The sequence below is a fragment of the Athene noctua genome, chromosome 5 (assembly GCF_965140245.1).
Source record: "Athene noctua chromosome 5, bAthNoc1.hap1.1, whole genome shotgun sequence".
NCBI classification, from domain to species: domain Eukaryota; kingdom Metazoa; phylum Chordata; class Aves; order Strigiformes; family Strigidae; genus Athene; species Athene noctua.
Window position 1 is genome coordinate 58,543,440 of NC_134041.1, and position 72,089 is coordinate 58,615,528.

Genomic DNA, 72,089 nt, shown 5'->3' on the forward strand with positions numbered 1-72,089 from the left:
GACTGGGAACATGCACAGCCCTTAGCTAACCGTGTATTTATTTCCCTGTAACAGCATCCCTTCATGGTTTCATCTGCAGGCTCTTACAAATGAATAAATGAAATGCATGAATGAAACATGCAAGCTCTCGGTGCTTTGTTTAAATGCCTTGGGAGCGCTGTCAGAGAAAGGAGTCTGTGCAAATCAGGCCTGAAGAGGACAACCCACACGCTATGCTGCTGTTCGGAGGTGAGAGATCCTCCCGGAGAAGCCTGCTTTCCCAGTACTCTTATATGACACATACGAAGGCAGGAAGATTAATGGACTCAGCAGCTAGTCAGCAGAATCTAATTCTCTCAAGCTGAGCATCGAAGGCACAACGGCTGACGCTGTGATGGGTGAGGGGACATGCACCGCTCACCAACTTCGCCAGCAACCTGCAGTAAGCCCCTGTCTCTCGTTTGGCCCGAGGGACTCCCAGCGTGTGTGTGGGGGTGTCCCACGCCAGACACCCATCGCCCCGCCCGTCTCTCCGAGGCGGCCGGGCCGCGCTGAGGGGTGCTCAGTTTGCCGCCGGGCGGCCTCGCCGGGCGGCCTCCTCTCACGGCCTCCCCGCCATGGCCGGCGGACTACATTTCCCATCGGCCCCCGGGCGGGGCGGAGGGCGGGCGGCCCGGCCCGGCCCGGCGGGGCCTGCCGGGAGCATGGCTGCCAGGGAGGCGGGCGGCGTGGCGCTGGGCAGGGCGGCCGACAAGCTCTTCTCTCTGAGCGGGCTGTTCGCTGTCTACAAGCCCAAGGGACCCACCTCGGCCGGCGTGCTCAACCTCCTGAAGGAGAGGCTGCTGGCAGGTAGGCGGCCGGGCTGCAGGCAGGGGGATGAGGGGTGAGGCGCAGACTCCCCGAGTTGGGCCTGGCGGGCCCAGGCTGGGTTTTGGTGGGAAAATCGAGGAAATCGTGACAGGGAGGTGCGCGTAGGCCCTGCCCGCGGACCCCGGGCCGTGCAGCGAACACGCATGTAGCCCTCGAGCACTTTGGCCAGGGATGCCCAGTGGCATGGCTGTGGGATGGGCGCCATGCGGTAGCGCATGTATTCATTAGGATGTCGGAACTCCTGTCAAGCCTCTGCACCCTCTTTCTCAACATTCAACTAAAGGAGAATTGGGGTTTGATTTTTTTTTTTTTTTTTTTTTTTTGTGGTAGTTCAGAGCCATGGCGTGGCCCAGAGTGGGGAGTGCAGCCATTTCTGGGTACGTTCTGGCTCGCTGCGTGGAGCTGCTGGGTCCTCACAAGACTCAGTGTGTTGGTCACGCTGCACCGTGGGCTGTAAGGCCATAGTCATCACTTGCCTTTTTAGGGCAGGCATCTATTCTCGCCTAAGGTACAGCATGTTGTGGGCCTTCGTTTTGAACGGGGCTGAGAGTTACCCCGGCAGAAAGCTCCAGTCCTGCAATACACAATGCAGGGGATCCTGGCTTGCTTGGGGAGTGTGGTCCCAGGGACAGGGTGAACCCATCTGCCAGAGTGGGTGTCAGCAGCATCTCTGTAGCGCAGCTCTGGCAGGATGTTCTACTGCAGTCCTGCTACCTATTGCCATTAAAAAAAAAAACCAAAAAACCCCAACCAACCCAAATGAGTGAAAACCACAGTGTTTCAAGGAGTTTGAAAGTCCTGGGCACAGTCTACAGAAACTGCTTTTTTTTGAATACAGGGAAGTCTGGGTGTCAGATACTAGGAGAAAAAAGTGTGATCATAGCAAAACTGTGAGGGACTGTGGCCTAGATTCTCTTTATAATGGATATGGGGACTTGATCATCTAATCTAGGCTTTTGGGCACTTGCTGTTGAAGTGAGAACATACTTGTAGACTGTTGAGTGCTTATTCAGGCTGATTTACTCTATAGTGAACTGAAGTGTAGGCACGGACTTCAGTTCAGCTTTGTATGGAAGAGATTTAGCTGGATCATGTCAGATTCCCTGATGTGAAAGGCATAATGGAGAGATAATAAAATAGGTAAAGGAGCTTAGAGCGTTTGTTGTATTTAATCTAATAAATAAGGGGCATTGGACTCTGCAAAATTCCTAGTCATCAGCTGTATAGGAAGTATTGTGGGTTGAGATGCCCTGACAGCTTGAAAGCAGCAGTGAGCAAGAGTTTCCATAGGGCTCCATGCATGTGAATAAACGTGACCCGTTACATGGAAGTAAATACAACAAGAATTTCTCAGATGATGTAGCATAAAATTTGTGTGTAATAGGTGATTTCTGGAACTCTGCTGCTAGTTCTTGCATGCTTTGTTAATGAATCTGTAGAGGTGAACTGTCCACCAGGTTTTCTAGTAATATTTTCTCAACTGTTTATAACAGTATGTAAGACTTGATTAGAATTTAAGTGAAAATAGCTTGCAAATTGTTTGAGGTTGGGAGTAGATCTAGATGAATCATTGGTCTTATTCAGTACAGCAATTTCTGCACTACTAATTTGTAGTTTAAATATTTGATTTTTATCTCATTTAGCAGTCTGGAAATATGTGCTACTTTTCCTATGCTCTAAGGTTATCCTATAATACTTCCTTTCAATTTTTATTTGCAGAAGCGGGTGTGCAAACAAATGGGAACAAAAGAAAACAGGTTTTGAAAATTGGACATGGTGGAACTTTGGACAGTGCAGCAGCAGGAGTTCTGGGTAATGAAAAATATGAATACAGTCATCAAAAGATGATTTTAGGAAACAATTTCATGCCTACATGAAATCAGAGGTGGAGGTACAATTTGGGATACTCATGGCAGGTTTTGTGGGAAGGACACATTACTGTGGAAGAGTGGTCTGGGTTAAATTTCCTCTGTATATGCTTTTACATGCTTATAACGTGTTTCTTAACAGAAGGCTCTATTTCCTGCTTCCCCTTCCCCCCACCCTGCAAACTCCTGAAATAACTTGTGGGTTATTACATGAAAAGAACAGACTCTTGTGTAATGAATTCTAAATTACCTCAGAAATTGATGGCTTTTTTTACTTAAGCTGGGGATTTATAGTCATCATAATTTTCTAAAGTATTTGTTCTTCAACTAATGCTTTTCTGGGATTTTGAGGAAGCCTTTTGGGTTGTAATATTCGCCAAATGAAAGAGTGTAAGAGCAATTACGCTGCTGCTTTTTTTGAGGCTCAGCACAGAAACAGTTTTTGCTTCCTGCCCTGCCTTGCTTCATAGTCATCAGAGAGGTTTTGTCTTTTAAATTTGATACCAATCCATTTATTAAATTCTTTTGTTTTATTAAGAAACAGGGTGCGTCAGTTGCTGGTGTTGAAAACTCAGCTGTGGGTGTGCCCGTTGGGTTAGATTATTCCCATATCGTATGTTGTCACCAACAGTTTACTTGATAAATAACATGTAAACTAGAGCTTGCTTAAATCATAGCCATGTAGCTCCACTTGACTGGAAGATATAACAGCAGTACTGTTTTGAGATTGGAAATCAACAGGTACAGCTGTGAGTATACACTGAGTTTTGATGTAATGACTTCTCTCAGGAAGAGCAGTGCTTCAGGGGGATGTTGTTTACTGACACTTGCTAGTAGAGGCCTATAGGCTGGTAATTGTCACCTGTGAACACTGCAAAATGGAACATTCTTGGGCTAGAAGTAAGCAGTAGCTCATTTTGTTCTCATTTCCCGTGCTGTGTGGCTGCTCGCTGGAGAATACTGTGTGTATTGGTGAAATGGACATTTTCCTTTTATAGAGATGTTCCCTTTGAGCATGCTACTGCTCATTGTGGGAAGTCAACCGCATTGATCCATAAGAAAAGAAAAATCACTTGTGGTTCTTAATTGCTTCTCCTGTTGTTCTCGATATTCAGCGGTCTCCAAAGCCTGCTCCTGTGGCATGACAAAAAGTACTTGGGCTTGATGTGCTTGCTAAAGACAGAGAAGTGCATCACCTTAATGTGCTATGGATCAATTAGAAAAAGGCACAGGGCCTTTCATTCCACTGCCATACAAAATACACAGAGAAAAATCAGTGGTCGGTAGATTGGAAAGGACAAAACTGGAGAGGAGTGGGAAAGGAAATGTGCCCAGATTTCTTGTGGGTTTGGGTGAGATAATGAGGAGAGAGGGGAAGACACAACAGAAGCAAGTTATTCAGAAAATGTGTGCTGCTTTTTGGGGTAGGGTGGTGGGGCAGGAAGCTTTCTTTCCTCCTGGAAAGTAACATAATAGAAATATTTATTTTCTGAAACCTCTAGCTTTTCTTGATCTATATGCTGTTTCCCACATTTTACGTACGGCATATCTGTAAGTTTGTTCATGGGAATTAGTTGATACAGAGTCTTGCTTAGTGTGCCCAGTGTACTGCAAATAAGTGGGCAGTACTTTTCATCATAAAGTTTACTTTTATATTTCTTTTCCTACTGGAAGCAAATGTAGATGAGGAAGGACCTTGGAAACAGAGGTCAGTGATCTATGGCATGAGTGAAAGGCAACTTAGAGGCCAGGTGGCATGTGATGGCCCTACACTGGTAGGAGCCTGGAGCAACTGCTATCTGAGAGGGAAAATATTTTGTCTGTCTGCATCCGTGGCTTCCATTGCATTTGGAAGGTGGTAGGAGCTAGGACTCAACTTCTGCTTTTTAATGTTAGGTCTCATATTTTGGATACAAAGAGCAAAGAACTGTAGGTCAAGTCTTAGTGAATATCTTCTTTTAATACCAGTTTAGAGCTGTGGTTCCAGTTCAGTGTTTCTTGCTCTACAATGGCAGTTGTAAATATTTGGCTTGTTTCTGTATGGCAGTTATTAATTATGCTTCCATAGTAGAAGAAAAGATCAAAAAATATCAAAATTAAAAATTCAGTTAAACCTTGTTACGTTAAAAATTCTGTTAGCCTTGTGTAGTCTGGCAAGTTTAATTGATGTCACATTTCAATAATAGACACACTACAGAAGCTGTTGATTAATGGGGAAAATTGTTAGTGTCTTGTTCACAAAAGCATTCAATGTCTCTTTAAAATTATTCTATTGAATCTCTTGACATCCTTCAGCAAATTTCAGCTCAGCAGTTATGTTGAAGTGTCAGTGATGTCACCACATTGCAAAAAAAGTGCTTGGTTATAAAGTTTTATCTGTGTGTTTATCTCCTCTGCTCAGCCTTGTTGCAGCTCTTTCCTATCTGGCAAATATGCTAGAAGCAGGCTGAACTGAAGGTACAAAAGCAGAAGGGTATGTGTGACTAAAAATCCTCAGGAACAAGAGGAGAAGTAATTGAGAGTAAGAAGTAATCTAAGGAGTTTCAGCATGTAAAGACTGAGAAGCATTAAAGCACAAATATTTGGTTTTAAAAAAATAAAGTTCATTGTTGATTTGATGCTTTTGGTACTGGCTCCTAGTTAACACAAAGCTGATTTCCTGCAAGCTCCCTTAATCTGTAGTTTTATTAAAATCTAGGACATAAGCTGTTACCTGTTCCATAAGTTGTACACAAAACTAATTTCCTCCTAAAATTTTCATTATTTCTTTGGATTGCTGTATGTAGAGAAAATAATAGGAAAGCATATTCAAGGAAAGTACTTTGTTGTAAAAAGCTTAAAAGTAAAATATAAAATAGAGCTTTTTCTGCCTCCTTTTATGAGAAGCTGACTGACTGCTGTTTTGCAGAATACTGGTTTAAGATTGAAAAGATGGTAGTCTCTGCATACACAACAGTAGGAAGGTTTGATTATAAAGGACTTTTGACAGAGGCAATTGGACCTTTTGATTATTTTACTTTCTTGCTGTAAGCCTGATAAACAGTTTAATTACGCTGTCTTAGCTGTATTACTCCTGGTCACTATCAACCTTTGAAAGGGCTGTTTAGTTACAGTGAAGGCTAGATTCATTATTAGTGAGCCATAGCCTTCATCAAACCAGAGATGGTATTAATAGCGTAATCCATTTCTTTAGTGATTAAAAGATAAATAAATCTAGGGTTGAATTAAAGCATTTGAACAATGGGTGAAGCATATTTCTGCTTTAGACTTTTTTCTTTTCACTAGTCCCATCTTGTTTGAACATCAGAGATACTTTCTCATAAGCGTTGACTCTCTATACACTAACAGAGCATGAAAGGCTGAATAATATTTAGTAGTGAATGGTGTTGAATAAAGGAACTGCAGAGCTGCTTTTGAAGTGGCATTTCTCTTGTCTTTGCAGTGGTTGGTATTGGAAAAGGAACAAAAATGCTGAGAACTATGTTGGCAGGTTCCAAGGTAAGGAATGCTAAATGACTTGTATTAGTGGGGTTTTTTGTTTGTTTTCTTTTTTTCTTCCAGTGAAGAGCTGCATCAACATACAAATATCTCGACCATCCTTCATATTTAGTTTAAATGTGTACTTCACATCCTTTTTGTATTTAGTCAGAAATTTGATATGATGACCTATATCCAGAACGATAATTTTAAAAACTTTGTTTGTCTTGGTTTTTCTACAAAATGTTGATAAAGACCAAATTCCTATTTTTGAGGAAGATTTCTCTACTATTTAGTGTTTTCAACAAAAAAAAAGGGCAGGGGGTGAGAAAATCTGTAATGAAGATGGCACTGTAAGTGATGTTTTTGGGATGTATTTGTGTATGATGGTTCAGTTTTTGGTCATTTTCCTTATGTGTAGATAACAAAATTGTTATTTAGCTTGCAGTAACATATGGTCTTTGTTTCTCTTCTTTCTTCTTAAATACCATAAAGCCTTATGAGGCACCTTTTGTAATTAAGAGTATTTTGCATTTGTGATAGTAGCTGTCATTCCAGAGTGCAGCTCCTGTAGAGGTGCTCTACAAATGCGTGGATAGGCACATGTAAGAAACCAAAAGGTAAAAGCCCTGTGGCTGCATGAGATCATCCAGAGTGCAGCCTGCACAGATAAGAGTCTTGTGCATTGCTGCTTTTGATCAGTTGTACTATGCCTTTGGTGAGTGCACTCCTGGTTGTAGGTGTTAGATACACAAACCAAGGGTGTGTACTCCCAAGAATAACCTACCCATGCTGGTTCCTTCTTTGCAAGTGAAATCCTGTGGTTTTAGCCATTACTTTTAAATGAGAAGTGTAGGTAAGAATGACAGATGCAGAAATCAATTAAGCCTTCCAGATTTCATTTTATACTCAGGCTATCAATTTGCTAAGCCCACTATTAACTTTCCCTTTCTAATGCATTTTATTCTGCTGTTTTTCCCATTGTCTTCTGTTCTGAACACTTAAGCCCTTTACAGGTGCTGAAGTGATAGCTTGAGGTAGAATTTGATTGCCGATCTTCAGTTCAACTCAAAGGCAAATAATTTGACAGAAGAGAATGCAAGCAGGATAAAAGGATGTAGCTGTGGAGTCTGATGCAAAACTTACTGTAGTCAGTGTCCATCTCTTCACTGACCGTAATGGGTCTGCATTTAGTTTATAGGGTCAGATTTCAGAGGCATCTGTGGTTTGAAACATGCAGTAAGCAGCTGGAGCTGGATTTACAGTGGAAGTGTAAGCAGTTACCACCTGACTTCTCCTTTCAAAGAACTTTAAATTGAAAAAAGTCATTGAGATACTTCAACTAAGTTAAGTCATCATAGCTAAATATGTTCGTTTAAAAACAGGTAAAGCAATTGAAGTATCTCTTAAGATGATACTCACAGTGGAAACAGCTGTGATGGATGAAGTATCTAATTACAACCTTTTTGGCAGAAGAGAGTATATAGTGCAAGTTTCTTGGCAACTGCGCTATGAAGTCCTGCAGCCAGTAGGAGTGTTACTTAGCCAAACATCATCCCCAGATAGCTCAAGAAGGCTTATAGGGGCCAGGGAGGGGAACACAGGAGAAATGGGTAGTGGGGGAAGTTACCCCAGCTAGATCCAGCAGCTGTCACCTGGCTTTAGATTGGTGTGAGTGCAGGCACTTGTATTTTGTATCTTTATTTTAGATCAGCTCTTCCACTGCAGCTGTTTGTGTGTTCTGATGTGGTAGAGAGTGTGAGGTAGCTAACAGCTGTGCCAGGTGTCATGGTGGTCACGAGCCTTCATTTGCAGCTTGTCTTATCTCTGCTGTCATATTTTATATTTATACTTCAATAAATGAGGCATGCAATAATTTGAGAGCTTAAAGAAGTTGAAGGATCTCCCACAGATATCTGCCTATTTGGTTTTTTGACCTCTCTGCCAATGTAGCAGGAGATCTGATACAGATAAATCCATGACTGTCTAAATAAGTTTGAGTATCTTTTTGCATCTCATGCCATGTGCCACGAGTTTATACTCTATTTAACCTTTTTTTTCTTACCATTGTGGATGCTAAAGTGTTTGTTCAAGTTTGTTGATATTTTTCTTTTGTTCCTTTTGTTACTATAAAGATTCAGATGAACTATCTGAGCCTCTCTGGTTAGGATTTACTGTTTGATTATAGGAGTGTATCTTGTAAAGAAGTAGTTCAGTCTATCATTGTTGGCAACAGAGCTATGCTGAGTGGCCAAAACGTATGTTATTGCAGTAAACTCCATATGGTGGCTCTGCCAGAGATTGGACTATTTCTGATTTTTTCCCAAACGTTGTGTGAAACTTTCCTGACTCTGTGTGGCAGCTCTGAACATTATCACTCGATTTACAACTCATGCACATTTTACAAGGAGTGTTACTCTTTCAGTGTAAATCTAGTTCTCCATTGGTTTGACCTCCTTATGAATTAACACAAAACAAATAGAAATGTGTAGCCAAGGGCAATACCTACGTAGTCTTCCAGATTTCTCATTGGAGAATTTACCCAGAAATAAAAATATGTGTAAGCTGGCTTAGATGTTGTTTGTTAGCTTTATTTTGTTTCAAATGTTCCAAGTGAAGGGGAGAAGCTGAATCCTCTTGGGTCTGGAATTTAAATACTAGGCATTTAATACACATTCCATAGGAGAATCACTTTTCCTTCTTGCGTTCTGGATCTTGAACTTGGACTTAGTCTTGCTTGGACTTTTTGCACTGCATTACTTTGAGAGAAATTGTTTTATTGTGTTTGCAAAATAAATATAGTAGAATGAGAAAATACTTCCTGCTTCACCAGTAAAAATTAGTACGATGAGAGTGGACCAATTTTTATTATGGTAAATTATTTCGGAACGACTCAGTCTTATGGGTGACTAGTCTGTCTCAGACACAATGTGGAAGTGATTGTTTTGTGAGGGAAATGAGTTAGAAAATGCTAGCTAGCAGCACAGTTTCCGAAGCGGTAATCCTGTTTTGAAACATCTCATCTACCAGAATGTGCTGTTACATAGAAGCAATGAGGGAAATGATCAGGGACTCATCAGAGAAGAAAAACAGTAAGAGCAATAAGCAATGAAATTCTTCATTATTCTAATACTTTCCATTGGGAGGAGATGTCTTCTAACACATAGAGCCTTTATTTTTAGGTGGGATAAAACAGGATAATTGAAATTTTCAGACTTCAGTTCTGTGCTTAATTTGCGTATTTTTCCAGGGAGATAACATCTGGCTTCACCCTAAGAGAGTTTGAGTCATACAAGTGTGAATGAAGCCAGAACGTGGCCATCCATCAAACTACTTGAAATCACTGCCTCTCGATGGGCAGAAAGCATGGACATACTGGCTTTATCTGAGCATGCAGCTTCTTGTCATGGTCCACATAGAGTCTGAAACCCCAAGTGCTCAGTGACACGAGGGGAATTGCCTGAATACTTTGCACATGCTTGGTCAGGGGCTACTTAAAATAGAAAATTTAATCTCAAAAGTCATGGCTTCTCCAGAATGAAACACTATGGGAAAAAAAAATAAAAATGGGCAGAATGAAGATACATCAGTGACCTGATGTATGACAACTTCAGTTATTATAATTGTTAAAATTTGAGTTCTTACAAATCCTGGATGGAATATGAGTGCTAGTTCAGTGATCAGGTCTGAAAACTTTCCAGTCACACTTGTATCCTGTGAGAGAGGGGTTGTTTGAGCAGGAATTGGTTCAAATCACATAAGAGAATTTCTGCGAGACCTGTAAGTTACTTATTGAATCACCATTCTGGGATTAGAGTTTGTATATTGCAAAATTTTTTCTCTAAAGAGTTGGCACCAGATGTTGTGGGACAAAGTGTCCGTAAAGAAGGTTGTTTCTTTACCTCCTGAGATTATTTTACTGTTCTAAAAATTAGGCTTTAATTTGTATCCCTTAAATTCTTAAACATAAAGGTTGCTAGCTTTCTCCATGAATTCATTTTTTTTAATTAAGTCCTTAGCTTCCATCTTTTGGCAATGAGTTCAGTGAATTAGTAATGCATTAAAAAGCACATCTAGTAGTTCTGTGAGGAGCAGAACTAATGAAGCCTTTTCTTGTGACTTCGTTTGTTTACAGCTCGTTAGACACCAAAGCCCCATGTGGACTCTTTGGTATCCAGTAATACAGCAGGGCTCCTTCTGGAGCCTTTTTCTTAGTGGAAGCTGTAATAGATTCATTTCCTCTACCTGTCTGTTTTCAGGAGGCTTATAAGAACTCAGCATCTCTGAGACCTCTCTTCTTCTGCCAGGATTTGAGTGTTTGCACATTAACGTGCACACCATGATGGTGGAAGCGCTATTTCTTTGGAAATCCTAATTTTCTTTTTTAAAGAGCCTTGCAGTGTGGTTTTTGTTTTTTTTTTAAATGTATTTCAAAACCAGTTTTTTTCTCCAGTTCATATATTTGAGTTATGAGAGCAGGGAAATTGAGTTGACTTTCCTTTTGAAGGATCCTCTTGGTGGTGTGTGTGCTTTTACTTTTAATCTTAAAAATTTCTCTACAGAATCACCAGACACACTCTTTGCTTCATCTTGCTTTCTTTTGGAGCTGGTATAAACCAAAGCTACTTATACATACAGTGCATAGTGATGTGTTCTGTTTTCTTTTTCATATTCTGATATTTTTTATATTCTCTTGCAAGGGCAAGATTTGTGGGTAGTGCTAATACTTTTTATTCAACTAATTGATATAGTATGGAAGACTAGTCATTCAGATATGCAAGCCCTTTCTCAGATATAAAATAGAAGCCATGGACTTCAAGTGTGTTTCAGATTTGTTTAGTTTAGTGAGGTGAGTATCTTTTAGACTATTTCTGAAAGAAAAATAAGTTAATGTTTGCGAGTGTGGTATACCAACACTTCTGGATGGGTGAGACTCCAAAACTGTTCCAGGCAAATGGGCTACATTTTATTACCTGCTTTGATAAAATAGAGTAAGAAAACAGTTTATCTCCTATGTGGGGTAGCAAGGTTTTATTCATAACTTATCAGCCAAGCTTCCAGTCATAGTGTGAGGGGGACTGTTGCTTGCTTGATGATTCTTCAGATCCCATCTTGCTTGTGTTCGTCTGTGGTTTTAGTTGGGCTTTTGCTTCCGAACTGTAGTACTATCATATCCAACTCTGTATTTGTCTTGGAGGAATCCAAGTAAAAGTGGTTTGTTTGCTCTTTAGCTCTTTCCCTAGGAAATTTTTCATCTTCAGCACCTTCTCATTTTTCACTCTGTGGTTCATGCCCTTTTACATTCTCACACCTCTTTGTTTACAGTATCCCATCCACAATAACCAAGGGTCTGACTGAGTTTCTATTTGTATTGAGATGGGAGAGGTAACAAAAAAGGAGTGCAGTGTGTGACCTGCTCATTTAAGCAAAATGGATTGTAGCTACACAAAATGTCATTACTTTACCTCTGTTCAAGCCCAAAGAAATTATTGTTTCCTTACAAGGGAGGTAGGAGAAGAAGGAAAGAGATGATAAGGTTATCTCCTAGGGGAAAGAGGGAGCCTGGTAGATTATACATTGTGGCATGCGAAGGCGTTAGTGTGAGGTAACGTTATAGCGTGCCATAAATCCAATATCTCTGTTGAGCCCGTGTTTTTTTTTCTGAACCCAGTGGAGTTATGAATTTTAGTTCCCTGGCTTGTTTTGAAAGGTGTTTTATAGGTTTCCCTTGAGGAACAGGACTGGCAGATCAGAGATGGAGCGATTGTTTTATGAGAGATGATAACCCACGGGCAGATGGATGTGTTTCAGTCCTTGTAGACTGGCTAGGTGAATTCTTTCTGACATGTAGTGGTTGCTTAATTTCACCCATTTAGTTACCATTTTATGTGTTAGAAGTAGTATATTACATTCTGGAAATATAGGTGTAGGACAGAGAAGTCTTGACATTCCTGTTACATGGTATTTGTTACAGTATTGTGCAAACATTCAAGGAATACTTCTTTGTATGTTTGCACAATGCAGTGCAAAGATGTCATGTCTATTAATAAAACTTGTCCTACTTATGTTTGTAGTCTATAGCAGCTATATCCAAGTACTGCTATAATAGTTTGGGGTTTTTTTAACCACTACTGTCACCTGAGAAAGTATTCACAGAACCAGAACTTTTTGTTGTAATTCCATGACCTCTTTCCAGAGCAGAGGAGGTTGGTTCAGAGACCCGTCATTGTTTATACAAACAAATTGGTTTGTATTCTGCATGTATTATTTTACATTACTGACAACAAATTTCTTATTCCCCGAATTCCTCAAGAAATTAATTAGAGATCAATGTCAGTTTATGAAAGTATGTTCATCTTCCTTATTTTGTCACAAGGAGAATACTTATATAAAAGAAAGACTGGGAAAATGCATGAATGATGTTGGTTTTGATGTGTTTTAAGAATGTGTAGAAGGTGTTATCGTAACTTGAAGTGGTGTGTGTACAAAACAAGATGCTCTGAGAGAATGTTAAGCCTGCACAGTGGAGGATGCACGAATTGGGAAGGGCTAAAGCGTTAGCTGGATAAGATGGTCTTAAATGTGCTCCTTACACCTTACACACTGTCTGCATCTTTAATTACCTGTTACTGCAAAATATACGATACATTTTTTAACCTGCTTTTTTTGGTAACAAATCATAAGAAGACGCTCATTTGAATGTCTGCGCTTTCCTGCGCTGCCCAGTACCCCTAAAACAAAGTTGTAGAAGAAGCTGTTAAGTAGTGTAGATATGCAGTTTCCTGCAGTGATACCATTAGTAAGCTGGCTTAACGTGCTGTATTTTGCTCGAGTCTCTTTTATGCTCACCCCGGAGGTCTAATCTATTAATAGCTCAGCTCCATGCTCTATTAATATTCACACTTTTTTTAAACTGTTGAAAATCTTGAGGAGACTGCACCTATTGTGCTGAAGAAGCTCTTTCCTCCAAAAATGCAGAATATTTTAAGAGCATGCTCTAGTGTGATTTTTCTGTTCTTGAGGTCAATGTCACCTTCTTTCCTCTTGACTTTTCTGTAATTGTATATATGTCTGTGCTACATGTACAGTACTTGCACTCATTAAAAATATCAAGTCTGCAACATGGCAAGGTTTTTTTTCTCTTTCTTAATAAAAACACAGACAATAAAAAAGATGTTAACAGATTTAGAGCCGTTCTGCATTGTTTTCTGTAGAGTTCCTCTCTAGTTAGCCATTCTGCATTGTTTTGTGTAGGGTTCCTTTCTAGTAATTTGAAGATGCTCTTAGCACTGCCTTTTCAAATTTACTGCATCTTAGCCTTAACAGTGTCTCTGAATTCACCTAAAGGCTTTCATGCACTCAGTTTTATCTGTGAATTTGTGTGTACCTATGAAGTCTTCTTACCCCTCTGGAAAGACTGTCTTATATTTCTGGGCAGAGAATTATGAATTTCCTTAAAACTCTATTTTTCAGATATAAGTGGAAGGTCGTCTTTGTTTATTTTGTGTAATCTGTAGCGCAGGTGCTAGAAGACATAATGAGGAAACAGGAAAAGGACAGGTATTGAAGCTGAAGATTAAATTTAGGGGCCAGCCTGAGACATTTTGGTGAGTGTGATAGATTTCCACAGAGAGCAAGTGTCAGAAAGGTTTGCGTAAAGACAGGGGGTTACAAGCAGCCACTCTTGCGTAGTAGCCTGCATCCCCTCTTGCATTCTGTGAGCCTGCCCGTGTTGTGTTCCTAAGTGATGTGTGGCCATGGTGCTACCTCTGGTGACCGAATGTTCCGGCTAGGATTGTTCCCCCTCCTCCTCCCCTCTTGCCTCCCTCTAACACCAAAATTTAAACTTGCTACAGTTTTTAACTACCACCTTAAAGCTTCTCTGAACTCCAGGTAAAGTATCTTCTGTGGATTCCTCTGCTACAGGTAGTTCTAGTCTTTCACATTGAAAATCTAGTCACCCCATATGTTTGAACTTTTTAAATAAGCTGACATAAGAGGTCAGAAAATCCTGTTAGTCCAAGAGTAAAGATCAGATAGTTCTTCAGCAATGACAGTACAATTACAGCATCTAGCAGTAAATAAAATTTAGTGCAGGCTTAGCACGAAGTCAGCTTTTTCTTTTAGGAGAAAAAAAAAGAATGGTGGAGAAGAGAAGTTGTAATGTTTGTGTATATTAAGAGGACATGTTTGGTGTTGGATAATTTTGAATTTGCTCTATCATAAAATATGGAATGCCTCCCTCATCCTGAAGTCTTTATTTTGCCTCCGTGCAACCTGCTTTTAAGAGATTAAAGCTCTGTGCTTTTAATATATTGGAATCTGCTTAGTGAGGATGCTTTGTTTCTGAAAACAGTTGAAACTACAGCAACCCTAGGGTTTGGTTTTTTTTTTTTTTTCAGCTTATTTGTCTACCTTTGTGTACTCCTCTGTTTTGGTGGATGATTAGCACGCGAAACCAATGGTAGCTGCTGGTGTTATACAAACAACAAATATTAAGTTATGTAAATGTTAAATCCAGAGCACCTTAGTTGCACTTTAGAAATCATTACACACAAACTGAATGTCACTGTAAAACTGAGAGTTTAAGGCCTCTTCACTGTCTTGGTGGCCTAAATCTACAAACATGTAAGTACTCACACCAAGCATGGGTGAGGCACAGAAGCAGTAATTCTGATCAGTGCTTGCCTGCTGTGTGCTCACTCTGATTTCCTTCAGGGTCTCTGGAGCTCTTGCTTTGGGTTTCATTTGTTTGTTTTATGTTCCCTCAACCTTGTCAGCCACATTCAGACATCAGTTTTCATGGATTGTCCTTCTGTTTCTATTGAATATGTCTTCTGTTTCCCAGCTTTCAGTCTCTTGCACAGAGGACTGTAGCCTCTATTTTCCTTTTACACTTCTGTGTTCAGTTGCTGCTGTGATTAGAAAATGGGTCATCCTTGGATGAACTCTTACGAACTGCCTCTTCCAGAGAACTTGCTTGCCTGGGAAATTCTTGCAGTGGGAGCCATCTTAAAATCTTTCTGACAGCTACTAGTGACCTTATTTCATAATTACTTGTGTTTCTGTCTAGCTCTTCCAAAGTGTTGCTTCTCCATGTTTGAAAATGCTTTTTAAAAACATATTATAATTTAAGATTTCAAGTCTCTGGCTTCTTTCCAAATAAAACTTTGATATATTAACAGTTAAAACTGAGAAGCTGCATTCCATGGTCTGTCTAGCATTTGCACTGGTAAGTGGGGCAGACATGCCTGGCAGTCAGCCCAGGGGCTTCAGCCTCCTGGAGTCCCCCAGGGTGGGTTGTGCAGCTAATAACTATGCTGGCTGTACAGCCCCTCAAACAGGAGGGGATTCTTCCTCCTTCTCCTCTTCTTCCTCCTTTCACAGTTAAATTTGTATACTGATGAAGTCTTGCCTTGTTCTCTCTCTTTTATGGATATACTTTCCCTTTCCATGTTAGTATAAGGACTTTTCTGAAATTGGATATGAAATGAAAAAGACAAGTGATAGCTATTCTCTTACTAAAACATTATTGTAAACATTGTGTAGTTTATTATTTGTGAGAATTTTGGCTGTGCCCTGTGGTTGTGACTCTAAAACAAAATTCCTCTTCCCAAGATCTGTCAGATTTACTAGAGGGTTTGTAATTATTTTTTTAAGGGTTCCTGAAATTCTGTTTTTTCTCCAGTCCTGGCTTTTCTGGCGTGTTTCTTTCTAGTTGTGGGTATGGTAGCAAATGTATGACTGCCAAAGCACTTCACTGTCTTTCTGGTCTTCTTGAGTTTGCATCCACCCAGTCTGTGTGACAGAGTTTTTGCTTTATCATTGACAGAGTGCATTGGTTTGTCACCGTAAAGTATCTTCCTAAGGGTGTCTCCTCAGTAGTATGAATGAGTTGCTTATACTTGAGGGCTTCTAATCACTTTGCTGCCTTTTGTTTCAGTTTCCATAAAGTCAAGAAAATGGTTTTCTAGATGGCTAAGAGATGTAGCCATTCCCTAATGCAGGATAGTTTGGGGAAGGTCTGCATGCCCTCAGGGTGGTTGTACTGTTGTACAATTGTGAGGGTCTGCTTTGGGACCATGCAGACCACCATTAGAAATTGGAATTAATGCATGATGCTGCAGTGTTTGCAAATTGTGACTGGGAATGCCTGATCTTAGCTTTTAATGCACTACTCTTGCATGTTGTGGAATCCCATAGGAAAGCTGAGGTGCTGTATTTAATCTCTAAATGGTTTGGGTCCTGGTCTCTTGAGATGAGTAGGGGGCAAGGATGTAGGGGCTATTGATTGCCAGAGTGTTCTCTGACGAGCTGGCAATATAGGGATGTTTTCTGTCATGGTCTGCGCTTGCTAGTCTTTTTCCACTGCCTGCAACACCTACTGCCTTGCTTTTTTTTGTTTCAGGTTGAGTGGGTTGAAGGCAGCGTGGTTGTGAGCAGTTGCTGTCTGTGTTCCTGCAGTGATTTGTAATTTGAGAGTACAGGAAGAATGCCCCTAGATGTATTTTATAAAACTGGAAGAAATAAATGATTGCCAACACAGGTGAGAAAAGGTCACCAAAGACTTATTAAATGACTCAGAATCCATTGGTGCTTCTGAGGGCAGTGTGAGTTTGAGTCTAAAGAGAGTTAATGCTGAATTTTGACACAAAGTAAGAGGAACAATAGATTATGTCTGGACTGTCATGTCATCTTTTACAAGCTCTAGGTCCTGCACACTAACAAAGGGGAAGTAAACCCTATTAAGTGGCTAGTAAGAATTATGATATATAATTGTAGATACCCAAGGGCACTCCAGAGACTGATCATAAACCAACTGTAATTCTTAATTTCCTGACCTGTTACAGCCTTCTTTGTGGATTACTGCATTGCTGGTTTGAGTCTTTTGTAACTCTTTGAAGGCTCCTGTAAGGAATGGGGATTTGTGACTAATTTATAAGGATGTTCTTTTTACAAACTGGATGCCTTTTTGCCCTGTCTGCAGAAATTAAAGGGTAAGTCAAGTGTTGAGATTTGGGTTATATTGTTTATAAAGTTTGTGTTTACATATAAACAAATGGTATTATCTCTCTGTTGCTGGTTGGTCAAACATAACACGTTATTGTAACAGACAGCCTAAACCAAGATAGCCAAAACCAGAATTAAGAGGAAGAAAGTAATTCAAACTGAAGTAGCATCAGAGCTTTTATTTGGAACATCTGAAGATGGCATGTGAGGTTTCAAACTTTCAGATTTAGAGTTTTTCTGAACTACTAAGATCATTCATCATGCTAGAAATATGAAGATCTGCTCACATAAAATAATTGCTGAGTGGTGTTTCTTTCTAGCTGTGCTATTAATGTTAAGAATTAGATCATTAAATGTCTCGGGAAGCAGGCAATTTTATGGTCCTAAAAGCAGGTAATAGACTTTAAAGATTATTTAAATATTTGTTGTGGACCAGCCTTCATCCGTTCTTCCTTTCATTTTTTTTCCATGCATTCCAAAAGTATGTAAACTTCAAGAATTTGATTTTAAAATGCCTAATTTTGCAGATTTATCAGGGGATTCAGACATCTGCAGTATTTAGGAAAAAAGTAGCCTTAATGTGGTAAGCAAAGTATACAGTTATTTTTATATTAAAATCTCCACTCTACTGCCTTTTGTCTGACTATTCCTGCTGTTTCCATTTCATGGCAGTTACTTGAAGAAATACATTGAAGTGTCACATTGACACATGGAACAAAATCAAGGCATGTTTTAGTAGTCCCATTTTGTACGTGTGTTTTGTACACCTATGCTATTACTACTTTTGCTTGTTTATAGTTCTCAAGTATATGAAAAAAGATGCATTGCATTAAAGGGTAAAATATTAGTTCTTATGCCTGTTTGGATGTGTTTCCAGTAGAATTTGGTCAACCAACTTCTAGAAGATAAATTCTTTTGCAGCTTGGTTCAAATTTGGATTAGCTCAGTTGGGAGTAAGTTCATTGAAACCTTACTGGAAATGAAGCATGTGGGACACCTTGATTTTTCTCTCCAGGCCATATATACTTTGAAGACCCCTGGACTTAACATAGGGCTGAGGAAAATGGAATGGGATAGGCAGTGGGTCAAACCACAGATTTTCATACCTGAAGGTATCTCCAAACTTGACCCAAACTCATGTTACAGAGTGAGTCTGCATGTATTGGCAGCCTTGTGAAAAGACATGGGGCAGTTGGTTCATGGAGGGCAGCTGGTTCATGGAGGCTTTCTGTCAGCTTCAGCAGATTCTGCCATAACCCACAGCCTGGCAGTACGTAGGGTGAAAAGGTGGAAAAGAGGAACATTAGGTGAAATGCCATAAGAGCTAATGGCCTAGGAATAGGTTAATTTCTTCATGTAAGCCTCAAACACGTACACTGAAGGATTCATTAGAGAAGAACCTTGAAAAACCCTGAAACAAATACTTGGAGAACCCATGATGAGCAGAGATGTCATGCATGGGTCTTGTACTCCCTGTGCTGGTCACCAGGTCCTTACCAGGTTCTAGATATTCAAAACTCCAGCTTTAGGCTATTGCATATCACTGCATTTCAACTGTTGTAATGCTTTGCCTTAGAAGTGGGTATTTTGCTTTCACAAGAAAAGGAATTTGTGTTGGGGGTTTTTTGTTTTGTTTTGTTTTTTTTAAATTGTGAAGGAACAGAAAAAATTTGTGTGAAAGGCACTCTTATGTGCCTTGCTTCAACGGTAATGTGACACCCCACAGAGACTTTGATTTTTACCATGATATTATTTTCTTTATGGGACTGATGTAATTATAGTAAAAATTAGATTCTATGTTGCTTCTTCCTGGTGTTTCTAAAACTGAAATCATAGGTGCACTTTTTGTTTAGCTCCATGTCTTTTCATCTTTACTTTTGCTTACTCAAAGTTGCTGGATTGACTATTCAGATAGTATTCCTGTCCTGATTTAAAGTACTTGGTAGTTGCAATCTTTATTAGAAAAAAAAAACACCAACCCCCAAAAAAACACCACCCCATCCCACCCCCAAACCACAAACCAAGAAACAACCTTGAAGACCTGACTCACTAATAACCTCTTTTTGCTTCCCAGAAATACACTGCCATTGGAGTACTGGGCAAAGCTACTGATACATTAGATGCTACAGGAAAAGTAACTGAAGAAAAACCTTATGGTAAGCATAAACGTATCTATATACTTGATGTGATTTGAAGGCATAAATGGTCTCTATCATAGCAAAGCGGAAGAGATATTTGGGTCTCTGTGAAATTAAGTTTAAATGTGAAATCATACTAAGATTATTTCATCTTCAACTTCAGTGCTTGTATAATTCAGACCAGCTTCATGCAATTATGTCCAGTGCAAGTGTTCATTTCTGTTGGAAAAAAACAAACCAGGCATTAGATTAGGAAGGAGAAAATAGAATTGGGCAGTGCCGTGTCATTTTAAATCTTTGACAGGCTGACAAATGACGTGCTGTGTCCAGCAAAATTTTCCTTTCCGCGCATAGTCCCATGAGTGCTCATCTAGTAACACCCTTCAGGGCTGGTGGAGGAATAAAGCACTTAAATCTTTGCTCTAGTATGCCCCTTTAACTACAAACTGCTTGACAAAAATGAGGCTGGCATAAACTGCTTTCTCCATATGTTCACCTACCAAATCTTGTTCTTGCTTACAGTCTGTGTCCTAGCAACTTTAATAAATGAACTTTTCTGACCCACAGAGCACAGTGCAAGAGTTTAAGACTTCAGAACTAATCCTGGCTGTGGCTTTGTTGGAGTGGACGTCCTGCAATGTAGGAAGCAATGTAGAGCTAACCAGGGACACACCAAATGTATTTGCCATTAGTTCTTTCACAACCTGGGAAAAAAAAAATTTAAAATAACCCAATAGGTAACTGGTTGCTTTGTAACTCTACAGGTCCCACACTGTTTGAGGTACCTGGTAATAGGTACATGAAGTAAATGATCTTTTTTATAATAGTGTGATGAAAAAAGTAGCCTGGATTCCACCTCTCACCCCCAGTGTCCTTTCTTTTTGCAGTTTTTCTTTCTTCATGAGGCAGGCAAGTGTGAGGTTTTTTGTCCACATTAACTTGGTGGATCATTCTAAATACTTATTTACTAGGTAATGCTATTCAGAGATGTTGCTTTTGCTTCAGGATCAAATTCTAAGTCTCAGCTTCTGAAGGACTGAGCATCCATGTGGTGTTAGAGTTGCCAACACTTTATGATGGTTGGAGAGAGCACTTTCTTGGTTTTTATGTGTACCTCTCAGAAAGTGGAATGTTGTGGTTCTGCACTGAGTAGTATTCAGAGTAGATACTCACATATAAACTGTGAAATACAATTTTAAGTAGATGCAACTCCCATGGTCAATTAATATATTAAAAAAATCTGTTTCTTGAACCACTAATTTTGCTGCTTAATTTTGTATTGTTTACTGCAGACAGAATTTAGAGTGTTGTTTTCATGCATGTTTCTTTCACTGGCAGCTCTTGTTATAGTAGTTCCCACCTCTGCACCACCTCCTCTGTTATGGTGGTTTAGCTTTCTGTTAGACTGTGTGCTTGGGGAACTGATTTGGATTAAAAATACCCCCTTTTTTTGAGTTGCTTATCTTTCTAAGTGGAGATCAGTTTCATGATCCAGTTCATCATGTGGTCTCATGAAGAGCAGTGTTGGCATCGCTGGGGCAGTGCAGTTTTGGGTGCTGGACAGAGTATTGTTTTGCTGGAGCTGATGGCTGAGAGAAAAGCTTGTGAAATTGGTCTCAAGTTGCTTTCCATGTTGGTGCAAATCAATCAGATTTGAATTCTTCAGAAAGAAGAAAGAGAGAACATGGATACTCCGTTTTCTCCATGCTACCTACATGTTTTTTTATTTTCTTCCTTCCTCCTCTTCCAGAAAAGTAGATGTTTCTCATTTTTTCCAGTGTCTTCTCCAAAGCAGCTTGGTTTTCTGCAGTGTGGCCCACCATCCCCGATCCCTAACCCTAACTAGTACTCCAAGAACAGACAAACCAGATATTTGAGCTGAATGTCAGCTTTCCTTTGGCACCTACAAGGATCCTGGGAGAAGCAGAGCATCTGCTGGGGACTATAAATCCTGCAGTGCCAGTGGCATCCAGAATTGGACCTTAGCGCAGAGAAAGGGCACTAAAACAGCTTGCAGGATATATATATATATAACACTTGAATGACTCCACTGGACCACGCAAGGAAAGTGCCTGCAGAAAGTTGCCTGTTATATTAACTATAAGAAAGTGTTACATTTTAGTCCTCAAAGTGTCCCTAGACAGCAGTTTAGAAAGCAAACTGTTGTGTACTGCAGTTAGTCACAATGAAAGGATGTACTGAAGAGAGCTCCTTGGGTTTAACCCCTCCTGAACTTCTCACAGGTTTTTGCTTGTTTCTTATCAGACAACGAGTTTGCATTTGCACATGAAATTAGGTTATGGTTTCATACTGCTCCCAGGCTATCAGATGCTGACTTTGGAAGCAGGTAGCACTTAGTATTCCTCTGATGCTTTCTTGAGCAAATTAATGTTTGTAGCCCTTTTTTTTTTTTTAAAGTTTGTAACTATGCACAGGAACGTGCATTCTGAAACCCACTTCTTCCCAGCTGCCTACAGACTTATACAGACATGGCAAACAAAATTTACAGGGATTTTCTGCAGGTCTCTGCTGATTATGCTGAAATATGTTTACTAGAGCTACCTGAATAATTTGAAAAAAGTAGTCCTTTCAGCATTCTGCTTGTCTGTTTGCAAATAATTTGTGCTGGGCTAGATTGAGTTGAGGCCATCTGCTATAGTTCTGTTGGACTGTCATGGATAATTCTTGTGTTCTGTTTTGGTGGTTTGTTAACAAGCACAGGGCAGTATCTCAGCTTCAGTGGAGGCTTTATGAGGTTGTGGCACAATGGGCACCTTTTAATTTGGTAATTTCAATTAACTTCCTTTATGATTATAGCAGAAAAATCGATCAACAGTCACCAGTGTTCAGAAGCACAACTATTCTTAAAAATTTTTATGTTGGGAACTAATAGGCTCATTTTCAGTGTTTTTAGAAGCATTGGAGAACTGAAATTTTGGGTGCTTTGGGATGCTAATAGAATTGTAAGGAGTGGCCCACTGAAGGCCTGTGCAGAGATCCCATAACCCCACTGTTGATTTAAGAGTTTAGGAAGAAATTTAGAAAAGAGTGTTAAATTGAATGTATTCTGAACAGTGCACTCACAGAGCAGGTACAATCATTTTGTTCTAAGCTAAGGCTGTTGTTACTCCTGGGGACTGGATGCAGCTGTCCCATGGGCCAAACCTCAACATTTCTCACTGAAATCATTGTGAAACAGGGTGGCAGCTGCCATGCCCTTCCCTGAAAGGGCAAAGAGCTGCAGTTTAAGCCTATCTTCTACCAAAAACTTGTGCTCTGCAGTGTAGCAGGTGAGAATATTTGGTATTTGCAATGAGGATATTTGGAGGAGTAGGCTAACTCTGGGTACCAACAGCAGTTAGGATCTGTGACAGATGTGTCCTGCAGAAACATCTCTCAACTCTGAGGGAGAAGAGAAGGGAATTCAAATGGGGAGAGAAAGTTTTGGGACTGTTGATGCTAATTAACATTTATGTGTGTGTTCATATTTCATGCTTGATGGAGGGCTGAGACCAAATGTTTCCTTAAACTTGCTGACCAGGCAAACTTAGCCTACTAAACCCAAGCCCAAAGTCAGCTGAGGGAAATGTGGGTTTCGGGCCTGAAAGGAGATGATTCTCCTGGGCAGCAGGACTGCATTCCCCTGCAAAGATGCTGTGGGTGTAATCACTGGGGGAGCTGAAAGGTGGTGAAGGAGCTGGTTCCCAGTGTGGGCTGTGTGTGCTGCAGATCCATGAGTCCAGTCTGATGCCTGTAACAAATACGCAGTTTACACACAGTGAAACTTCGTTTGGGACCAGATTATTAGGTCATTTCTTTAGCAGAGTTGGGTGAAAGCTCCACCAGCTTCTGTGTTATTCTAGGAAAGGGCAAGAATCCAGTATAGTCCATTAACACAGAGACAGTGCATGCTGAAAGAAAAAAACCAAACCAAAAAAGCAAGTGTTTTTAGGTTTTCAGAATGTAATACTAGCCACTTTGTGCCATGATGTATTGCAGAAGACAAATACATTTTATTCTAGATCTTAGCAAACTCATCTGTAAATATTTACTTTGCTAACACACCACACAACTTTGTTTGTTAATGGCTTAATACATCATTCCTTACACAGGGATTTTTTTTTTTTTTTTCCAGAGATAGAGATTGCTTGTGCCATGAGTGATTTCTTCAGAAGCTAGATGTAACCTCTCCATCAGGGGAATATGAAATCAGAGCAGGAACTGAACTCAGGTGTCTCTTTAAACACCCTAGCCACAAATTCAGTTCATGGGGTAAAAACTGAAAGAGAACCCCAAGTGAACACTAAGTTCTGGCATGAAGCAACCTGGGGTTCACAAGAAGGCTGACAGGATCACCAGCATAGACCTGGGTCATGCTAACTTTCTGCCGTGTAGTTTTGTTGTGATGTGTTGCTAAACTAGAGTAATACAAAAAGAAGATTCAAATAACCATGGAAGAAGCCTTCAGAAGATCCAGACTTAACTATACAATTGATTTTGTTGTTCCTACCCTGTATTCTGATGTACGTTGGTCTCTCTCAGCACCCTTGACTGACTTGTGCCTTGCAACCTTGCTGTTAACAACACTTCTTGAGACAGCTGCTGGGGCATAGAGACAACTTGAGGCTGCAAAATGTGCTTTGTCAAGTGTGGCACCACATTGCCATCTTCCAAAGCTGATATGGAAAGAAACCTCTTATTTTTTTACTTACAGCGTGAAGTATATCTGTTTTGTAAGGTTTGGAAGTAAAGATCTGTTCCAAAATATAATGAAAGATAAATAAATAAATTTGGTTGGTTTATGTTCCAGGATGCTGTTGACCTAGCAGAGTGACACTCATTGCATATAACTTACAAGACACAGGACTTGTCAAGTCCTAGACTGTAGAAATGCACCTTATGTTTGTGCTGTCTAAACAAATTAGGGACAAATGTCATCTCTATTGAATAGTATTTCAAAGGACCGGTGCAATCAGTTACTTAGGTTATAGCCTTCTAATAAAAGTCAGACAGATTTGTATGTGTACTCTAGAAAGAGAGTAGATTGCCTAAAGCAGCTATCTTTCTTTTACAGGATTTCTTCAGTAAAATTGCCTTACTTAATATATAACAATACCCTGGTGTGCATTTGCAGGTTAGTTGTTTGATACGGAAATTTGATGTGTTGTTCCAGATGCAGTCTTTTTTTCTTCACTAGGAAAAAAAAATAAATCGTGCTTTTGTTCTCTAGTAATCTGTTGTATTTTTCCCTGCAGTTAGGTACTCTTAAAGAGAAGTTTCCAAGGTTAGATGAACATCTTATTCTTTTTGGTCCTTTAACAAAAATTAGAATAGGACAAATTTTGTAGTTATTGCATAGTTCCCAATAAAAATGAATTTGCAGTCCCATGAGAGAGAAATTGCAAAAGAAAACTGTATATTGGGATTTCTGCCCTTCTGAAGGCGACCAGACTGTCTTAATCACCTTGGACAGTTTGTTCCACTCTGTGATAATTCACACTCCTACCTACATTCTGTTTTTTATCTCTTTTCTTTGGTGTTTTTCACCCAATCTAAATTCAGATGGGAGGGAATTCTTCTTTGTATCTGTTTGCAGAACGTGATTGATGTCATTAGTGCCATGTGAATAGTCATTGCTAACATACTTACTGTTTTCTTTCTACAGACCAGGTAACAAAAGGAGATCTTGAAAACGTGCTGCAGAAGTTCACAGGGGACATAATGCAGGTTCCTCCACTGTAAGTTCCACAACACTCAGACACTCTTGGCTGTTGTGTTCAGCTGTTGGGACTTGCCAACAGAAATCAGTGCTCTTAGAAATAAAAAGACATTTTGGCAAGAGGGTTGAGACAAGGCGAACTTAGAATTTTAACATTTGCAGCTGCAGGTCATGCCCATTTGAACATCGAGCACAAATGGTAACCTGGAGTCTAGTGGGTTTTTTTATGGTAAATGTGAAGTAGCAAAGCAGTCTTAAATAGCTTTACAGGGCTTGGTGGTTTCTATGCTGTCTTCCAATTAGAAAGCAAAGCTGCGAGTCTTTAATTTTAGTTGCAGGGTAAGAGGAGGCTTACTGACATTTGTGTGGAAGTGCCTTAAATGACCTCAAATTAGTTTCCTGAAAACTTAGAGTATGAATGAGTGATTAGTGACTGAGTTTCCATAGCTTAGCAAATTTCTTCGTCAGGTGAGCCATAGTAGCTGGCAATGTGCAAGCACTTAGCTTGTGACAGATGGCTTTTATGGTGATTTAAGCTAACATGCTTTGCTTTGCATTTGCAATGGATCAGTTACTGTGATTCCAACGTGAGCACTGTAAGGTCAGTAATTCAGTAGGTGTTCTGCTTCATGTGACCTGTTTCAGATTGCCTTCTGCTAATTTGAGCAAGATCATTTTTGATTTTTCTGTGGTCATCGTTCTGACAAGACCAAAGTTGGAGCCTTGGGTACAGTTTCATGTAATCAATGAAATTATTTTTTTGTTGTTGTTCTGTAGTGGTCCCCTAAACACCCTAGAACAAGGCTACATAACTTGGCAGTTGCTGTTCAGGGAGGACCCTGCGTGAGGCAAGTAAAGGTGCAAGGAGTTGCCTGAGCAGCTCTCAGTGCTCAGCTCAACATAACACTGAAACAGAGTACACCCTGCAGACTTGGGTGAAACAGTATGTTAGAGGCAGGTGCAAGTTTTGTAGCCCTTATAGTAACCCTTTGTTTTCATAAACTACGAGTTGAGTGATGAAACGCTTTTAAATCTGTACAGCAAGAGGTAAATACAGGACTGTCTCTTGTTTTCCAGTTTATATAGCTACTGGTGAATGAGATGATTCTATGTCGAAGAGATTTTAGAAGCACTTGCCAGTGGTTTGATGTTTTCATGAGCACTTGGAGAGGATTAGAAGGGTAAAATTTATGCTACTGAGGTACAATATTAACAGAATCTGGAGGATGAGAAGCTTGTTCTATTACAACCTTATGAGATTTTCATGCTCTATCATCTGATCAGCTATTCTGCTTTGAAGAAGGATGGAGAAAGGCTCTCAACTCTGATGAAGAGAGGAGAGGTAGTTGAAGCAAAGCCTGCTCGGCCAGTAAGAGTGTACAGCCTCTCTCTGCAACACTTCCAGCCACCGCTCTTCACACTGGGTAAAGGCCGAAGATTATTACATAGTGATGCTCCCAGTTTGTTAGTGCGTATTTACACTCAGAATGGGAATAAAGAAGTGAAAAGGGTTTCATTTCCCTCAGCTAGTTCTTTTGGTGTAAGCCCATGTGCAGAGACTTTCACTTTGCAGTAGAAGCACCATATTTTGATTTTAAATTAAGCTGATTATATGTAATCTTCCTGTGATTGAAAATTCTGAGAGGCTGGTTGAGGGATTATTTGCATCTGTCTGTAATTTTGTAACCTCTAGCTCACTCCTCCTTTCTCAGGTCTGCTTGCTTCACTTTGCCCATTTTTTTGCCCAGATGCCCAGACCTGCAGGCATCTCTCCCAGGGTGCAGCAAGGAGCAGTATCAGTTACTGTCAGGCCTCTTTCTCAGTTGAGGAGGCAGGATTTTATCCTTTCTTCTGTCATACATGAAGAAACTTGGGTAGTGCATTAAGAAGCACATTAATAAATAAACTAAAAAGACTGCTATAAATGTTTGATGTTACTGTGAGGTCAGGATAATGTTTTGCATTGATCAGCTGCCTAGTTGGCCTGTAGTCCTCTGAACCAGCTGTTATATGATGAGCAGGTAGGAGTGACAGAACTCAGTGCTGTGTTACTGCAGCCCTTACTAAAGTAGAGGGGTGATTAGCAGCTGATCGCTGGTAGAGAAGGAAAGGAAGGGCTGAGAGAACAGGGAGAAGTTAAAGGAGCATTTTAAAATTTTATTGGAGCTGCCTGTGTGCAGTCTCTTAAATGCATCCATAGTTCAGACTATGCTTGAAATAACTTGTTTTCATCATTAGAAATAGGAAACAACCTTCTGAAACCTTTAAAATGAATAGGACTGAGGCATTTATTAACATACCATGGCAAGTACTTAATTTCTAGTGAGTTAGTTCAGTTGCCATTGTATTTGCTTTCCCTCCTGTCTAGCTTAGCAATCTCACCCACACATATGTTACAGGATGAATAATTGATGTTGCATCCTATAAATATTTTATCACTGAGTTGTTTGCTTAGCGCATTTTTACATTTATGTGGGGGCATGGTTTCTATGTGAAGTAGATTTCACATTGCACTAGCAATTTACCATGTCACTATTAACATTCCAGATGTCGAATGTGGTGGTGGCTTTTATGTCAGGAGCCTGGTCAGTGACATTGGCAAAGGTAGGCATGAAAAAACCCATGGCAGTTTAAGGAATGAATATGTCTGTTTATGGAAAAAAAATCTGTCATTTTATGTATCTCCTATGTACTACGTACTTACTATTTTTCAGAATTGTAGTGCTATCGCTTGCTTTTATATACTAAGGTATTTTCCTTGGGAGCATGGGGAAATGAAGGCTAAATAATTACCAGAAATGGAGCAAGTAATAGCGCTGAGCAAGATAATACAAGGCGAGGTGGAGATTTTTTTTTCTTTCCTTCTCCGTATGTTAAAGCTAACTCAGGTTTAAGGATGAGAAGAAGAAAGGTACTGTCTTTTTAAACATTATTCATCACATTTTGAAAACAGATTGCACAGAACATTACCATGCACATAATAAACCCTTTCTGCTGGAAAGACTTCTACATTTGTGATGATTTTTCTAGTGTTTTCTTTCTCCTTTACCTGAACTGTGAATGGTTTGGCTTCCCCACAGGGTTATTTGTGTTATGCTGTATATGTATCAAACTGCATGATGGAGAACAGATAATCCTTTTTTTTTTTTTTTTAATGGTACATTTGCAGATCAAGAAAGCAAGCAATGTGGAGTAACCCTATGAATTTCAATGTTGTTATTTGTGCTTAGGCAAGTCAAAGATTCTGTTACTGCCTTATGAGCATAGTGGCTTCTGTTTGGTCCTTTAATGACAAACCAAGATGAAGGCTGTCCTCAGCAGGTTCCTTTTCAAAGCATCAGAAAGGATGCACTTACAAGTCAGCTCTGGTTGCTGTTATGTTATGTTTTGTAGCCCCTCATTATGTAATTCTGTCCTACTGGTATTTATTTACTGTAGCAGAGCATTTGTTAATATTTTTTTATTTTTCCTTATTTTACTTTATATTATCCTGATAGGTGGCACAAGATCAAAATGTCAAAAGTCCTTCCTGAAGGCAAGAAGTGCTAAGGCCTCAAATCTGTGGAAAAATAATACATGGTCTTCTAAGTCACTTGTGAATACAGAATGTTCTGCTTATATCTTAGGTCATTATTTCCTCTCTTTTCATTCTGATTTAAATCTGGAAAACTTTTTGACAACTTTCTGTCAGATTTTGAACTCTTTACTACACTGGAGATCTTTTGAAATCAAAGGAATTCCTTGATTTAAATTTAAGAAGGTATAAATGAGTGATAAATCTTCATGAACTTCATTCTCAAAGCAGAAAAACGTAGAAGGCTACATGTGAAAATACATTTTAGATGAGTTACTATAGTTAAACTTGACCCTGCACTTTTTCTAAATTCTCTTTTGTTCTCTACTGTAGAACTCTCTACCTGTGCCACTATGCAAGAGCTGACCCGAACCAAACAAGGGCCGTTTACGCTAGAGGAGCATGCCCTTTATGAAGACAAATGGACAATTGATGAAATTGCACGATCCTTAGAGCATTGCATGTCTCTTCTCCCGGGAGAGCCATCTCATAAAAAACTGAAGACAGAGCATCCTGGTGAAACTGCTGTGAGCTGTGAAGATAAGTGATAAGTTGGGTCAAGGAAGAAGACTGAATGATTGAGACGTTTTAAGATTGGATTGGGATTGTCTTGCCTCCTGTGTAAATCTACAAGTCTGTACTGCGAGGGTGACAAACTGCAGTGCAAGAAAATGGTTCTTTTCTTTCCTGGGCTTAGGACATACACTGAAAATATCCAGCACTTGCTGTTTCCTGACCTGTTTATTTTCCTTCTTGTACACTAAATGGGTCTGCCACTGATGTCAAATCTTCATAAACTTAGAGAATTTGTAGAATTCAGAAAAGAATAAAGAATACAACTGTTGTTACAAATTCCTCAATAAAAAAATCATAAACATTAAGGCTTGATATATGTACTCAAAAAAAGTCCTTTTTTTATAGCTGGTAATCAAGCCCTGAAATACCATGGTGACAAGACTGTCATACCTTGAAGGATACAAGAATATGGTGTGGAAATTTGCTTTCTTGAAATCCATTTCATGATATGTCCATTTTACTGTAGTTTTTCTTATGCAAGTTGTTCTTTCAGGCAAATGTTTTCCAGAATGCATTAAATGTAGATGCTGATATTTTACTTTAAGTCTGAAGTATCAGTGTAAGTGAATAGTTTTAAGTATAAGCAATCCCTGAAGATACTGGTTTGATAACAAGTGCTCTGAAGAGTGCGGTCATTGTTACAGGTGTATGTACCTTGTTCTGGTACTGTGTCCCAGTTGGTGACCATCTGTAATTTAAAGCATAGTTAACTGTCACGCACTTCATAGGGCTTATGGAATTTACTTTTGCCATCTGTGTTTTGCTTGAGCTGTCTCCTGTGAATTGGGTAGAAGGCTGATGTGCTTCTGGGCTTTGACTGATTTGGTCCTGACTAGTTATATGGGCAACAGAGGGATCCACCATCAAGGATCCTTGCTGAAGCCATTTTAATTCACTGTGGTTTGATAAAAAATCCCCCTAGTTTTTTTCCATGCCTGTAACAGACTATTCTAAAAGGCCTTACGTCCCTGTGTGTCCCCATGCGAGTTAGTGGTGGGTCTGTTTTCCTCTTGGCATAGTGAGGAACCTGGAGAGTACTTGAAACATGTTAGTGATACCTGAGAGAAAGTCCTGCTTTTGAAATTGTCCCTGAACTGTCACCTAAGAGGAATGGACTGGCTGCTGTTACAGTTTGATGCTGCAGCTGGCCAAGTGGCCTGCTGTGGCTTTGTACAACTCCTACACCTTCGAGTTTTGGGTCTAGCATACAGGGACTTGTCTCTTACTCTGAGTGACTCAGTGCTGGAAAGCTAAGATTTTGTGCTTATATTAGGGTGTATCGTTTACAGAGAGACATGCAACTTCGATTTTATGACTCTGTTAATGGACTTGCTACTTTCCATGGTAAGTTATCTTAATAGCTAATTACCTCTATTGCTTAAAAGAAGTTGTGTTTTATTCCAGCTTGACTTGAATCTCCACATGATGCATTTTATGTCTTTGTCTTTGCACCTTACAAAAAGCAATTTCTCTGTGTGCAGGTATTACATGAAATGATCAAGTTCCAACCTTACTTTCAATCTAAGCAATGAAATAAATAACCTGAAGTTTCTCATTGCAGGATACCTTTCCAGACATCTATAGGGTTTTTTTGTTTTCTGTACAATAAGAAACTGAAGTCTATGCAAGATTAATGAAGCTTTTTTTAGAGGGAGGATAGAGTTTGTATTTTATTGTTCAGTAAATAAATAGTTTTCTTCTTTTGTGTATTCTGATAAAGAACTTAAGGGAAATATTGAAAATATCACAAGCTAATTGAAATGTTAGAGCACTGTAGCTGCAGCATATTTAATGTACAGTGTAGAGGAAGTAACCATTGTAAGAAAATTTGATTTTAGATGGGAGAATAGAGTTGTGTTCAGTAAGAGAACAGTGGGAGGTTTTAGTTGTTTCTCTTCAGGGTGGTTTTTTTGTACTTTGGATAGAAACAGAAAAGAAAGGCATTATTTCCTAAAGAAATCAAATAAAGCAGAAAACTTCATTTTCCAGTATACTTATCTTGAATGATCAAAGACTTTGATTGAAACAGCTTCTCTTATTGTCTTAAATCTCTGTTTTTCCAAGAACCTAATTTATGTTATCCATGTGGTCTTCTAGATTAAGTTCTCATTTTATTTATCTTTCTGCTTTTATAGAAATAGGCCAGTAGATATAAATTCTATTCATCTGCTTGTTTCATCTGCAGGGATTTGTTTCTTTAAAAATTAGTGCAATTGAGAAATCTCTATTAATAGGGTACATTTGTATACAGCGTTGTAAGTGTCTAGCACATTTTTTTATCTCATCTGTTTGTTTAATGCTCACCATGCCTTTCTTGCTATTCTGTGTAAGACCCCCTGATATTTTTAATTTCAAAAGAATTACATTTTCATCAGCTTTTAGGTTAGCTTGCAACTGGTCTGTTGTAATTATCGCTAACAGATCTGTGATCCTGAGAAGATGGAATCTGTTCCGTAGTCTTGTCACTTGAGGGACATGAAATGACAGTCAAAAAAAAAGCATCCTGTTGACATCAGCAAATTTTGGTTTAGGCTGCAAGTCCTGATGCATGTGGAAAGCCTAGGGAGAGAAGGGATGTAGTTGTACCTGTTTAGGAATCTGCATAAGGTGTGCAGATTGTGTTTCTAAAGACCGGAGGTATCTCTCAATTTACAATTGCAACTTCCCTCAATGCTTTTATTCCTCTGCAGCAAGTAGAGAGACCTTCACCAGCTCTAGCTAGACGATTTTTTTTTTTTTTCTTTCCCCCCCCCCAGGATTCCTCTTTCCCCAACGCTAGGTTCTGTCACCTTCAGAAATAAAGGCAGAACCTCTTTATCTCAAAGTAATGATGAATTTCTCCCCACATGTATTGTAAGTGAAATAGTTTCTGTAGTTCAAGTTGGGTAGCAGGTATGTTTAGTTGTAAGTGGCTGGATAGCACACAAAACCGTGGCAGACAGCAGACAGGTGTTCTTAGAAGACAGTGTAAAGAGTGTGTAATGTCATAAACAAATTACACAATAGCAGCTTGTTTTATGATCACTGATGAGTGTCAGTCCTATTCCAGCCCCAAACAGTGGAGCTACCTTTTCAGACATTGAGAAGACTCTTCTGGCTACTTCCCAGTGCCTTTCCTAGGTGCTTGGCCTCACTTGCGTGCTCTTTGCTAGGTACCCCTGTGCTTTAATGGGTCTCTGCCCCTTCAGCCATTAGTCCCAATGAATAGTAACCGGGAAGCCACTAAAAAATCTAGGAATAGCTTTTTTAGATATGTTTTAATAACTCAGTATCTTGAAACTATCCAGACCTGGAAGTAAGTGCTGTGTTCCCATGGGAACCTAGGAAAATACTCTTTTTAACTTATTTATTCTTATTAACATGCATGTCCCTGAGATACCAGACTTCAGAATTGTGCTATATCCACAGGTAGTATTTTCCAGAACAAATTATCAAGTGATACTGGGTCTTGATTACTGACAGTCATGATAGCTCAACAGTAACAGCTATTTAGAGTGAGACAAGAGTGTGTATATAATGTTTCTGAGACTAGTAGAAGAGTTAGTACTGAGTGCTCAGCTCAGGCAAATGGTAGTTAATAGGAATTTTATGGTACTCTGGCCAGAAAATATGCATGTCTCTTTGATTTACCATTTAAAATATATCCGTGACAGACTGAGAGATTTGTTTCATTTTAATGAGCATTGTTCATGGAGAAATTCCTGGTAGAAAAGCGTGTCCTGCTTTTTGAGCTGAATATTGTCTGTCTTGAATTTGGATTTGCAACCTTTAGTCCCTAGTAGTGTACTACCATAGTCTGGCCCTGACTCTGCCTCCAGTGACGGTGCTGCTTCAGTGAGATTGGCAAGGGCTTCATAATTTATCTCCTACTAATGTCTCTGCCTGGCTAGCTCTCTTTCTTCCTTATTTAAATGGTGGTTTTTCTGTGCACTTCATAATATATTTCTGCTGCCAGTGTGTTGAGCATTTTTAAAATGTTTTTTAAGCAAAATCAATAGGCTCTTTTTTTTTTTTTTAATATTAATCAAGTCTGAGCCATTAGCAAAATATTCTAGGAGTGCTTTCATCAATAACTAAGCATTTAGCATCTTACCCTCCAGTTTTATTTTTGATGTATCTGTTTACTAGGTGAAAAAAAAGTCAAACAGTGAATAACTCTCCAGCTTTTGGGATACCTTAGGAATTTGGTTTTTGGTGTAATAGATGGTGAAGTTGCTATTCTGGGCATGAATGGCTCTGAGACTTTAATGGTTAGGGTCATTCTGTTTGCTTGTCAGAGTCAAGGAATGGGTTAGCAACAGTATTAATTTTATTAAAAAGGTCTTAGAGAGACAAAGTGTGAGTGCACGTATGTGTACGTGAGTGTGACCACAACATACAACCAGAGGGAAGTGGTACAGACAGCGACTGCATTCAGCCAGCCTGGGCAAAATTACTGTCCCTATTAAAAAGCACTCATTGTTTCTAATAGCCATGGGATTAATTTGCTTCTTTGTGAGACCTGATTAACTAAATCACCAATACTTAAGAGCATGCAAAACAAGCAGGTTTATCATCCGGACGGTTATGTCTCTGCTCTGGGTGATGTGATGGCATATCTTTTCTTCCTGTCTCTGAGGTCAGCTGCTAAGGTTGTATGGGTGTTAAACAGGCAAAGCAAGGAGTTAGTAATTGGCAGTGGATGGCTTAATTGCTCAGGACAAAAAATAGACTACATTGCAAGAATAAAACCATGTTTTTTTCCAATTCTGTTTTTGGGGAAGTATTGGAGACACTGCCATGGCTCAGAGAAAGTATTAGTATGGCTGCCTGAGAAAAGCCTAACGTTTTTGTTATGGGTGTGAATGTCTTGGACTTTAATCCTCTTCCCTCCTCACCTCTAGCTCAAAGAAATGGGATTAAATCAAAGCAGCAACCTCTCCCCTACTTTTCAATGTCACATTTCTCTTGTGTGTTGTGGATGCTGAAATGATCCTGTGCTCAAACGCTGGGCTGTAAAAGGGCTTGTGTGGCTTCCCCCAGAAGTTAACAGTAACAGAATGAGTGGGACAAGAACTGAGGCAAAGGAATTTGTATATAGACCCAAAATAGCCTTCCTCTTACCAGTTGTATTCACCTGGGGTTATAGCTCTGTGCCTGGCCTCTTCACTTTGCACCCTATTAACTTCTCTACTGTTTGAGATGGTTCATCCTAAAACTCTTGAATTTCTTTCAAGGTACACATGGGCCTTGGGATAACGTGGAGCAAAAATCATGTGTACCTTCTGGAGGGACAGGAAAGCTGTTAACAGAGTAGAACTGGAAAGGGTGAGGTGTGTCTGGACTGTTTCTTACCCTGCCCCTTTCAGAAGACAGACAGTTCTGAATGCTTTGGTGCCATTTCTCTGGGACATGGGATTATTTTGGATATTTTAGGATTAAGTGCTTCAAAGTCAAATCTGCAGCTGAGTGCATGCATTAAAAACAAAATACATCATTTCACAGATGTCACGCTACTTTTAGTGGCTTCAGAACATGATTTAACAGCTTAAAAGGAGGGGGGTATAAAAGGAATGGCAAGAGGTAAATGGATATTTCAGTTGTTACTGTTTTGAAATAGATTAACTCATTTTAGGTAATCATGTAAGAAAATACATTAAGCATTCTAATGGAGAAAAGGTAAAGAGAAAGGACACAATTTTTACTACCTTTTCTGTTTATTTTAGCACGTAAAACAATTAGCTTAAATATACCATTTCAGAGTTTAAGAAGCTTTTATGTGAAAATGCATGAGAGGTTGTTACTGTAGGCTGATGTGAAAAAAGCCATTTATTTTCATTTCAGCAGTTGAAAAGATAGTCTTCCATGATGCCCTTCAAAAGGCAGTGCTTTGTTTTACTTATATTGAATTGCTGCAAATCCTGAGCAGAACTTACTATTTTGTGAGTGGTATGTTGCTATCAAATCATTTCCTGCAGCTGGCTTTCCTAGGGGTCAACAAAACTGTCTCAGGTTCTTCAAGGTGCATAGTAGGCATTCCCAGTGTAAATGGAACATTGTGTACAAACACAAAATATATTTAGAAAACAAGATTAATTCTTTGTAATCTTTGCTATGCAGATTGCTCTTTCAGTAAAATGTTGTCCAGGTTGCATTAAACCTACCTCCTGCTTTGCTGCATTGCTCTGTATACAGTTTCTTCTTACTTTGTACTCTTAATTTGACAGAGGGCAGACTCTGCTGATTTCTTGATTAATTTCACCCAGCTGCTGCTGGTACACAGAGAGATTACTGGCTTTAACTTCTGTATTCACTAGTTATGATTTCCTAGTGCTGTGCTCTGTGCCTCTGCCAGAGACTAACCCCAGCAGCTCTAGCAGGAAGAAGCATGTGTCCACCTCATCTGTCCCATTCATAGACTGGCTTGCAAAGTGTTGATGGTGCAGATTTTGTGCAAATAAACTAGACTGTGTTAGGAGAAGACCATATGTTTCATCATGTTGCTCTGTTAACCTCCAGCAAAAGACAGAGTGGGGAACAGGGGATGGTAATGTTCTAGTAATCCTCCCTCCAAGCCAGAGACCAGGGAAAATATCAACAAGGTGTATGGGTACACAGCTAACTTAAAGCATGGGATTATTTCTCTTGACCTCAGTGAGAGGACTCCTGCCCTGTTTTATGAAATTATGTAAATCATTACTCACTAAATTAAGGCCTTATGCATTTCATTTTCACCTATCATGTTTTTCGTTCTTTTTTTGCTTTAGTAATGTAAACTGATGAATTGAAAAATTGCATTTCTTTTTACAGGAGAAAAAAAAAAAAGAGTAAAATAAATATTAATGGTGTAGCACAACACTTAGAGTTGTTCCATGTCTAATGAATATGTAACAGTTCTATTTTCTGCTTAAAAACAAACACACAAAAATTGTCAGAATAGAATTAGTGTTTTTTTTAAAAAAAAATGTGTTTATCTAGGAAGCCCATTTCTCTAGAGATTGCTATTAAAGTCTGTGCGGAATGGATAAACTTATTTGAGTGTGGTGGTGATCTGTTTCTAGAGTTAGGAATGTGTACATTTTATTGAATTGTATACCATTTCCCTGCACCAGTTTTATCTGTTCTCTGCGGTGTTGTAGAGATGTATTACTGGAAAGAGCATAGTCCTACAGTCTGAGCTGGTATTCAGCCATTCCTTTCTATCAATGGAAAAATGAAGTAATCATCCCTACTCTGCCCCCTGCGTTAATGAATCCAAGCTAGTCCTTCAGAATTGTATAGAAATGACCCAGAAATAAGCCATTGTGCCACAGAGAAGGCAGTATATAATTAGGATTTGAGGAGATGGAATTTATCTGGAGGCAGAGCATGTTTTATGGCTGCAAAGACAAAAGTCCAGCAGGATAGCCTTGCCCGTGCATGTGCAGTCTGATCCTGAGCACACAAAATCCAACAGCTTTGCCAGGGAAGTGCATCTTTTAGAAGAGTGCCCAGCTGTTGGATCACAGGAATAAAGCTCCCACCATTTTTCTGTGTGTCAGAATAACTGAGTAAACTTTGCACCTCTCCTTTGCTCACTGATTCTGTTTTACTCTTGCATTGCAAGGCTGTTTTTCAAGCCCTTCAATCAGCTCTTGAAATTTCTGCAGTTTTCAGTGACTGGTATATGCACCAGATGTGGTTGGGAGAGCTCCTCTGACACTCCCTTTTGGTTTTCTTAGCTCATTTAGTTTGGAAAAAAAATAAGAGGGAACGCCTGGCAGCATCTCTTTTGTTACAGGCACAGGCTTTCTTCTTTGTGCAAGATAAACTTGGCAACGAGAGAGGACATTCCATAGCTGGATCTCTCCTGGACTGCCTTTCTAATCTCCCTGTGTAAGAAACGCACAACCTTTCTCCCATCACTTCTGGAACATGCACATGCTTTTTTTTTTTCAGAGCTGGACAGTCTTCCACAAGCCCTTCTGCTCCTCAGTACCCAAGAATCATTTATTTCTCACTGCAACAATCCAGTGGTTTCATAACTTGCCCAAGGCTATGAAGCAAAGTTACAGTCTAGGGATGTTGCTGACTGTGGTCCAGAAGAGAGAAAAAAAAATTAGCCAGGAGCAAGTAATTGTTGAATGTCAGAAGCAACTGGGAATTCTTGGTAAATCAAGAAAAATGGCTGGTGTCTGAAAACACTGGTGTGGTACAAGGCTGGGAAAAAAAAAAGAAAGTGTTCTTTAGCTTTCAGAGGTGTTTTTATAGCACTTCGCTTGGTTCTTTATTAACAATGTTCCAGCTCTCCCAGAGAAGTGGTTTCATTGTTATCATGTCAAATCCAGTTGCAGGTTTTGGGAAGCTCAATTGATACAGCATGTGTTTATTTTCTGGCAAACTTTTATGTATTGATAAATCCTTAAATAAAATGCAATAGGTAGCCAGCAAAGATGAAATTCAAATTTGCACCAGCACGTCTTCCAGTGCACTTTTCCAAAGACCTCAGCTCCAAGAGGAGTGAGGACCCCGTGGGTCACCTGAAGCTCCTTTTCCTGGGGTGCAGTGTAATTGCTCAGGAAGGCACAGGCATTTTAAGGAAGGGGATGGCTGTGAGGAAAAAGAAATCTTCAGACTCTATGTTAGTATGTTTAATCCTTCAGTGAGGAACATGGTTTTTTTTGCTGTTCATTTTGAGGTAAGGTCAACCCAGCAATTTTTAAATTATATATAAGTCAAGCAGCATGCTTCTTTCTGGAGATTTCTTTGACCCAGAGACACCAGTGAGGAGCTGTTGTCAAGGGAAGAAATCACTTTGTGTTCCACAAAACTGATAAAATATCAGATGTGTGCCCATAATGAAAGAAATTTTAGGCTACATTCGGATTTACATTTACAACTGAATTTGTTGACATAAAGGAATGAGAAACTTTCTAATGTGTCAGCTTGTTTTGTTTCCCAGAATGTCTTCTCATTAGGGGGGCTTGCATCACTGTAATCACTATAATTTAACCCCATTGCTATGTGCATCACAGTGTATGACTAGTATGACTCAGTTCTTGACCCTAATACACAATCTGTACTGACTCCAGCATAAGCATCTGACCAGATGAGCTGAATGGTAAACTTCAACTGAGCACAGCTGCTTTTTTTTTTTTTTTTTTTTTATGAGTATGAAAAGCCTTAGAAAGAAAGAGAGTATCAAAGAATGATTTCAAAGAATGGTTTGTGTTTTGAAACCTTTGCTTTGGGAAATACATCTGTCAGTAATCTCTGAGGGTTAGCAGGGAACTTTTCCAAAGCATGTCTATTTAGAGAGGAGGATTATTAGACATGCCATTGAATATTGGTCATTTGGTTCAATGAACTGCTGCTCGGTGGGCCTGACTGCCAGCTAAGGGGTTGTTCCTCACTGGGGTCCTGTTATGTCAGTAATACTTAATTTGAGTTTCATGTTTCTGTCATGCTGAGTTGGTCAGTATGTTGGCTGGCCTGTCAAGGTTACAGCCTGGGGTATCAAACCTTGAAAGCTGCCACACAGCTGCCTGAATGTAGGTGATCAAAATTAACTCTGTGGGAAAGATGCATCTTATCAAGCAGCGCAAGATGCACTAGGCATAAGGGTACACAGACGAAAACTTGTGTGAGAAGAAGGAAGAATCTTTTGCTTTAAAAGTCGATTTTATTATAATTTGTTTTGGTTGATCAAACTTGCACTAGTCTGTGCAGTCCATTGCAGGCTGGAGGTAGAATGAAAAGAAACTGCAAATTCACAGAAGTTCTTCGGGTTAAAACTATGATGGCTAATTGAAGAACTGTCAGTGTCGTAAGTGTGCATCAGGTAAAGGCACTTTTGAGTATTACTTAATACTTAACTGCTCATCTGCTTTCACATCTGCAAGTTCTTCATCTGCCTGGGTGCGTATCACAAAAGGTGAGCCCTGGAAATGAAGGTATTGCACTTTAATTTTAGAAGCAAACGGTAGAGTCAGGACTGCTGACTCATGGTCACAAGGGTGACAAGCAGGGATTTAAAGCAATTATTGAGGCATTTAGTTCACTTAGAATAGGATCTGGCATGTGAATGTGAGGCAGCATTAATGTGAAAAATTAGTGTTCCTTCCCAGACAATGTGCATAACGCAGCAGACAGTAAGTTTTACCTCTCCATGTGTTTCCGAGTTTTTTTTTTAAAAAAAAAGCCAGGCATATCATGAGAAGAGGAAATAAACATCCATGTTTATGGATGTAAACTCTTCAGCAACAAAAATCAACAGTTTGCTTGAGCTGAGGTTAGCAGCAAGTTACCTGGATCCTGGCTGGTCACTCAGCCGAAATGCTACTTACAGTATAAGTTAGGATTCACATATGTATGATTATTGGAAGTATAAGCTGGCATCTTAGGGCAGGAGAGGCACTTTTTTGTATATAACTAGTTTTAAAATATTTTGGGGAGTAGTTTATCATTCAATGTTATGTGCCTTGAAAGGAAACCTCCAGCCTGCAGGTGATAAAGTCAAATTTGACAGAACCCCACCCTTTACGGAACATGCATACTGCGTGCTCTCCTGCCCATTAACTAATTGTAAAATATCTGCTTGTCTTTTCTTGTGGCTAGATCACTTTTAACCAGTTCTGCTCAAAATCATCTGTGTAATGCCCAAATATTTCCACTGACTACACTGACATTCCAGATTTATATTGGTGTGATGTAGAGCAGAAATCTGCCCCAGAGAACATGGAACCCAAAAGGCATTCACTTAAACCTGTTTTTTTTAATAATAAAAAAAAAGTTTAAGTTGAATGTCATTTGTCATTGTCTCCCATTTTCTTGTACCTAGTTATGAAGGAAGAATGCAAGAAAACTATCCCATTTGTTAGTTCAAAAGTAGTTCAGAAAGAAAGCCCAGTGCCTCCAGGAATATCCTTTCTAGCAGTAGTCTAATCTCTGCAGGTTACTGTTGGGAGTTATTTTAAATCAGCTTATCTTTAGGCTTTGCTGGCTGGAAGTACCTGTTATCGGCAATCCCGTTCAACTTGCAACTTTAAAATGTAATTGAGGATACTATTTCAAAGCACAGTACTTTCTGAAGGTCCATTTCTGAGAAGGATTTTGCACTTTAACATGTCCTCTGATGCGGTGAGCACTGACCTCTGTCCTGTTCTCAGTTCTAAAGCTAAAATGGAAGGGCTCTGGCATTCTTTAAAATGTTTCAGCTAAATATCCTTTAATGTTTCTGTGGTCAACAATGCAGATGAAATTCAAAAGTCGTCATTTATTATTTTCTTTGAAGAAGGGACTTACTAAGGAGCAAATTATTCCATAAGCAACTCCTTTTTCTCTGCACTACTAAAGGGGTTCGGACATAAGGGCTATTCTCTTATAATGTCACATATTTGTACGGCACCCCTTATGTGGAGATAGAAAAATAATTTGCAAATGTTAATTAAGGAATTCACCCCAGTCAAGCGGTCAGACAACAACATATTTTTCCTAGAAAAGAAATGATTTAGGAGCTGGCTGGCAGCGATAAGGCTGGATACTGTGTTACTGACCGACTAAACCTCAACTTACTGTTCTGTATCTTTGTCCTACCTTTACTTGCCTCTTTAGTCTGAAGTGATTTATGGCAAAAATAGCTTCCCGATGTGGACAATAAAGGCCCTGTTTCATTTTAGGTTCTAGGTACTCCATAACTTAAATGACTTTTTGCTTGCGGACTCACCGGGGTGTAGCTGCTGGTGGATCTCGGAGAAGGATCAACTCCTGGGCCAGAGCAGCATAGGCTGAGCTTTATGTCGTGTTTCCTGTGCAAACTGGAAGGCAGGCCAGACCGCAGGGCGTGAGGGAGCTGTGCCTCAGCTCCTGTGTTAACTCTGCTGTGCTGCCAGCAGCTGGGGTGCGGTGCACTCCCCTCCGCAGCTGCAGAAACCGGGGGAGAGGCTTCAGCTGCCTGCAAGCTCAGCACCTGCAGTCCTGACTCTGGTTTGTGTTCCAGCATGGTGCTCAATTGTTATCAAGCCTAATAAGCATTGAAAAATGGCCCATTTATGCTGCTTGCTGCTCTGTTTATCAGTAGTCTAAGGAAAAGCTTGTGATTAGCAGGTAGTGAATTCTGCTGAGTGGTGAGGAAGAGTAGTGAGGGATTGTTTTATTTAAAAGAAAGGTCTCTGCAGTGACACCACTGCAGCATGGGCTACACTAGATGGATAGAGCCAAGAGAAAATGGCATTGTGCAGAGGCCAAAGGCGGGAGAAACTCAAAGCTGCAAGTTCCTGGTTGTGTCAGGATGGGAAGACAGTGAGGTGTTCCCAGCTCTGAAGACAAAATGGGGAAGAGCTCTATGACCCAACCTGTCCGTCCACCTGCTTGTCCACATCCCCAGACTGTACAGAATGTGGAAGCTGTGATGCCTTGAAGCATCAGGCTCAGTGACAAAAGGTTGAAGAACTCTGGAAGCACGTGGGTGGTGAAGGGTAAACTTCAGAGCTGTTCCATCAGCAGCTACAGCTTTCACCCAGCAGAACATGGAGCAGAAGCTTCATGGCTGGAAACTTGTTCTTTCGTTTCTGACATCCTCATGGATGGTGTCTGATGGGCCCTGACCTGGGCTCCCTGAGGACCTGCTCCTGTCTTCTCCCTGTGACAGTCAGAGATTTAAAGCCTGTAACAAGTTTATGCCTTATCCTGAGGAAAAAGCCAAAGTTCCTCCTAGGTTCACTCCTGGGTTGTATCTTCTGTTGGGAAGACTAAATTTAGACTTTACAGATGACACCTGCAAGCAGAGTTCAAAGGTCAGCCTAGCTTAGATCTCTTTTAGTTCAGGTCCAAGCTTGCATCTCCCTTAGCCTTCTGTCAGATGCCTGGGGCTGGAGGCTGTTGCAAGGTTACATTTGGTTTTAGGCCAGTGCAGGAGGAAAGAGAAAGAAGTCCAATAGCATATGAATTGCAGAATGTAAAACATGGATTTTTTTTTTTTTTTTTTTTTTTTGTATGCTTATGAGTGTGATTCTGATGTTGCACTCATGGGAATTATACTACATGAAGTTCAGGTGATGAGACTAGATTTTCTGGAGGAGACAAATTGTTTGGTTTTCATTTTATGAAATATTGGAATGCAGCTACACTGAGGGTTTTTGTGTCTCTTCATAGATACTCAGAAAGTGGAGATGCTGACCTGTCAATTGTACCTGACAGTAGCATTACAGAAAAATCTCTTCTTTTCTGTCAGTAACTACTATACGCTGGCCTAGTTTCCTCCCAGCAGCTGCACAGCACGGCACCAGCAGTGTAATTCAAATCTAAATTTATGAATGTCTGTTAAAGTGCGAGTTGCGCTCTTATGCACTGCTTGTTCTCAAACATGTTAAAGCAGTTAGAAAGTAAAGGAGTGGATGGAAAGAAGGCACAGTAATGTAATAATAATAGTGGAAAGCACATTTTCCCGTCTAGTTGTCTAAGAAAAAATGTGTTAAAAGATTCTGAAAGAGTGCTGAAAGCTTGCTGCTGTAGTACATGGCTTGGAAATTTTTTGAGGGGGAATGTCTGTCTGTGAAGACATTGCCTGCTTCTCAGTCAGAAGAACTGGTGAGCTCAGCTACAGCAGCAAAACATAATCGGTCCTGTGCTCCTTCTGTATTTGGAATATTAGTTGAAACCATCAATAACCTGGGATGGAAAGACAATGAAGGGCTTCAAGTGGTCAAGGACAAAAAGCTTTCTGGATACTTTTGAAAAATCCTGAACATTAACCATCACAATCCTTTCAGTAACTGTTCCCATGCACTAATTATAGCTAACCTGTTTTGGCAGTAACCACCTTTGACCCTTTCTAGAGTGAATTCTGCACCTGGGGTCCCTCCCGAGCACACTCCCTCATGGCCTCTGTAGCGGCCGTGTTATTTCCCCACCTCAGTGCTTTCTGTTTATAATGCTTTACAGCTCTCTGGTTCTCTACTTCACCCTGCTCTACTGTTTCTATACACAATCTTTTAATTTTTTTTTTTTTTTCCTGTCTTTGCTTGGCACTATGGCTTGCCTCTGTTTTTCTGTTGTTGCTGTAGTAAGGACCCAAGCAGTGGGATTTCTCCTTTCCTCTCTTTGTATCGCCTCTTTTTCCTTCTATCTTAATGAGCACCAGACTCCATAGGTTTTCCTGTATGATGTAGGGTAATTGACAGGGATTCTCCAGCTTTTTCGTAAATTATACTGCCTCTAGCTATATTATTTACTTGTATTATTATTTATTATTTACTGCTTTTGCTTTCTCCTTATTGTTGGCTACAAAAAGAAAAGCAAGGCTTCACCTGTGATGATTTTTGCACAAACAGAGAGAGATGCTATGTCAAAGAAGCTGAAACGTGACTGATGAGTGATGGGAGGAAAGACAGGGCCCAGAGTGGTGGGTGGTGCTTAGAAAATTTCCTGGCACCTGATCTTATGATTTTTAACACTGTATGCTGATACATAGCACTCCAGTCACTGAGGAGTTAAAATAAAAATAATAATGTTTCGAGGATGAAAATACCTTCTTAGAGGTGGCTTCCAATATGCACTCATGTACCTGGGAAAGTGGGAGAATGAAGACAAGGCAGTATTCACTACACAAAGTGATTTCCTCCCCCCCACTGGTTCTTTATTAATGTCTCTCAATATCTGTTCTTCATTTTGTCTCACCGTTACTGTGGACAAGGATGCCAAAGTATTAGATACTGGATAAATTCAGACAAAAAATGCAGTCCCCATCGCAAAGAGCTCACAGGGCCAGGGCACCCCTGGGCAACAGTCTGGGGCACAGGATCAGGATGAGCCTTTGAGGTGACCAGGAGTGGGAAAAGCTCACGGTGGTAAGGGCACAGAAATGGACTGCAGGGTTTAGATGGACATGGGAGAACTCTTTCTTAAAAGAGTTAACTTCTGAAATATTTTGCAAGATGTACATGTGGCCTGGCTGTCTATAAATGCAAACAAAAGGAGACTGACCCACTTGTGATCATGAATGTCTACCAGGAAAGTGGCTGTGGGCACTGGGAAGAGGAGAGGAACTCGTGGGAAGGGGTTGTGAGTGCGAAATGCTGAACTCTGTCCTGGTTAGAAGGGATTGCAGGTATCTGTGATGCACTACTGGGCTGTGACTTTGCTTGAATAAGGGAGATAGATTTGCCTCCGAGTTTAGACCTCAGTCATCAGCAGAAATGACTGTAGAATTTGTGGGTTTTGCAGACAAAAGATTGCCCAGAGATAAAGCACTGAGGGACTTAGGGGATCAATAATACATCTCACGGTGACCCTCTTTTCACTTTACCTCCCTTCCAGACCTGGAGAAGGAGATGAGCATTCTCCAGCAAATATACTGAAGGAGTGATTAAAGATTAAAGGAATACTGTTTCCCCCCTTTCTCCCGTTTTCTTTGTTGCTTTAAATTAATTTGTTTTCAGTTGTTCTTTGCCATCTCGCTACTTCTTCCAGGGGTTCCTGTTGCCTTCTAAATGCATCATTTCTATCTCTTCCTGCTCCTTGTGACTTTTAGCTGCTGGCTCTCTTTCCAGCATCTACCTCTTTCCAGTCTCACTTTTCCTTCTCTTGAATAAATTTCCGAGCATTTTATTTGTTCCTGTTCCCTACTCACAGTCTGGGGAAGGTGGGGCAGCTTTCTTTAAGTGAAAGAAATGTCTGTGAGCATGTACCTTAACTCTCTGAAAAGCTGACGAAGTTGAGTTGTCATTTGTGAGGTTCCTTAGCTCAACTGATGCAAGGCAGTTTGCCATGTAAGGGTGTTACAGAGAGCTGTAGTCTTAAATTTTGAGTTAGAGATGTCAGCAGCGGTTACCAGGGAAACTTCTAAAATTGCACTGGCAATGTCTCTGCTCAAATACTATATCAGATCTTTGGGAAATAGCACCAATGGAACAGGCATAGACTGGGAAAGCGGCACTATATAAGACTCAGGGATGCTTTACGTACAAGTAAAATAAAAATCCCTAAATCTTCAGGACAATACAGGGTCTCTAACTCTGCAATCCTAAACCAGGGAAATAGCATGAATGAAATAAAAAAACAGCAGTTCTGTTAAAATTTCACAGAGACAATAGCTTTAACAGGATTATATTTGTTAACCTCCATTCTGGGTTTTCGTTTTCAATACTAAGAAAAGAAGAGTTGTTTCTTACAGGTAATTCACAAAATTTTAAAGTTGTTACTAGAGACTAACGGGAGAAAAGACCCTGCACTCTGCCACCCCTGAGCCCCCCAGACAAGGTAAGAGTATAGACAAGTGGTCATGCATAGTTCAATGCATACTAATCAGAAAGGACATTTGGGATTAAAGCAAATGTCAGAAATCTGTAAAAGGGAGAGTTCCAATTGCACTTGAACAGGCTCTTTACCTAATTACTGTAATAACTTCTCTGGCTGAGTCTGAGCCACAAGCTACTGCAGAGTGGGATAACATTTTAACCATTACATATTTTTCCTATCCTGGTTTTCTTTTTTGGCTATTCGTTGTTGTCAGAGGATGGTCAAAGGTCATTTATTAGGTTCAATGATCTTGGGTCTGACCTGACACAGCTGGACTTATATAGGGACAAACGTCTGTCCTTCGTGGAGCTGTCAGTCCTCTGCTGCTTGGAAGGACTGGCCCGTTACTCTGAGCTCGTGTACCTACCAGCCTAATGGGAGCTCGTCCATGGCTGGACTTGAGGTACAAATAGTATTTCCCACATATCACATGTCCAAGTTGTGCATATTGCATTGCTATCTTTACTCATATGAGTCTCTGCTTAAAAATAAGAGCTATACTAAGGAGAAAGGTGTATATTTCACATTATTAACTAAAACGGATGTGTTTGTACGTAAGGCAACTTTGCTTTCAAAATATATTGTCTGGCCAGGTAAGCCACATATATTTCTTATCTGATAACAAATGGTTTTGGATCAGCCAGTTACATTTCAATACATGTTAAAAATATCTCTTCTTGCATTGTGCTGACTGCAGTGTGTCGGTGTATTACCAGGCTAACTTTTGCCACTTCTGTGCAAGTGCTCTAAGAACATAATCTAAATGTATGAGGAATGTACACAGGAATATGGTACATATGCGTCTAGTGACAGATAATTGGCCAACTTCAGAACTTGGGAATATGCTGCTGAGAGAAGCTGATTGCTATGCTGAATTCAAACCATAGAGTGCAAGTAATTAATCACCATATGATTAATCAAAAGCTCATCGTGCTCTGGATGTTATGCATGAAACAAAAAGTGCCTTAAGTAGCAAATTCCTTTGGGGTTGTAAGGAAGTTATTCTAGCTGCTGCAACATGCAGAGCAGCAGTCCTGCTGGTAAGAGGTGGATGGCTGCTCTGGCTTATAGCACTGCTGGAGGAGTAGATGGTATTTTGCTTAACGTAGATTCCCTGGTTTAGGAGAGTGACTTTTTTTTTTTTAGAAAACTTAGTGATCTTTGAAGATAACATCCTTTCAAAATTATCAATAAAAGATCAAGCTCTATTTTAATTTTGCCTGCACAAAATTTTGTTTCTTTAGGTTTTATTATGACAGGATCTGCTGGCAGAAAGCAGTCATGCAAATCTAGTCCTGTGGAGCTGGTAGGAGGAAGGCTCTGAAGGTGAATGGTGAAGTACAGTGACAGGAGCTTGTGGTTGTAGGAGCAAGTTCAGGAGTATGTGGTGACCTCCTGATGATACCATTTCTTTATGCTTCCTATTGTTTCACCATTAATAAATCTTTTATTCTTGATGGGAGAAGATGGTGTCCTGAAAACTTCAGCATTTTGAGTCACGTATGTGCTGAAGGGGTGCTACAGTATTTTCTTTCTTTTCTGTAGCAGAAAGCTACTAATGATATAGCAGCTCCCTTCCTGAGGAGCAGAGCTGACACACAGATCAGCAATTCCGAGAAGCTGTGGGAACATTTAATGAGATGTACAACAGCTAGTCATTTGGTTGTGCCAACCTCAGCCTGCCACGCTGACAGCTCATGGGGAAGGAGCCTGTTTTGGCTAGCCGGTTGTTTGCAGTGGTTTGTTGGGTGGGAGTAGGCAGAGCTGCCCAGCAGTGACCTAACTCCACACTTTCTTGACCCCTCATTGCTCATGATGTCTTCTTGCTTAGGTGTGGGGCAAAGGCAATGAAAGTGAAATGGTCCTTTTCATCTGAGAAGCCAAATTGCACTTCAGAGAGAGAAATGAACAACATTTTTCCCTTGCTCCCCTGAAAACCCTTCAGGAGATGTAGGGGTGTTCAGCACCACCTGCATTTTTTTTTCTCAGTCATAAACTGTATTTTAGGCATAGTTATTTGCAGCACTCTGATGTAGACCATAAACACACAAAGCTATTTTATGAAAACTTGGAACTCTTTAAATCCTAGTTTTGTTCCTTAATCTTCACAAAGATGTGGAGAAAGGCTGAGAAAATATGGGTAAGTATATTATAAGATATTCCCATTTCTTTAGGGTAATGGTTAATGATCAGTCAGTGACTGAGTTTACATACATTAAATATTTATTTTTCTTCTGTAGAGCTGAATGGGGAAATGTGCTCACATTCCTGCCAGATCACTAATTGGGTAACTGCAGATGCTTAGGGTATTTCTGAAGCAGCAGTTTTAACTGTGGTACTTGTCTCATTAAGTATTTTACTGTTTGTATTCCAGAAGTCATGAATTCTCCAGCTGGGGCTGGGGCTTTGATAAATTGCCATTTTGTATGCTTGAAATGTGACTTTATTACCTTTGAGTAATAAAAATTGTCAGTTTGAATTTTTATTTTTTTACATTTTTAGAACACAAATTTCTGTTCGTTTTCAGTGTTTGCAAAATCAAGATTTTGTTGAAATCAGTGGGTTTCTACGAGTTGATTTGGCTGTAGAAACAAGCCTATAAATCTGTGGGATGTGTGTGATTTCTTATTGCTCCACTATTTAATTTCTCTGCCCAGATTTCTGGTTGAAGTGTTTGCTCAGACCTCTTGTTGCTGTGCTCAAACTAGGGCCATTCTTCTGGCAGGCGCAAAGTACCCCTGGCTTTTCTTCAGAGGAACAAAACTTGGGTGGTGACTGTCAGCCACGGGAATGAATCCTTTCTACCTCCTCTTATTGGGTGGTCTGATGCCAGCACCAGTCTCCACTTCCCATCTCATCCATCCCTGGGATATTTCTGGGGAATGTCTCCTCCGTGCTGGGTTGAATTCTGCCCAGACAGTCCCCTCTATCACTAAGGGCAACCTGGTCAGCTTTTAAGGTGGTGCTCAGCATTTGTTAGGGAAGGTAGATTGAGGCTGTAGCAGCTGATCCTGCTAAAGTTGTGTTTAAGGTCATCCCATGTCCTGTCTGGACGTTTTTTTCCCCCCACAGGACAAGGATTCCCTTCCAAGCTCCTTCCTTATGCCTGCCCTAACCCTCATTGTGATGCTGGCAGCATCATTTGTTTTGCTGTCCTCTGCTTTCCACACTGTCTTCTTTATTTTTTATGGGTATATTCCTCTTCAGAAACTCTTCTTTGGCAGAGCTGAGCTGTAACATCAGTTTAGCCCAGCAGAAAGGAGCTGAGCTTGTGTAAGGTGTGAAAGATCTTCCTGTCCAGAAGGATCTGGGCTCAGCCCATGAATCACACATTTCTCCTTTTCAGGTGAGCTATTTTATCTACTGTTTATTTTAAGTTCTGCCCTAGCTTCACTTTAGGAGCCTAAGAAATACCGTAAGTCTTTCTTTTCTTCAGCTTTCAGGTGGAAAATAATATTCAAATAGCATACAGGTGCTAAATCACCCACTTGTTTGCAAAAAGCCCTGAGATGCTGAAATACTGAGCTCTTCAGAGAAGAATGTTTATTTATACTGTGCATTTTTCTTACGTCGTCCTTAAGTGTGCACCATTTGCCACTCTGAATGTTATTGCGTAGTCTAAATACCATTTTAACATTGAAGCTAATGTTGATTCTTTGAAAGAATTTTTCCTAATGGAATTTTAAATATAGATAAATGAACACATGACATGCTAAGTCTTTCTTTTTTTTTTTTTTTTTTTTTTGAGGTTTGGTTAATCATAATTGTTTGCTTAGTTATGACTGGTTCTTTTTCTTGGCACATGAATGATATTTATATATGGAGCACCCTAAAGAGGCTTCATAGCCAAAATATTTGAAGTCACAAAGGTTCAAAGCTGCCATCCTAAAAGCTCAGTTTAGAGTCACATTAATGACATCATTTCTAAGGTCACATAGTGGCAGGTTTACTTATCTCTTTGTAGCCCACGAGCAGTCTATGTAATGACTGCTGCTTTTGTATGGAATAAAAAATAGAATTCAAGACACATTCTTTGGCACTTTGATCTTTAAAAATATTTAATATTTATGCTATCAGAGTGAAAACTTCCTTAAGGTAATGACAACTGAAATTCAAAACATTCCTGCAAGAGGTAAGCTGTCAGACTGATGGTCTGCTTTTGTGTATTGGTTTCTCCTTAACCTGCCCATTCCCCTGCTGCTTTCTTGATTTATCTGCCTTGAAGCTTTAAGCTCATATGAATCTCTCTCTTTCCTGTAAGATTTCATATAATATTTTTCTTATGAAACAAAGGTTATTTGTAGGGTGGTTTTTTTTTTTTTTTCTGCAGCTAAATAATTATTATTTATCTGAGCCAATGAAACACTCCACATTTATAGTGTTAGCTTTAAAAGCAAGATTTTTCCTTTATAACTACATCTTCTTAGCTATATAGTATGTATATCCATCCACTTTTGTATTTATTTCTGAAATATAACAGCATAGGAGGTTCAAACATCTAACTAAACCAAATCATTTGTTGTTGCTTTGGTTAGTTTGTTAGAACATTTTTGTTGTGGTAAGATACATATAGAAGAAATCTAGTCTCAGTGTGTTCTGTTTCAGCATAATTTACCTAATCAATAGTTTCTATGAATAGTTTTAAAGCTAAAGTACACATTCGTGTATCTGTTGTCATTAGCCAGTGGTTTTCAATGCCTAAACTATGAAATGGCTCTTGCTTACAGTGCTTTTCTGAGTAGAGAGACTGATGTCAGTGAAGGTGCAGGAAAGTTTTTCTGTGGAGGATTTTTTTGGGGGTCTTCAAATATTAAATAAATTGTCTGAGCTCGAGTAGTCAATTTATTTTGATAGAATCAGGTGAGTTTATGTTGATTGATGTATCTAACTTTGTGTCCATGGAACTGACAACTTTATCATTACTTTACACACATAGATGAATAGATACAGATATACACAAGAAAATGAACCACTAATAGATTTACATAATGTCACATACTGAAAAATTATCAAGAAAACCCTGGAAACCCTCTGCCCTTAAATTTGAGATAATACACAGGGGATATAAAAATAAGTTCTAAAAATTGAGCAGAAGGAAATATATTTCTTTCTGATCCCTTTAGAAACTTTCGGAAAGGGCAGAGATCAAACTGTCTGCTCTGCCATGCTGTCCTGACGCCAACAAGGCCAGATGTACAGTAACTAATACAATGACACCGCTGCAAATCAGTACAAGGTGCAACGTGATCATTTCTGCTGTTTGAACAAACAAGAGAAACACTAGCTTCAATGGACTTTGTTTTAATTTGTCAATACATTTTTGTTTATAGAATTTAAATTCTTTATTTGGGAAAGCACACGGGTATCACGCCCAACTTCAACACACTGTTGAAGTCAACACAAACTGTTTGACGAGGCGGTGAGTTAACACATAATACAGGTTGCAGTGTGTTTACAAAATCTGAGCAGATTACAGCTCCTGTAGCAGCATTGCTGTGGTAGCTCATTCTTTTGAGGGTATCAAAAAAACCCAAACCAACAAGTCAGTGGAGAAAGATGTCATCTTTTTAAGATGTTAGACCAATGGATGCAGAAACGGATGACATCTGAGACCTGACAGCTTGCCAGTTTTCTTCCCTTTATCAGCTCGCCCATCCCTAGTCTCTATAATTTCATGATGAAGAAAAAGCAAAGACTGGAGACCCCCGCTATGTTTTATAGCAGATAAATGCACATCCAGACAGCGGTGTCCACAGGAAGCTCTGACAGTGTTTCCAGCCATAAGTAAGTGGTTCCTATGCAGAAGGCTGGAAGCCTGGGAGCAGAATGGGACCCTATGTCTTCAGTAAGGTCGTGGTACTTATTAACTAATATCTGAAAACTAAGCTGTAACGATTCTACTCTGCAAAGAGAGAATGAAAGGTATTATAAAATCTCAGAATCCTGCTATTTCTAGGAAACCTGACATTTTGCCTAGTTCCACCATCATAACCTGTATCCTAAAGCGTGTACGTTTCCCAGAGAGAAAAGCTTTCATTTCATTTTCCTGGAAATGTTCACCATTTAAGATGCATGTTTTTGGGGGGAGAAAAGTGTTGTTATATTCTACATGGTTTTTGGAAAAGCTAATACTTGCAGTAGATTAAATACACTTTTTCCTCCTTTTCTTACTTTAATACTTCACCAGGAAATAGAAATGCTCCTCTACCATCACTTAATGGTTTCGTCTATTTCTAAAGAGATCAGAAAGAAATATGTTTTCTTCTGCTCAATTTTTAGAACTTGTTTTTATATCCCCTGTGTATTATCTCAAATGATGGCATACACTTTTCATTCTGGTTTTGGCTTGTGCTCTTCCTGAAAGTTTCTAAAGAGATCAGAAAGAAATATATTTCCTTCTGCTCAGTTTTTAGAACTTATTTTTATATCCCCTGTGTATTATCTCAAATGATGACATACACTTTTCATTCTGGTTTTGGCTTGTGATCTTCCTGAAAGCTGTGTTCCGTACTGCATGTTGCTCTGTAATCTTCTTAAGTCATCATTTCACTTGCACTGTAAATAGAAAGCCATTTGTGTAATTAATGACTTTGTTATTACAGAAACTTTTCTGTTTAATTTCTACTATTTCAAGTAAGAAGCTACATTTTTGACCTCACACTTGCTAGGAAGATTCTTCTGAAAGTGGAAATCAAACAGCTTAGCAACAGTGTTTGCCCAAGTCAATGTCTCTGAGGGAGCATGAACTTCCCAGTCCCATTATTCCTATTTAGGAGTTAATCCCCAAATCTAATGTATAGACCAGCAATCTGTTAACTCTCTTCTTACAAGTATAGGAAAGTGTGACGTGCAAAGCTCACAAATGAAGGGCAGAAGTGCAGAGGGAATAAGCAACTGTCTCAGAGAAGAAAAAGAAAGGACAGGGAAGAGACTACAGAAAAGCAAAATCTAATAATAGCTGTGATCCCAAAAAAGAAGCAGATTATTTAAAAAATTGAATTATGCTGAACGTGAGAACACAACAGTGGGAAACTCACGTCCTCAGTATGTGCTCATAATTAGGAGAGTATCTGTGAATTTGAATTTCACTCTTTCTATCAATCTTTTCCTGACAAGAGAACGCTTTCTGCTGCTGGCAAATGAGCCTGCAGCATCTTCAGTTCTTATCGTGGCACATGGACTTTCCCCACACATGGAATCTGTGTCTTTGGTAGAATAACCTGGCTAGGCTATTTAATAAGAGGAAACATGCACAGTCTCTGTCCCAAGCTTTTTTCTTACTTAGCCATACCTAATATGCTAATATTCCTAAATTGAGGTGGGAAAAGATGAAAACTTTACTCTAAAACTGTTCATTGATAGGCTTTGATTTTCAGCAAGACGAGAAAACTTTCCTTGTTCCCTTTTAAACAGGAAAGTGGTTTCAGGGAGTACAATGTTTAATCCTCTGCCTGCTGTAGGGAAAACGCATCTGTGGTTTTCTCTTGGATCCGTCACATAACTGATTGAAATGTATTCATTTTTCAGTACATTGATATTTAATTTCTTCAGAGTTCCCGTATCTGAATTTGATATTTTGTATTAAGAAGGAATTACCCCAAACCCTTCATTATAATGAAAAACCAGAAACTGAGAGATGTCAGACACTGAGGTAACCATACTCTTTTACAACCCTGTCTTGCCCTTTACAAAAGCCAGCTTAAGTTGGTTACAACTGCCTGTGATTGCTCATCTTTTCTAGTCATTACTTCCTGCATATACATAGCAAAAGAAAAGTCTTGTGCCAAAGAAGATTAATGAAAATCTACATTACACTTCATTCAAAGCATCTGCCTGCTTTGGAAGTCATGCACTGGCACACATACTAATTAGAGCAGAAAAAAATGTGACTTTTTTTTTTTTTTTTTAATTTTGGGGAGGAAATTGAAAACCAAGATGCTATTTGCTCCCTAATTTTTTTAAATGGTCACACCAGCTGTGCACATTAAATATCTCCTATGCAACTGTACATTTTATCACTGAGACTGCTGCAGGGGTTAAATTAATAATTCTGCTAGCCACAATATAACAATCATTCTTGAAAAGGGAGAAATCTACTTTTCTACAAATGAAGAAGTCAAAATGATGACAAAAAAATCTAGCTGCACCCTGAAAGAATCCACTGATGCACTTGCACATAATGCTATATACTAGCTGCTGACTAAGGTGGAAAACAGATGGTATATTATGACTAATTTTTACAGTGGGAACAAAACGGAGGTAATAATATGCCTATTAAGAGAGAGGACTCTTGAGGAATTTCCTGAAACTGTGGAATAAACTGTGCAGTAGTAAATGTGCATTTGGGACTGATTTTCCTGCCTCATGGGCTGGGAGGGGACAGAAGGTGAGGAAGGCAACTGAACTGAAGAGAAAGTGAAGTCGTTTAACCGGTGCAGGTGTAGCGCTGTGTGGTTACACATTCTTCTCAGAGGCAGGTTAAATCCTGAACATCAACCCCATGTGTGTTCCTGGGCATGGCCTTGCCCTTGGCAGTAGGAAATCCCTTTGCTACAGGGAGCAGGACCCAGGAGGTACAGGTGAGCTGTTACAGTGGAGCATTGTGGTCGCCAAGGGGAAGTCAGCAGAGCGCCTTTGAATTTACAAGATCACCCAGTTTTCCTGTCAGGTATGAATGTTTAAGAACTGTAGAATGAATCACAGAATGGTTTGGATTGGAAAGAATCTTAAAGATCATCCAGTGCCAACTCCCCTGCCACGGGCAGGGCCACCTTCCACTAGCCCAGGTTGCCCAAAGCCCCGTCCAACCTGGCCTTGATAGAGTCATCAAGGAAATAATTGCACATGATAGGTAAGAAACGGCTGATTCTAGGCATCCAGTTCAACATTCAGGACAAGATTTCTGAAAAAAAAATATCACAAAATGTAGGTATATAAACCAAAAAAAGTAACATCATTGCACTCCCAGGTAAGGCACTTCCAGAAGGTGGATGCACTTGAAAGACAGAAAGAAAGAAAACTTCATCTAGCTTGCTACATGGCAGAATAACATCCTTCAGTCTGTCAATTTTTTGCCATCAGAAGGATGTGAAATTCAAAGAAATGTGTTCTTTATCCATTATTTAATGTAGCTTTCCAATGTGTACTTTGTAAATAGTATATTTAGGGGGTTCGAAATGATGAGAAGACAGGGGCTGGCCAGTTTTCATTAGGCTACCTTGCAATTTTCAGCAGAAGACAAAATAAATCTCTAGTGCTATAGAAAAAGGGGTAGTGAATGAGGAACACAATCACCCATTTTTCCTAAGCATGTGGCTACAGAAAAAGACCCTTTTGTCACTGAAATGCAGTTTGAGTGAAAAGTTGGAGTACATTAGCTATGTGGCTCCAATTTTGTATGTAAATTTTCTTCCCACACCCTCTCAGTATTAGTGATAAGCAAAGAATGTAATTCTGTTTTGAGCTTTTTATCTGATGATAAGTCTCTGTGTGCACTGCTCCCTAACTTGTCACCACTGTGGTGAGATCGATTGCATCTTAAGTGCTTCAAGTCACAAGTTTATATTATTCATTAAAATTCCTTATTTTCCTCTATTAATTTTTTTAAGTAACACCCTAAGGTTTTAGGTTTCCCTTGGGCTTAAAGCTAATTTTTAAGGACTTGTTTCAATAAATTGTTAGAAATATTTGCTTAACATTAATTTTTTTTTTTTTTTGGTGGGAGGAGATTATTGCTTTTCTCCAATTCTATTGAACTTGTGGGCCTTAAGGAGACACCCAGATAGTGTTACAATTCAGTAAATTGGCCTGCAAGATTTTAGGTCGAAAAGCTGGAATTGATTCTACCTCAAAAATTAATGACATAGATATCTGTCTTTGGCTTATAAAACCTGGACCCAGAAAATAAAAAGACCTGAGAGCTTGGATTGTCCATTTTAGTGAGATCAAGTCAGAGAAATGTTAGTGTTGATAGCCATGAAGAGACTGTGGAGGAGAGGAGTAAACACCAATGACTGAAAGTAGTTGAGGTAGAACAGATCGTAACACTGGCTTGAGTGTAGATAAATAGCCACTTGCCTCAAGAACATTTAGGTTGGAAATTAGACATTTTTTAATGATTAAAAGACTTTGGCTTTGCAAATGGTTTTATAATGGCATTAGCAAGAGAAAACTCTCCAACAGATGTTAGACTGGCTAATGATGAATTTACATTGGGAATGTTATGGCACTTCTCTTGCAATTGCAGGCAGCTTAGGCTCAGGGACCCAAAAGCCCCATTCAGACCTAGGTTTCCAGAAGCTTTCAGCCTTTGGATCTCATGCAATTGTCAAAAGCAAAGCTTTGTGCTGAAGGAGGCAGATCCTGTATTTCGATAATGTGGTATTACAGAGTTCAGGTTCTGTCACAAACTGTCTGCTTTCTTACAGAATAAAGGGGGAAAGAAGGAAAAGAGGACTTGTTTTTTTCAGAAGTGCCAACACAAGAAGTTTAAAATGGTGATAAAATAGTTTTGAATTTTCTGCATCGTATCTTCATTCCTCAGCTCCAGTACAAATAAGCTGTCCCCAGTATCCCTGCTGGTAACCAGCACTGTGTTGATGTGGGATGAAAATAGATTTAAGTCTAAGAAGGAGACACCTGGATGGTACGTGTTCAGGTGAAAGTTCAGTGTTTCTTTTAACGGTGCTCAAGAGTTTGAAGAAAGAAGCTGCATGGAAGGGGTGTACTGACAATAACGTCTCTGACTGTGGTATTGATTGCATGGGCTTGCAGGCAACCATGGTTTCTGAACAAAAATGAGATTTTATTGTGTTTAAGAAGAGAGACTTTTAAAGCTCTTTAGGATGGAGTGTGGAATTAGCCTCCCCTTTTTCCCCCAAATGTTGTCATGTCATGAGACACAATGAAGATGATGAGTATAAGCAAGTACACCATCAAATTGATAAAGAGTGCATAGTCCAAAGAGATATAGTTAGAGCAAAGCAGACATTTCTTGCTCAGGGTCATTCATAAGATGTATGAATATAAGGAGGGCTACTTTATCAATGTGCACTATTTATAATGAGAATGAATAAAGAAGTTCTGGGAATGGGTCTGACAAAGAGCCTTCTCTCAGAATTAGAAACCACCATGCTATCACAGCAGGTACACCTTCAGTGAGAGCGTATCCGGGCTTTAAACACTGATATTATCTTCTATATTAAACTCACACTGCAGTGGGGAAAGGAATACAAGTTCTATGTAGTCTCGACACTCAAATACCACAAAAATGCCTGATAATAAGTGAGTGGAGAAACCATTCAGTGGAACTAAGTCTGGCATGGACGGTAGATAATGTTAATAATGTGTATTAGGTTGTGCTCTCATCTCTGTACTCTTTTTGTTTTGATTGTTATAAACAAATTCCTTTCAGTTCATTGTGTCTTACAGTGAATGTCGTATTAAATTGGTCTCATACAACCTTTATTCTCTCTGATGTATTAAGAGGGCTTGACATACTGTTATACTCCAATTTTGAGATGCTGGAGGTGTAAAAATATTAATTCCTCTTTAAAAGGTGGTGGGTTTTTTGCCTTTTTTTTTAAATTTTTTTTACTTTTCCACTTCATTGTGATGCTAGAGATGAGAGCAGGTGGATGACAAGCCATAGGTTCTACAGGACATATTTATCAATTAATGTTTTATCTTGCATATCAAAGAGCCTTAGGGCAACTGAGGCTTGGACCGTTCAGGTTACCTACCATTGCCCAGGATGAGCAGTGTCCAAGTCATGCACTGAATTCCAGAACAGGCTGAGGTTTCTACAACAACTCAGGAACAAGTGTGTTTGCCAAAACCTGCTCATGCAAAGACAGCCTAGAATTAGACAAATCTGAAGAATTTAGGCCTGTAAATCTACAGGAGGCCGTTTAGGATAACAAGTAAATCCAGATTTAAATATTTAAACTTTTAAGTAGCTGAACTTTAATGCATACATTTGAAGCCCTAGAAATCTGTTTGTCAGTCTGTGTATAAGGTAACGTAGTTATATCATAGCATTTCCTCTGCACTTTCAGTGCTGTATTTTACTTCTGTCAAAATCAATTGCTGAGCCATTTTAATGTGTTTATCTAATTGTCTCAGTTACTGATGCAAATTTATATGAAATAGATCTCTCTAGGAAGGCAATCTGTAAGAAAAGCAAGTGTGCTCTTAGTTTCTGCATATTTAAGAAATGCTGGAAAAAAAAAAGTCTGTAGGATTAATTAAAAAATATGGTTTTAACTGTAAAATAGCAGGAATACATCAAGCCTGCTTACTTAGGAAATGCTGAGAACATAACTGTAGAAATATTATCACATATGTCATATATAGACAGTTGTCTTTGGAGACAACTAGCTATGATAGAGCTCTTCATTGGAATCACAATGTTTGGATGAATCATTGTAATTTCTTGCATGCTATGGACTTAAATAAAAATGAGCTGATCTGGCTTTGGCTAAGAGTGGAAAAGTGGTCAAAAATGTTATTCTGCTCCAGAAAAGGACAGTGTCCTTCAGCTTCAAGTTTGGCCTCAAATTCTCACATTTCTCAGTGTGTGAAAAATATGGCAGTGTAGGCTTAAACTCTTATTTATTGTTTGGTTAAGTTTGTTTGTTTTTTAATAGGGGGCTTAATGCTATTGTGAATCTTAAAAGAGAGAGAATCTGTCACCTCATAGTGCAGCAAGATAAATACAAGGGCTGGAAGAGCCTAGTCCCATCTGATCTAATAAAATGCTGCTTTATCAGGAAGAAGGTGTAAAATTAATTCCTGTTTATCCATAGTCCTGCTGAGACTAAAATTAACCTAAAGAGGTTCTTAATAGCACCTACTAAGCCATCATATTAATTGAACAGCTTTGTAACATTTACTTTTCAGAAAGCACCTTTTATTTGTCATATGTTTTTATTTGTCATTACTTCTTTTATTTGACACTGTGGAAATGATATATACTAATAACTCTTGTGTCACTAGTGACTTTCAACATTTTTTTGGGAAAGAGCTCCCACACTGTTCTTGGCTATATATATATGTATATATGTCTTTTTATGAAAGTGGTACTGGCAAAATATCTCCTGCCATCACAGACATTGACAGCTGAGGCAGCCTGGAAATGCCAGTTAATTTGTCCAGTACAAATTTTATGCTAAATTTTGTCTCCTTTTTAGGGGAGTTGCAGGGCTAAAGTAAAAGAGGGGAAAAGGCTGGCTGATGGAGGAAATAAGGTTCTGCTTATAATAATTCAAGCAAGGAAAAAAAATCTAACTAAATGCAATGAAGATATGCTGAAGATGATTGGTGACAATTAATAATAATTCTTTCCTTATCTTTCAGTATGACATTGTCTGAAGATTTCACAATACCGAGGAGCACAGCCTTCCCAGAGCCTGTGGGGCAGAAAGTGCTGGAGCACCAGAGGAGCAGAGAATAACAACCAGGTCTCTTGCTTTGTAGTCCCAGATTTACCTTAACACTCTTTTCTCGTATGTCATAATGAAATTGGTGCTGCTCTAAATGCATGAGAAAAAATGAGATATGTGACAGGAGGGTAAAGCTCAGTGGAGGATTCTACCAACACAGATGGGTTGGATAAGAATTTGTACAGGTACATTTTCAGGGATCTGGTTCCCCATTTTTAGTGTCATATTTTAAATGGAACTGACAAACCCAGCTGTGTAAAGGTTTCAGTTTATTTTCTCTCTCTATCCATTTGAAAATTGTTGATTTTATTTCTGGGTGAAGATGATATACATATTTGTGTTTCTATGCTTTTTGTAGTACAAACCCCGTTGTACTTCCTTTTAGCTATTTCAGTAATGCTCATGGCTGTAGATATGTCTTTGACAGAAGCCTGAGGGGTGCACACACCTTTTGCTTACATGGCCACATTTTTTCTAGCAACTTTTATCTTTTTTCCTGCTTTGCTTCCTACAAGTAACCAAAAAGTAATTTCCTTTTTTTAGTTGTGTTATTCACAAGTAGCCCATTATTTTTGCACTCAGTTCTTAAATGTATCACAATTTTCTTTGAAAGTCTAATTTGACTAAGGGCTGGACCCTGTACTTCCATTCCCTCATCCAGTGAAATGGCAGCATACTCCTATCCATGAGTGTAACAGGCTGTTTTGCCAATTATTAGGCCTAGCATAAAGGACACAGCCAGCATAAAGATGAACCAATAACCAAATTGTATTTGATACACAAGGGTCAGTCCATGGGTGAGCGCTGGGGGTACAAACAAGTCAGTCAGATTATACATAATCGACATCAATCCCACTGACTCCAATAACAACACCACATGACCAGCAATGGGTGGGATAAATGGTGACATGCAGTCTGCCATAGAAGGGACGGGAGACAACCAAGTCAACAAGCCAAACACATAAGACCAAGGAAGCCACATACTGAATCTCTACACAGCCCGCGTTTACAAAAGCCAGACCTGAGTGGAGCCCAGTCCCAGGGAGGCGGGAGGTCCTTCCCCAACAGGGAACTCTGCACAGGGCACCCACCTCACAGACAGACACTGCCCCTCCTGCAATGGTCCCAGCTTTTATCCCCAAGTGGGACACCTGACCTTGGGTTACTTAATGCAGACACCTGGGGTCATTTACCCAATGGCTCTGTCTGCAAGGCCGGCCGCACCCTGGAGGGAAGCCTAAAGGCAAACTCACCCCCCTTTGGGAAGGGCTGTGGGAATCACCCATATGTCAACCTTAACTTGGGGCTTGGGGTTGAAACCCCGGCATTTCACAGGCTTGTGCTGTTGGTCTGGATTCAGAGAAGATGTCCCAGTCAGTTCAAGAAACAACATTGTTGGGAAGTGAGACAGACCAGTGTTGTCCATCCACCTGGGCCCATTCAGTTCACAGAAGGATGATTCTGAGTCAGTACATGATTACAAGAGCAAAACTTTATTCAAAACAGCTGTCCTCAGATGCTTGTCAGTGCCAGCAGAAGCAATCCCTTTCGGAAGCAATGCCATGCATTCCCAGAAGTAACACAGCCATCCGTACACATTCCCGGAGTTCAGTCCCTGGAGGATGGCTGAAGTCTTCTGCATAAAGGAAATAACAAGTCTGATTTAGGAAAGAAACTGAAAAAAATAGCTAATACTGATAAGAGGTTATTTGAAAGCAAAGCCCAGGATCCCATGCCAGTTGGCATGCTGAATTATTGACCAGATTTTCATCAAAAGGATTTGGATCATTTATGAAGCGGAATGCAGGAATGTATACTTCAGTTGAAATAACTAATGATCCAAAGCGTTGTATTAAATACTCAGCTACAGCTACTGAGTCGGTCCTACCCACCCTAAACTCCTTCCACTACCTTGGATACCCAACACCAGAGCATTGTAAACTTGGTGAAAAATACAACATTTCTCTGTGTACATTAAAAAAAATTATTAACCTTTTAGAAATGATGAACGGTTGAATTCACACTAATTGTCTGTTACACTGTAACTTGCATTTACAGATTCCCACTGTGATACAAAAGCTGAAAGTATTTTTCCTTCAGCTGGTTAATGTATTCAGAGTCTTTTAACTATGGCTGGAAGTGATGAAAACATGTCATTTTTCTGACATGTATTCTCAACCAAGAACTCTTTACTTGTCTTTTGCAAGTACAATAGACTGTCTATAATAATATCTCAGCTCTAGCTGTGGTATTTTTGAAGCAGATGCTCATGTTAGTCATCAACTCTTGCTCATATTAGTATGCCTTAGATATACCAATATCTCATTGAAGGCAGCGAGATCTTTCATGGCATAGGTACACTCCTACATGAATTGGGGCTGCATTATCCATTCCTTTGTGTCGAGATCTATGCCCAAGGCAGAATGTAAAATACTCTTAGAGAATGTAGCAAAAGGAAATTGCAATATTTATCTGAAGCATATTTTGTAGGTAGCATTCACAGTGCATTTGGGAATGGCTACTGTATGAACTCTAGTTTCCCTGGGCTTTGAAATTTATTCTGGGGAATGAACATATTTTTGTCTTTTTTTTTTTTTTTTTCTGAACAAAAAATGGTTTTACCTTTTTTATTTTAATGGAAACAAACAACAAAAGCAGGACTTCTCAGAAATTATTTTGTGTACAATTTCAAACTCTTACATTACAATTTTACAGCTGTTCATAAGGTCAGCCGGAGCACTTATGTATTTTAGAAATGATGACATATTTAGGGCACTATATTGGCATTGTGGATAAGCAAAATATAAATAGCTATAGAGGAATGGATATGTACACTAGCATACAAAATGTTCAATGTATACAGGCAAAACACTGTTGTTGTACCATGTATCCTTGCCTTTAAGTCTGACAGCCCGCATTTGGACTCCAGTGGGTTGTCCCTGTCCTTTACAGATGCTGCTGGATTCCAGCTGCCCTGTGACCTTGTTCTGCCAACACTGCCACGCATAACATGCAACGCTGAGCTCCCCAGGTCACATCAGCACAGCCCCTCACCCAAATCCGAAGCGCAAGGTCTGTATGGCCATTTCAAGTGCCCCAGGTACGTGAATCCTGAGGTGGTGTTTGTGAAATGCTGTGAATTGCCTCAGAAAGAAAGGATGGTACTGCAACAGGCACTACTTTTGAGGTCTTTTCCTGGCTCATGCAGCTTCAGGAGAGGTGTGGTTACGGGTGGTCAAAGCTGAGCCCATATATTTCAATGTTTTGCCTTGGTTGCTGGAAATAGTGCTGCATATGACGTATGCAGAAGGGAATTAGTTTGGTGGCTGTGCAGTAAACTGATTATTTCAGGTATTGTCACTTTATCTTTCTCCCGTAAGCATGGATTTACATATCTACGGAAAGAGCAGTGCAGAATAACGATTTCTAGAAATATTCACCTTCTAGCTGAGACCGCAGTGAAATGATTAAATTCATTTGAAAATAGGGTTTTTTAGAAAGTAAGCTGACAAAATGGAGAGGGTTCACTACAGGGCTACAAAAACGATTCGAGGTTTGGAAAACCTGCCACATATTTAGACACTTAATTAGCTCACTTTTCTTTAAAAGAAAACTAAGAAGTGATATGATCAGCCTACAAATACTTGTTTTGTTGTTACTAGTGACAGCTCCTCTTTCTCTCACACAAAAGCACAACAAGATGCAGCCAAACAACTCTGTACCTAAAAATAAAAAACAGTATTTCTAATTAGATATAGACAGCTGCCAAAAGCAGAACGGATGCTTGAAATCTTTAAAACAAGACCATTGACTTCCTAGGAGGAACTTAGCTCAAATCACAGCTTGATCAGGACTAAAGGGCATTCACCATCAAGGATATCCAAAAGATCAGTCTGAAGGAAGAGGTATGATGATAACAATTCTTTCTGCCCTTGTAATCTGTGACTGTATATAAGGGAGATAGATGGGTAGTAGAGAACAGAGCTTATTTGGAATAGACACTATTTTACAGCCTACTAAAGACTTCAAGGCCAAAGTGAATTTCATAATAATGGCAATTAAAGCATAGCTGGCTATCTTTCCAGGTTAGGCTTCTGAGTTAATCATGCAAAGGTCATTATTAATGCCACTCAAGCACAGCAGAACATGTAAAACCACCTCTAAACCACCTCTGACAAAAATGGGTTGCAAGTCTTATCTTTCTGCCCAGTCAATTAAAAGATATTATATATATTTTTATTTTTTTGTGGTAAGCTGTACAGTTGTTTTTTTTTAAAAAAAGAGTGACTACTTTAGAATACAAGGCTTATTCCTAAATATCTAAAATATTTTACTGGAATTTCAGGCATACAAATAGAATTTACTTGAAATTGTATCAATGAAAAAAAATAAATCACTAAGTTCAATTTACTTCAGAAAAGTAAATAAATATTGAAGTGAGATAAATAATTACTGCTTAAGTAGGCAGGAAGGCAGACAAATCAAATAATTTTGCTGCATAGAATGGATAGATATAATATGTACTATAGCATAAAATATGATTGCTTATAAAGGAAACCCATTGTACCTCTGTTTTGAAAAACAAATCTCACAATCTTATTCATAGAGTTGCTACCCACTATTCCATGCACTTTGCAAAATTCTTGATGAAAAATATTTTCTTCGTTCATTGTGAGAAGCTGTTTCTCTTCAGATACAGAGCAAAAGTTCTAATTATTAAGCCTTTCTTCTCCTAGTTTGTGCTTCCATTGCATAATTTTATCTCTCTCTCTATAGCCCTTTCCCTTCACCTCTTCTCCATAATTAGGAAGCAGACACTGTTTGAATCTTTGTTCGCAGAGCAGGACCTACGTTGTCAGGGGTTGAATCTTTTGCAGAGGATGAGCTCTCTGCTGTGCCTCCGCAAGGAACATGCTGCCAATTATTTTTAGGGAAGAGCCATCTTACAGTAAACATCTCTCTTAATGGTGACAGATTTAGCGAGGAGAGTGAAATAATAAATCTTATAGAAAGAGGGAGCTGACCAAATTATTGAAGGAGAAATCATTCCTGCCAGGTACTAAGAAATCTGGTGACAGAGCAAAAATCTCCAAACCCTGGAAGGTTTTCTCTATCTCTTGAACAATGCTATTTTGCATTTTTAGAGCATTTCATGTCTTTGAGATGCAGAACAGATGTTTCTTAATTCTCCTAATGGTTCTGTGAAGCAGGTGAGCATTATCTCGGCTTTACAGATGGGCAAAGGAGTATGGAGACGTTGAATGATTTGTCTTGGACCATGGTGTGAATCAATGTCAGAACCAGGAATAGGATCTAGAAGTGCTTGGGAGTGCATGCCCATGCTGAAACCACCCAACCACACTGTACCCATCATAAGAAATGGAAATGAATTTTTAATATTCCCGTTTCTAAAGTGAGATTTAGGATTTTAGAAAAATTAAATATTTATTTCATTATGTATGACTTCATAAGCCTATAATTTATACCAGATAGATTTATTGGCTTTATTTCCCCATGATAATTATATAGTCCTTGTTGATCTAATGAGCTTGTCATTTTTAGTAATGTATCCATCTGCCCAAAGAAACAGCATTATTTGCCTCTTATGTACTTAGGAACAGCGTGGAGCAATATGCACATAAAAATTACACTGAGCTTCAATATTAAAATGAAGGGGGTTTTCCTTCTCCTAAACGCAGATTAAATATACTAAATTAATTTGCAGCTACTTCAGTTTTCTAAGCAAATTTAATCCTCTGATATTTATCAGGCTGGCAGCATTGCAGTCCTCTATTTACTTAAAATATTGAATATTTAAACTGCTGATATGTAGCAGTGACACCAGCAGATTGTAAAGAGTTTGCAAACATTAGTCAGTCTGCCTTTAGCAAGAAAAAAAAAAAGCACTCCGTGCCTCTGACTGGATGGTCATTCAGACCTACATGCAGGATAGTGTTTGACACTGACTGGGAGAGAGAATATTCAGGATTGTGGCAGATACAGTAAGAGAGGTTTTCCCTTAGTCCCAGCAATCTCTTTTTGCTTCAGAAACTCATGAATTACTTTACTGCTGATAATATGATACCGAAGCCTCAGCAGCCATGGCATAACCATAAACATAAGTTTAAAATTCCAGTCCTTTTGCCCGGTCAGCCTCAAATTCAATTTATTTCCATGACTCAATTTTTTTAATAAAAAATGTCCCCTCCCAGAGCCACATGGCTCATACTTTCCCTGTGCACAAATTAGTCTCAGTCTCCTTGCCTAACAAGTCTAAGACTCCTCTTGTTTCACAGGCCAGTCTTGGAACCTTAACATTTTTTTTTCTGGGGTAAAAACCAGGTTAAACTTCATCTTCTTTTATATAAATAATATACAGGAACCTGGGAAAATTGTGACATTGAACATAGAAACTCTAAAGAGTATCCTGACATTTTCCACAAATGAACATTGCATTTTCAGCTAGAAATTAAAAAAAAATATAATTAAGCATTATCATATTTTTCATTCCTGAATTATTATGCTCATGATATATTAGGAGAATCCTACAGGTGCATTCAGCCAGAGAGTCAAAAGGAGGGCCCTGCTGAGTATTTATAAATAAATGTGTCCTCTAAAGGTTAAGTACAAATGAAAGGATGCAGCATTTTTGTTCAATTACTGTTTTAAAGACAGAATTACTGTCATGTAATTCATGCCAAACAACATCTTAGAAAAAAACAAGGATTGGGGGAGGAGGAAATAATGACACAGAGGAATCTTGACCCCATATAAGTACAGGAAAAAAGACAACGGTGGAAAGATTGAATGGACTGGACTGTAAACAGATATATCAGTTGTGATCCTTTTTTTGCTGCTTTTTTCTCTTTCAGTCCCAAATTAGACTTCATCAGTCTGGGTCCACACTCATTCCCCTCCTCTGCTTGGCAAATTTTTACTTAGCATTGCAAGGATCAGAACTAATTACCAAAGCAAGAGATTCTCGTCTGTTTTCCTCCCTTGACCTCCCCATCGGTGCTCTGTTCCTCTCCAGACAGCCTATGCACACATGCAGGAGAGAATTTGTCCAGCATGCTACCAAAAGTGGAAGAATTTAGAAGGGAGGAAAGTAATGCAGATGGCTAAGAATCCCCTGTCAAGGATTCCCAGAGTACAGACAGATCAGTGGTGCTATTTACTGTTGCAACAGATGCATCTAACTCTTCGCCACTGAGCTTGATGTGGACAAGATACCTGCTACAGGTGTGAGTGGTAAGAACAGGAGTTCCCATTTTTCTGCACCTATTAAGTGGCAGATAGGGAGGACACATACAAAGCAAAAAGACTGGAGAAATCAAGCTGTTTATGATAGTCAATATTTTCTTCACTTCACATGATCTTCTATTTCCCTTATAATAGGTTAGGTATAATTTTTCATCTGTCTTGGACTATATATTAAAGATCATCCTTTTGTAAATGGTTTGACAGACATATCTTTCTTGTTTATAATACAATTTGACAATAAGTCAGGGGACTGTGATTTGAACTCCTCACTGCAACTGGCCTGACAATCATCTCTTTCTCGTTTATAGTGCAACTTGATTGACAGTAAGTCAGGGGATTGGCAGCTGGTTAGTTTGTTTTTCCCTGAATGCATAATTCTAGCTAAGACAAGACATCTATTCCTAAATAGTCTGGCAGATAATTTGTACAGAATTCTAAAAGGGTGATATACCTTAGCATTATTATTAAAATAATATTGTTCTTTGGCTTTGTACCAATTTCACTTTTTAAATGATGGGGTTTTTTTCTTTCTCCTCTGCCAATTGTGTCTCTATTTTTCATTAAAGTTATTAAAGCATTGTAGAATTACAATTTATACATTAGGAACTCTTACATAGGTTGTTGACACATTTTCTTCTTAACAAATATCAGAAAAGCCATTATCTGCATTGTAAAGGCAACATCTGTGTACTATAATTGGGATGTTTGGGGAATTCTTTTCCATGGTTGCTGCTTGTACATTGTTGACTGTAGCCAGTCACTTGCAGGATATCTTTATTTTTATAGAGAAGGAATTCTGGCACTCACTATGTTGTTGATAATAAATAAATACACTTTCTCAGACACTTGGCACACTACTGCCTTCCAATAGAAGGTCTCAGCCAAAAGCAGCATAGTTTGTGGTGATGTAATAGCAAAGGGATATTTTGCAGTGACCTTCTCCAAAACTTGGCCAGGAATCGATGCCAAAAAGATCCATGAAACATTTCCTCTGCAGTAGAGTAACAACCTGTCAGGATGCCTAATGCATCTGTACCTTTTCTGCAATGTCCAATGGCAGGGGAGAGTATGGAAAACAGTATCCTAAAAAGCAGTTTTCCTTAGGAAAAAAACCAACAGCAGCAGACATTTGCATATTAGTGTTGCTCTGCAGTTTCAATCTGATCTTTAGGCACTCTCAATTGGATATACTTCATGAGTGCACTTCACTGTGGAGGCGGGTTGAAGGGCAAGGGAGAAGGGTTCACGGGCAGGAAATCAATAATGGTGCAATTCCCAGGATGAGGCAGCAGATTCTGCAGCTACTTATAAATCCATTATTCACATCAGTTCTGGTGTCGATGGTTTGCAGGCTACTGTCTGTGTTATAAAGGGTATATTCTTCATACCCCCTACACACCTTACAAGTTGCATTTCATTAAGGAAATAATACAGCTACAGAGAAATACTAGCTGATTTGTAGAGCACCTATGATGTTTTTAACTAAAGGGATATGATCTCTTCATAGTTTAAATATCCCACTTTCACAGGCAAATATTTTGTATACAAATGTTGGGAAAGGTTTTCCCTAGTCATTGAGTAAATATTCTCCTCAGAAATATTTTCAAAATTCTTCATAAAGAATCCAGTCAGATATACCATTTAAATATGCTTGAGGGACTGAAGATTGAACAAGCAAAAATATAAATTGCACTTGAGCTACTGGGAACAAAAAGTAGAACAGGTATGTTGTCTGCGCTTGTTATTGAAGGATGAAAGAGTGAAGAAAAACTTTGAATTGATACTGAAAAGACATTAGACTGCAGAATTCTGATGCAAAAATATTCAGGAGAACAAGAAGCCTAAAAATGAGAGCTAAAGGCACTAAGCCAGAGGATTGAAATGTAAAGTTTGTTCACGGTGGAGAGAAAAATATTTATTCCTTGTTTTCTATTCCAAATAAATTTCTTTCTGATGCTGTAATCTCATGCTGCTGTTTATCTCAATCTGTGATTTTGCTTATTCCCTCTTCTCTTATAAAAATCATTGCAGCTAGTGGTGCATTTAATCAGACCCTTTCCTAGATGATGCCAAATAGGGAGCATCTTCCCATCAAACACTTCAACTGCTGAATTCCCCCAGTTAAACACCACCATTTTGAACAAGGAAGATTAACACAATAAAAAAAGATCAAAGGGAACAGAACTAAATTTCAAAGATACTCAAGGCTAATGTAACACAGCACTGAGCTCTGTACTCACACGGAGAGCTGTTGGCTTTAGGAATGCTAAATGAAAAGTGTTTTACATCTGGATCAGAGTTAGAAAAATCTAATACTGCTATAATTTCTTGAGATTTTTTTTTTTTTCCTGAACAAATGGCAAAGAATAGAGCAGCCACTATTGCTATCGTACAGATCTTATAAAACAGAATGGCTGTGTTTTCTCATTCCTGTGCACGTGGTATTCGTCATTCAGATATTGATATTCACTTTCAGCTAATTACTGATGGGCTGTTTGGGGAACAATAACAGCTAGTTATGGGGTAGAAACCGACACAGTTGTTCCTGCCACTTTTCCAGATCCATCTGAAGTAGTTCCTACTCCATGACTAGGACCCGAAGCAGCTATTTCTATGAGCTGGAAAATAGAAGCATCTATGAACTCTGACTTTTTTGTCTTTCTGGGAACGCCCTAAGCTGTGCTTTCATGAGTAGTTACATTTCAAAAATTTTGTTAATTATGAAACAAACCCCTCCCAGTAAACAAATGGAAAAATAAGCCATTTTGTCCTCTGGTGAACTATAATGGAGTACTGTAGTGCAGGAAAGAAAGATAGAAGACCTAAATTGGAAGCTCTTAATTTTTGCAATATGAATTCTCTCTAAGTTCACTATATGAGAAGAGAAAAGAAAAATAACAGCTGTGGGCAGAGAGCAAAAGGAAAACATGGAAACCCAGCTTCCCAGTTCAGTAGTCTATTCCTAGGGAATACTACTTTAAGTAAAATAGCAAAAAATACTATTATTATTGTCATCTCTTTAAGAAAGTGCCAAACAAACAGCTTCCTCTGATTTATTACGTTTATTAACATTTAGCTGTGAAACAGTGTTGCAGATAACATTTAGTCGTCTTTTCCCCATACTTCCAATTATCATGTCCAAGTTCCACATTCATAGTTTTAAATAATAGGAAAATTCTTAGGTCTGTGTGAAAACCCTTTAGGCTGAGGCTCCCTGGGCTAGGCTAGTGCACTGCCCTCCTGTGCAGAAAGAGGTGAGGGGAATGTAAAACTGGTCTGGGAGTTTGTTAATACCCTTCATGAGGCATTCGCTTTATTTGATATAAAGTACAATCTGTGTCATACAAGGTTTGGTATTTCAGGGACAGATAATTTAAAATCTTACATCAATTTACCATGCTAACATCAGCCAAAACATCTCTGTTTGGATTTTAATTCTTCTCCAGCTAAGGGATGACAGCACTGAAGATTAAAGCTTTTTTTACTCCTCTTTATGATCTCAGCAAAGTGCAGATTTGAAACACAGAAAGAGGTTGACCTTCGTATTAACCTGAATCTCTTTCCCTGTTTCTTCTTGAACATATTTTATTCTCTTTATGCACAGTGGGGTTCTTTTTTCATGTGGTCTGCTGTTGAACAAAATGCCAAAAAGATGGAGTGTGCACTTTCATATCAAAGAAATGATGAGACCATAAAAACTCATTTCCTTTGTGACTTCTTAAATTGTTGCTAAGGAATTGAATGAGTCTGTATTAAACAATGTGTCCCTTTAAATTCTGTTTTCTTATTTAAATAATGTTTTCCTATTTGTCTTAAAACACAAAGCCACAGTTTCATATAGATCCTGATCCACAGGCCACTGAAGTCAATAAAAGATTCTTAGTTACTGCAGTGAGCAGTAGGTCAGATTTTTCAAGTATTTCACTATGTGAAACCCAGACTGTTTTAAAAAGAACAGGCTATCTAGAAGCTAAAAAAAAAAAATTAAAAAAATGCCTAGTGTATTTTGTTTATTCAGCTAGTTAAAAATTTTACCTTCTCATGGCAAGAATTAAGTGAATTCTTAACTATTCTTACTTAGCAGAATGGATCCAACAAGGACAAGAAAGGTCAAGCAGTAGTTAAATTCAGAAATACAAACCAGCGAAAATATTGATTTACTTCAATTTTTCTCATACATAAAGTGATGTGCAGTAGAAACAAACACAGGAACAAAATCCTCGATTTAGAGTCTGTTAGAGGGAAACCTTCCCCAGTTCTATATAACAGTTTTGGATGACCACTCTCACTGCTGGAATGAATGATTTGTTACTACTATAATCCAGTAAATTGCTAGAATGGTCTTGATTGGAATGGAAAGGCATTGTAAAGCAATTAAGTTCTGACTATTAACAAAGCTCCCACAGGGAGCATTAATTTTTAAAAGTAGCCAAAGACTGCATTTAGTAGCTGTATAACTGTGGATATACTGAAATATGGAAAAAATGCTACAGCAAGTCTACACTGTTGTAGATATTCCTTATCAGTTTCCAGAAAAAGGTTGTGAAGTTCCAATCTAGAAAAGCATTTAAGCATATGATAAACTTTCTTTCATTTTAACTGGATATAAATTAAATAAATTGCTAAATCCTTTGCTTAATAAGGGGCAATTTAAATACCTGCTTATAGCCCAGGTTCAGATTTCACTGAAGTCTCCATTCCTCTGAACTGGAGCCTTAATCCCCTGAATTGCTATGGTATTTTTAGGGTCTATAATCTAGAGAATTCCACTTTTCTTCCAGACACAAAGCAGTCATCGTCTTCAAGATACCCATAGTGAGTATCCACATTCCTTTTGAAAGCTTCAGCCTTCTGCTCTCTTTAATTTACAGTTTATTTCTCACTCAAAAGGCTTGTAGTAATTTAAGCAGGTAATTTTACAACTGTTCAAAATAGTAATTTCTTACTCTGCCAGTTCAAGAAAAATTCAGTGCTGGAGGAGATACTAAACCTTCTTCGTGCAGGTCTCTACCTCTGATCATGATCAGACATTGACACTTGTCCTTTTCCCCTCTTTGTACATCGTAGACTCCTGTCACTCTTAAACCCAGTTTGTGGTTGGTCAATCTCTATTTTATATCTAGAAAGAGACACTTCCTGTTATGATATAACACTGGAATAGCAGAACAACAGAAAAATGTTTCTACCAGCAAAGTATGTTTAACTATTTTCAAAATGCTGTAGTGAGCCAGGAGTCCATATCAAAGCCATTGCAAAGGCATCAAGCCAGTATCTCGGATTACATTGTTTATAATCTCACTTGGGTTATTTCCCAAAAATTTAGAAAATGTGTGACTGTTTCTGTATCTGAAATGGGTTTGTTCAGTGCCAAAGTGAGAATATGGGATATTTACAAAACAAGGCTACCTAGCATAACTGGTGGATTTTGTTTAATTAAATGGTTCTACCAATTCATAGGATCACAGAATCACAGAACGGTTTGAGTTGGAAGGGACCTTAAAGACCATCCAGTCCCAACCCCCCTGCCATGGGCAGGGCCACCTTCCACTAGCCCAGGTTGCCCAAAGCCCCGTCCAACCTGGCCTTGAACCCTTCCAGGGAGGGGGCAGCCACAGCTTCTCTGGGCAACCTGTGCCAGGGCCTCAGCACCCTCACCATGAAGATCTTTTTCCTTAGATCTAATCTAAATCTCCCTTCTTTTAGTTTAAAGCCATCACCCCTCATCCTATCCCTACACCCCCTGATCAAGAACCCCTCCCCATCTTTCCTGTAGCCCCTTTATGTACTGGAAGGCCACTATAAGGTCTCTCCAGAGCCTTCTCCAGGCTGAACACCTCCAACTCTCTCAGCCTGTCCTCACAGGGAGGTGCTCCAGCCCCTGATCATCTTCATAGCCCTCCTCTGGACTCACTCCAATTC

General features: G+C 39.3%; 1 protein-coding gene across 1 annotated transcript; it reads left to right on the plus strand.

Moving 5' to 3' along the window:
* The first annotated feature begins 655 nt into the window (after positions 1-655).
* TRUB1 (TruB pseudouridine synthase family member 1) lies at positions 656-29,523 on the plus strand. The gene is made up of 8 exons (XM_074907801.1): positions 656-828; positions 2,569-2,661; positions 6,160-6,215; positions 19,279-19,360; positions 25,008-25,080; positions 26,346-26,485; positions 27,609-27,665; positions 28,969-29,523. Exons 1-8 carry the CDS (start codon positions 684-686, stop codon positions 29,181-29,183), a joined length of 861 nt encoding a protein of 286 aa, XP_074763902.1. The 5' UTR covers positions 656-683; the 3' UTR covers positions 29,184-29,523.
* The last annotated feature ends 42,566 nt before the right edge of the window (positions 29,524-72,089 follow it).

Coding starts and splice junctions, on each gene's coding strand:
- TRUB1 (XM_074907801.1), top strand. CDS start 684: ATGGCTGCCAGGGAGGCGGGCGGCGTGGCGCTGGGCAGGGCGGCCGAC. Junction 25,081..26,345: donor ATAATGCAGGTTCCTCCACT/GTAAGTTCCACA, acceptor TCATCTGATCAG/CTATTCTGCTTTGAAGAAGG. Junction 27,666..28,968: donor GGTCAGTGACATTGGCAAAG/GTAGGCATGAAA, acceptor TCTCTACTGTAG/AACTCTCTACCTGTGCCACT.